The following is a 72,089-nucleotide window of genomic DNA, read 5'->3' as shown; positions in this document are numbered from 1 at the left end:
AGGACTAGAATTTTCAATAGGGGATTGGGTGTTCTTGAAGGTGTTTCCGATGAAAAGGGTAATGAGGTTTGGTAAAGAGGGAAAGCTAAGTCCACGCTATTTAGGGATATATAAGATTATCCAAAAATTCGGCCAGGTAGCCTATGAGTTAGAGCTGCCACAAGAGCTTTCATCAGTTCATCCGGTGTTTCATGTCTCAATGCAACGAAAATGTGTATGTGACCCATCTCGTATTACTCCTACTGAAGATGTACAGGTTACGGGAGATCTCACTTATGAAGAAGTACCCATTGCTATTCTTGATCAACAAGTTAGGAAGTTAAGAAATAAAGAAGTAGCTTCTGTTAAAGTACTTTGGAGAAACCAACAAGTAGAAGAAGTTACATGGGAAGCGGAAGAAGCAATGAAATTGAAGTATCCTCACCTCTTCCAGACTGGTGAGAAAGATCAAAATGTTAGTGGAGGCGTTGACAAGTAAGTATAAGTTTATATGTTCAATATGATTAATAGTAGTACTAACTTAGGCTTGAACTTATTTGGGCTGGACAATATTGATTACATTCGAGGATGAATGTTTTAAGGGGGGAAGGATGTGATGGCCTGTATTATGTATATGCTAGTTCTATTCATGAGATACTTGACATAGACTTATCATGTAGGTGAAGGATCGTGTTTCTTATATCGTTAGTGTTGGTTTAAACTAGCTCGGAAGGTGATGTAACGCCTTGCACGTTTCAGCATATGTATTGCAAATTCACTCTGACCGAAAGTATTTAAGTAGATATAGTAAGGTGGTAATTGAGCTCTAAGTTAAGCTATAATAAAGTTAAAGGGCCAAGTTTGATGGACCAGATTTAGGCTTATATTAATGGGCTTTCACTCGAAGCCCAAACCCATTAAATGGAAATAAAATTTGAAAGAAATCCCAGCAGCCAAATATGCCAAGGCCCAATATCGATAAAGCCCAAGTGAAAGCAACTAGGTGCATCACCTAGTTTGACCTTTTGAGATGCTTGATGTGCACAAGCAGATGCATCACCTACTTGACCAATTAGTGGCTGAAGATGGACCCGCAAAAAAGGAGGTTCTAGAGGATATTTTTGTGATCAATGAATCTCTATACATATCCAATATGATCAGATATTCTTCACCCATTTTAACACATAAAAATAAAATTTAACTCCAGCTCTCTCTCTCTCTTTTCTCTCAAGGATTAAACCAGCAGCCTTAAAGTTTTTTATGGTTCTTGAAGCAACCCTTATATCTGCAAACCAAGGTAAGTGAAAACTCATGGGTTTAGCTTAATTCTCCAATGGATGATTAGGAAAATATGTTATTCATGCTCTAATATAACTACAAAGGCAGAATATTTCCAGCAGCTACTGCTCACTTCCTTAGTTATTAAAATACCTTTCTTTCTTCTTTGGTTCAATTGTGAAGGGAAGCTGAAAAAATTCAAGTTACAAGGAGAAGTTGAAGAAAACTGAGGTAAGGTGACTGCTCCATTTTTGTCTTTCTTATGTATGAGTTAGAGTGAGGAATTAGTGGTGTGCTTTCATGAAGAACTCAAGGGGGTGGTGAGTTCAATACTTGGTTTTATTATAAAGAATATTTGGGGCTGTTCTATGTATATTACTGTTGGCGCAGCTTGGTTGATCTTGGGAAAAGGAAGTATAATGTATGTGATGGACAGAGAATGAGGGTGTGGTGATACACATTATGTTAAGGGTTGTATGGGCTCATTATCAGTCAAAGTTAGCTACTGTTTTACAAGGCTCAGGGTGTGATAGCTGCTAATTTTGGATTACCATAACTTAAATTGTAGATTAAAACCAAAATGTGGAGGCTGAATCGTGACAGTATATCAGTCCGAGGATAAGGTATGTAAGGCCATTCGATTCTATATCCCGTTTGGCATTAAATCTGACACCTTCAATTAATATCAATGAAGTAAATCTCATTAGTTCTATTCCTAGAAAAGGAAACATAGTGGTAGCGTACTATCTCCAAATAGCTAACAATATTTTTCCCTTTCCGTAGTGCATAGAACTACTTCATTATCAATTCACTATTTTATACTTGTGTAATTATCCCCCATGTGCTGGTATGGAAATTGTAATTGCAAAAGCAAGTCTGTGAATCCTCCTCTTTGTTGTTTGAAGTCAATTGTGTCATTAATCTCTTAAAGTAATGTGTTTAGGTTACATAGCTCCTTATGCCGTTGTTATTTCCTTGAAGTATGATTTTAATGTTTTCTATTACTGGTTCGTAAATCCATATCTCCAAAATTATTATGATGACCAAAATAACATATCAAAAGATTTGTGAACTAATAAACAACAAACTCAAAGATTAAAGAATCTAAGTGAAGAAATCTATATAATTACGGGTGGCAGCCCAGGGGCAAAAGCCTAGCATGGGTCGATCCCAACTGGTACGTAAGGGTGGCAGATCAAGGGCGAAAGCCTAGCATGGGACCATCCCTATTGGTATAGAAGGGTGGCAGCTCAGGGGCGAAAGCCTAGCATGGGCCGATCCCAAGTTGTGTAATTATGAGGACCGCATCCCAGGGGTTAATACGCCTAACATGGGTCATCCTCTTCTACCACTAATCAGCTGGTCACTTGTATCACATTCCCTACAAAGATTATAACATAAAGAAAAATAAAGAAAAGAATGTAACTTACTTGATCCAACAAAAGTAAGCAAAGGTGGTGTTGACACCCAATTTTGACCCTCCCCGAAATAAGTTAATTAATAAGCTTCTTAATTCTAACGATTTGAAATAGTTAGATTTTATAAAGTTTTGACATTTATTTATGAAACGGTTCTTGAATTATTCCAAGTTAATTTTATTATTTATAATTTAGATAATAAATGATTTGTGTAGCTATGTATATAGCTAGTTTATTTCGGGATTATTCGAAATTCACCTCAAAGTGATTCTACTCGTTTAAATATTTTTTTTAATTCTTTTATATAATAGTTTAGATTTTAAATTATTTAGTTTGTTATTAAAACAATTATTTTATTTGGTTAAATTTAAAAAAAAAGTTTATTAATTGATTGATTCATTTTTTTTAAACACAAAGTTGGGCCATTTTTCCAGCCCAATGTTAACATCATTCGCCCCAGCCCACTCTTTTCCCTTTACAAAATCCCAAAATCCAACCCTTTTTTTATCCAGCTCGGCCCAAGTTTTGTTCACATTGAAACCCGCAAGCCTCAAGAGAAGAAGTTAACAGAAACTAAGCGTCAACAATCCAAACAGTAAGGGAAACGACATTAGTGGCAGCACCAAACGACAATTTCGAGCGACGCTAGCGTTCACAGTGAAACGGAAACCACACGGCAATGTCACGACGCGAGAAAGTGTGTGCCAAGTGCAGCAGTACTCGATTCTCGTCGCCTTCCTTGCTGCCATCGTAACTACCTGTGTAGGCTTTTCCGTGATTCCAGATGCGCGAATCATCCTTTTGGCTCAAGATTCTACCGCGTTGCTTGCCAAGGATGATCGATCGATCCGGATCGTCCATCACCTTTCCCATTTCGGGATGGTTTCAATTTTCACAGAAAGGTGTTTAGCCTAGTAGGGAAAACTTTTCAAATTTTAATTTGCGGGATGGGCTTTGAACCCGAATCCTCATCCGTTTCCCTCCACTGTTTTGCCCTAATTTTTGGCTATAAGTAGTCATTTGTTCCTTTTTTTTTGGAGGAGGAGCTTGGGGGGAATATTTTTTGGATTTGTTTCACCAAGGACTGTGAGATTGAATTTTTTTCAGCCCTATTTTGTATTTTTTTCCCTTTTCTTTTCCAGTCAAGAATAGTCATCGAACTCTAGCAAAGAAAGTAAAAATTATCTAATGAATACATCCGAAACAAATATCACTGTGATTTCGGTTGGTTTATTCGCCCATTCAAAAGAATTCTCTCAATCGAGTGTCTCTGGTGTGAGGTGGTCGTTCTTCTATTCACCCCGTCACCAGTTTCGCAGCCCCGTGAAAGGTAAACCTCGTCCTAATTCATTTTTCTTCATTTTTTTCTTGTTGATTGTTTCTCTACTGGAAAGTTATTTTATGGTCGTCTTTCGTTTAATGTCAACTATGGTTGGTGAGTGAGCTAGTTAAGTGATTTAAATGTTGTTGTCTTTTGTCTATTTTAGAGAATAGGATAACTTTTTTATATATATTTTCCTTTTGTACTAATTTTCTTTCCCCTGGCCATTGTATGTTTATGTCACTGTTATTTTCGAAGCGGTTTATTACTCGTGATGATTATTTACTCCTTGTTAGTCTTCATGATTAATTATTAGATATGCCATCAACTTAAAGAAATTTTATTCTACTATTCATTTCATTGTTGTTCTCATTGGTTTTGGATATGTTTCTTTTATTTCTGTATTTTACTATGAAGCGAGACATCGATATCTCGAGTTTTCTTAGAATTTTATATTAGACACTTTAGATAGGTGGCTAAGGATTCGGTCATGTTAATCCTCTTCCTCGCTCCGTCTGTTCAAGATAGTTTGTAAGTGGTAAATGTGTTAAGACGTCATATAGTTTGAGTTCAAAAATTTGTTTTTGAAGCAAAGTGTTGTTCTCGCGTGTGTTTTGAAGCATGATTCTTGTTCCTTTCTTCTTTAATAATGGCTGTTGTAGATTGAATCTCACTTTAGAAGACTACGTTTTTATAGTGAGTATTAATGCATTCTCATCTTTCCTTTAAAGCATGCCCCCTTCGTACGATATGTGCTTAACATGCCCGTAGATTTTATTTTTCTTTTCTTGCTAAATTTCTATATTTACACTATACAATATTTTTTTTAAAAAAAATGGATGTCATGGTTATTGTAATAATGAGGTTTATCCATGCTAATCCCTTTTGTTCATGTTGCCTCACTAGCTTTTTGTGATATATATGTCCATATCGATGCTACGATTTGATCGAGTCTCGCTTTGTGGATTCATTAGCTAGCGTTGATTGTTTCTTTGCCGGTTTATTCGTATTCTCGTTTGTTATATCCCTTGCCGAATCTAGCTTCGTGTAATCCACCATGATACTCTCTTAACTGGTTTTTTAAAAGCCAAAGCTAATAGTCCCTGCGTTTTTCCTGATTGAGCTTGTAGAGTGTAGTAGTCCATCTTTGCTTGTGTACTCATTTGTTTGTTTTAATGTATCGTCATATTTTTGTATGGCTTCTGTATATGCATGAATGAGAATTCGTGGTCTGATACTTCATTTTTTACGCTAGTAAGATATTGTTTTAAGCATGTATTTTATTTGTCTTGGTATGTTGTTAAAAATAGACTCATGCTTGTACACAGTAAAGCTTTATGTACATATTTTATTCTTAAATGTGTCCCCATGGTGTTAGATTTTGCGCTTCCCTCTCTATCAATGATAGTGATTCATAGTTATTTTATACATATATATATATGTGCAAAGGAAATATATATATTAGGGCTACTTTCATGTTGTTGCCATCATTACTGGGTCAATTTATTGAATGATTTTGCCTTATTTTTGAGTTTTTTTTGTTATTTTCCTCATATTTCTTTCTCTCGTTTCATGTGAATCTTGATTGAGTTCATTGAACTCTAGCATCTTCTCTTCCCATCCGGTTGAGCCGCGAAGGCTCAAACATGATTTCATCGAGTCAGCCCTTTAAAACTGGCGAACAGTTCTCCAAAAGTGAAGAATCCGAAGCAAGTCGGAGGAGTTGAAGAGATTGGGGCGAATCGCCCAAATTTATTTTAATTGTCGTATTGTATTTATTTTGGGTCTAAGCTCTCGTCGTCTTTATCTTATTGTTATTATTATTGTATGTTTATTCTAGGACAGGTACGGAAGAAAATGGGTCGAAAACCCAAAGAGTCAAATGGGTCAAAACCCAAAACAAGTGGGTCCAAATACCGATCGAGGCGAATAGAACCCGGATTTGGACCCAAATCTCTTTCCTTCCTCTCTTTACTTGCTTGTATATTTTACTTGTCGTTAGTTTAAAAGTTTGAAAAGTCCAACTCCCCGCAAAATGCCACTTTGGTTTTAACGATTCAATCAAGTAAAAGGTGTAAAAACTATACAAGTTCAAATTGACTTAGATAAGTAATTTTCTCTTTCAAAAACAATCCGAAATGATTTTTGGCTTTTCATTTTCCAAACAACTCTATAGAGTATTTTATCGCAATTGTAAGTCTTAGCCAATAATTTTAGTTGTCGGACAGCCGTTATTAAGTGGAACGTCTTAGGTGCTTTCAAAACCTTCCTAAGACGTTAATATGAATCCCCGATCCCTTTAAATTATTTTCAAATGATTTTATCTGTTTAAGTTTTTTGAAAATAAAGATTTTCTTAATTTTTCTCAAAATTAAGTGGCGACTCTAAAAAAAGTCAAAAACTTATAATATAATATTTTTCGATAAAACAGAAATGGCGACTCCGCTAGGGACTTAAAAGAATTCTAACCTTAAGACTAACAGTATTTGGTTATAAGTGCTTATTTGTTTACTTTATTATTATATTTGTTGCATTTTTCATGGCATATTTCCGCCTAATGACAAGTAGTTTGCATTAGGAAACGAAAGTTACGTGGCTTTCCACGACTTTCTTCAGAAAATACACAAAATTCGTTTGGAAGTATCAAACAAATAGTTGGAATGCGGTCATCCGACGTTGTTTGGTAGCTTCACCCCGATGTTTGTCCGACTCGGGTAACCGTCAATTTGAAAACTATTCTAGTAAGCCTAAGTTAGAGCAAAACCAAAACCAAATTAAGCATTAGCCTAAGACGGCTTATTACCCAAGGTGTATTAAGTCCATTTAGTAGAAAACCGCCAAAACCGTGTCTAAGGTCTTCGACCTCACGACATATCATTCTATGTCACACTTGAATGATGTACGTGTGAAAACCAACTCGGGGTGGGAGAAACTAATCAGCTTATGTTTTGTACATATGGATCGTTTCCCGAAGTTTGACATGGTAGTATCAGCGCCGCCGCAACTATCGATGTGGTATGATAATCTGGACGGGGTTCACAGAAGAACCCTCAACAAATATGTGGGCGCATTAACGGAATTAATTAACATGAATGGTTGGCCGGAACTGGTTGAGGTCCTTACAGGATATTGGGACAGCCAAAGAATGGTGTTTCGATTTGGAACCGCCGAAATTGCCTCGACTTTGGAGGAGATAAGAGACTATATAGACACAGTAGGCACTAGGATAGAAAGGAGAGCGAGAAAACAAGAAGACATCTTCATCCCCAATAAGCCTTCCGTAGAGGATATTGCAGACTGGTTCGGGTTGGGAAAAGATTTTGCCTACTGGTGCCAAGAATCCCACGTAGCATTCAGAGATCATTATATCCGATTTGGACATGCAAGCTTCTACACCACTTACAACTGAGAGTTCATGATCTCCTACAGAGAACGGAATGAAATTCGTCCATTAGCATTTGCTGTAGCGTTATTGGGAACAATGGTATTCCCACATGGTCCAAATCTGAGTATCAATACCCGAGTTATAACACTCGCGCATACCTTGTTCAAAGGGTATGAGAACCAAGGGACAGAAAAATACTACCCTATAGCGCCGGTCATCATGTCCGACATGTATCGAGCCTTAGAAAAGTGTAAAGAGGGACATCGATACTTCCAAGGATGCGACCTACTCCTTCAGTGGTGGATCCTCAGCCATTTAACAAAGGGTGCTGGGACTCGGGAGCTGCATACTCTTGACAACAAGAATACCCTTAAGGATTTGAATGACCTGTTGTACTGGGCAAATATGAACAATCAGAGAACAAGGGGGAGATGGGCTCAAATTTTCTACGAATTGAGAGAAGAGGATCTCCAATGGATGCTTGACCATTTTATCTCCAAAGAAGTCATCGTGGAAAGCCGCAGACAGATTGTGCTTCCTCTCCCAGGTATTCGGGGAATTCGCCCTGATGCACCCTTTCGAGTCTTATTATAGTTCGGGAGGAGACAAACTATACCTAAAGAAGCATACTATGGCGCTTATGTATACGATATTGGAGATGATAGAGTGCACGATGTGTCTAAAATGTTCAGAGAATGGAAAAGTGCCAAGCGTATGGATAAAGACACCATCGCCCTTGACCGATTCATTGCTGGATATGATAAAGGTTACAAAGAATGGCTGAAGAAGGACATACAAGACGTCTCCTCTCAAACCCCGCGTAGCTTTCGCAGTGTAATGGACAAAGAAGCCAAAGCAGTGGCCGAGCTACAAGAGGTTAATAAAGAGGCGCAAGAGGTGTACGCTAAGTTTGTCGAGAACCAAGATACTCTTGAGAGGGTGATGCAAGAGGTGGAAAGACTGAGGCGTGGTTATGATGATTTCTATACCTGGATCAAAGAGAAAATCGAGAGAATGCGATACGAAAGCTTGGAAGACAAAGGACGCTTGGTGAAGTATTCTTGCTGATGTTAAGATATATGTTTCAGCAATACAAGACTCAGGGGGACGCCGACGGGGCAGGATCATCTGGAGCACAATAATGGACTTCGCCCCTGCGTTGGTTTTTATATGTATTTACGTTGTTTTTAGCCCCTGCGTGGGCCTGCCTTTATTGCACTTTCAAATGGCCCCAGCGTGAGTTTCTCTTTAATATTTTACCCTCTATTTTTCGTTTTGTGAACATTATTATTCACTAGTGATATTTATTTTGGGGGGAATTGTTTATTTGGTTCAGATTCACACGTACATCATTCAAATGCGCTAGGCCTACCCTTGGCACAAAAGGGTCCCCCTGTATGTTTTAGGTCGCGATATATGTATGTTTAACTGCTTATGTGTTAGGAATGAGGGTATCGTAAACCCACTCCTATCCAGCAATTTCCAAATATTATACAGAAGCCACTATTACAAAATGTCCGACCAAAATTTTTAAGTCTTAAGTTTGTCACTCAAATGACACCTTCTATACAAAAAATCCTAAAACATTCATTCTACCGTCTCAGGAAAGGCCAAAATCATTGCTATGAATAAAGGTAAGAGCATCCAGATGGAACTTACTGCAGAAGAACTACAAAGGAAGATAGAAGAGATCATTCAGGAAATTCAAGAAGTCAAGGAGGAAGGGCTCAGAGTCGATATGGTCACCGCAATCTACAAAGCTGCAACAGTGACGCTGGATGAGGATATGGCATCACAGATGAAGAGAAAGAAAAATGTTGAGACAGAGACAGAGGACTTGCGAGAGAAGTTGGACAAGCTTCGGCTGAAAGTGCAAGAAAGAGAAGCGAGAGAGGCGAGGATAGAATCGGAGACCGCCACTCTGTTAGCTAAAAGCATGTCACTTGATGAGGAACTGACAGTGGAAATGGAAAAATTCTCTTCCATGAGAGAAAGGATGGCTGCACTAAGGAAGAAGAACAAAGCCTTTCATAGCAACATGATTGATAAACTTTAGAAAATAGGCAAAAAATACCCCGTCTACGAGCAAGGATCCAATAGTGGTCCCGACAATGCTCACCCTGAAGCGACTGAGGAAGACGACGACGAGGAAATCGTCTATGAGCCTCTATTCCTGGGTCGTCTGAAAGAAGGAGACTAGTGCTGCGACAAGAAGGGAAATGACTAACGTGTCATCATTTTATCTTTTAAAGCTCTATTGTTGCCATTCAATCTCCTTGTAATCGTAATAAATGAATGAATGAAAATGTTTTTATCTTGTATTTGAACTATGTTGGGCCTAAACTCTCCTTGTGAGATACGTAGGCAGCCTTCCCAGGCCCGGTCCCTACCTTTAAAAATTTTCATTCCCCTGTCCATGTTACAAGAAGATACGAAGGCCAGATCAACAGACGTCAAAGAACAGCTGCAAGAAGACCGCAGCTCAACGTGATTTAGCCTTTCTGAGACAGCATCCAAAACTAAAACAAGCAAACTCCTGCTTGTTAAAAAAAGAATGTGTTTCCGTCCTCACTCGTGGGTTGAAGATATCCTCAAACAAGCAACTTGTGTGTTTATCTGCTCTCTGTGTGATATTATGCATTTTATACTCTGAATCTGCACTGACAAAACTGCCTTTGAGTTGTTTTCCTTCTCAGGTACTTTGAAACTGATCTGTGTCGATCAAAAGCTGCCAGATCATCCCTATTTCACCAGATCAAAAGGTCCCGCAGATTCCTTCCCTAGACAAAGCTCAGAAAAAGGAAAGATTGTTATGGGGGATTAACGAAGAAGTGAGCCTTACTCATGTTGTGGTGGCTCAACCCACCTTAGCGGATCAGAATGAGTTGATTCTACAGATGATGCAACAGATTGCAAAGATGAGGGTAGACAGGCAAAGGAGACAGGATCTTTCTCCACCAGGATTTGTTGCTAACGCTGCTGATGGGAGGCCTCCAATCTATGTCCCTTCCTCAAATTCGGATCCAACTCAAAACCAGCCATCTACACCTGTTCAAAGTCCGTCAGTTATAGATCTGACTACCCAAAATCCCCAATATGCTTTTGCATCCTACAAAACTCCACCTCCTATGAAAAACAACCACCCCAAAATTCCACTCCATCCTCAATATACCCACTATCAAACTACTCCTCCACCGCAAAATCCAAACCAGAATCCAAATCAAAATACTTTAAATCCCCAAACACCGCACCACCACTTAAATCAGAATATAAATCCTTAGACGTACCCACATAATTATCAAACCGCTCAAAATGCTCAGAGTCCCTCTGTAGCTCAACCCTTACGAAAAAGAGCCACTTTCCAAATTCCCATCCCTCTCGAGCACGATCTGCATGGTTCTGAGCTGGACCATTATCAGGAACAGGAAAAGGAGTTTAGGGCAAAGGAAAAGGTAAAGGTTGATATAAAGGAAGAGATCAAAAAAGCCATGAAAGAGTTTCAATGCGTCCTTGATATTGTCGGGCTTAGTTATGAAGACTTATGTATTCATCCAAATTTGAACCTTCCGGAAGGGTTCAAAATCCAAAAGTTTGACACCTATGGAGGAGTGGGCAACCCTATGGCTCATCTGAGAGACTACTATGACCAACTCGTGGGAGTTGGAAGGGATAAAGCTTTATTGATGCGGCTCTTCAGTCGAAGCCTGTGCGGAGAAGCTCTTGAATGGTTCACATCGCATGAAACCAGGCAATGGCTCAACTGGAATGCATTGACCAAAGATTTTATCGATCGATTTGCTTACAACATAGACATTGTTCCCGATCAATACTCTCTGGAGAAGATGAAGCAAAAATCAACCGAGAGCTATAGGGAGTGCCTATAGGTGGAAAAAAGAAGCGGCAAGGGTGAGACCACCCATGTCTGAGAAAGAAATCGTTGAAGTATTCGTGCGCGTGCAAGAACCGGAATATTATGATAGAATTATGTTGCTCGTTAGAGCAAAGTTCACCGAAATAGTTAGGATTGGTGAAACAATCGAGGATGGTTTAAAATCAGGAAAAATAGCCCGTGTAGCCATATCGCCCGGGTCTTTAAGGTTGTTGAAAAAGAAAAGATCAGAAATTGCAGCTGTTTCATACGGGGGAAGAAAAACCTCCAGAAGCTCAACATATTCCCAAGGTCGTTCCCGGACTTCCCCAAAGTCCTACCAATCTTGATACACACAATCTAGTCATCCTTATAATCAGAATGCTACCTCCATTTATCCAAACGTCGAAGCTCCACTATACCAAAGTCCACCCCCAAATTACCATAGTCCATATCCCATTTACCAAAATCACCCTCCACCTTACCAAATTCCATCTCCCTACCAGGGTGTTGCTCCCAACTATGCCAATATGCAGTCAAGCTACCGAGCACCCCCTCCTGTTTATCAAGTCCAAGCTTTACTATACCAACATCCCCCTCCAAATTACCAATCTCCATCGCAAAACTACCAAACAAATCCATATCCCAGAAGCCAAGCTCCCCGTCCAAATACCAGAAGTTATCAACAGGTGCCTCCTCCTCAACAAGGAGGTTATGACCCTCCACGACCCAGATCCGAGAAGAAGCCTATCAGGAACTTTACTACGCTCGCTGAAAGCCGAACAAAGATGTACGAACGACTGGATACATCCACCCTATGGGGCCCAAACCTGTGGATGTCAATTCAAAATTCTACAGACGCGATAAGAGATGTGCTTATCATTCCAAAAGTGTTGGGCATGATACTGAAGATTGTATCAACCTCAAGCACAAAATCCAGGATTTGGTTGATCAAGAGATAGTCTCTCTCCAGCCAGCGGCACTGAATGTCAACACCAACCCGTTGTTGAATCATGGGGGCGGCAATGTCAATATGATCGACACAGACGACGATTGGTGTGGAATGAAAATGATTACTCCCATCGTTCACGATGATCTGGAAAAGGTATTGCTTCTTTAAGCGTCAAAGAGAAGAGATAGTTTGTTATTTTGACACCTGCAAAGGGTGTTGCTTTGGTGCCATCAAAAACTCTCGTCAAGACTAAGTTCATTCTTGAAACTGTTGCTGCTTAAGGCATGACCAGGTCTGGAAGATGTTACACTCCTGACGAGCTTTCTCTCGGAGGTCAGAAGAAGGATCGGGCTAAAAGGCCGAGAAGCGAAGGAATTCTGGAGAAGAATGCAGCCAAATGATTACTCTATCGTCAAGCATTAGGAGAAGGCTCCAGCTCAGATCTCCGTATGGGCCCTACTGATGAGATCTCAATCCCATAGGCAGGCCTTAATGATGGCTCTCGATGATACGTACGTACCCGCTCACAAGCAGTGATAACGGGCCGCCATGATTCACCAGGTTATTCGAGTGCACCGAATCAACTTTTGTGATGATGAGCTGCCTTTTGATGGGAGGTCACACAACAAGGCATTGCACATAAGTGTTGTATGCCACAAAAAGGTTTTCAATCGCGTCTTAGTAGATGATGGATCAGGTCTGAATATCTACCTATTGTTGAAGTTAAGGTAGTTAAGGTTTGACCTTAGAAGAATGGAGCAAAACTGAGTCAACATGAGATCCTTTTATGGGATTCAGAGAGATATGTTGGGAGCGGTGAATTTGATCATTCAGATGGGCCCTGCGGAATTTAGCGCACAATTTCAAGTATTGGATATTGATATGAGCTATAACCTTCTTCTGGGAAAGCCTTTCATCCATTTGGCTGGAGCTGTCCCTTCTACTCTGCATCAGATCATGAAGCTTGTGTGGAAGAACGAAGAGTTGGTTATTCATGGTGAAGGGAGTCACTCTGGCAGACAGGTGTCGATCATTGATGAGATATCGCGAGGTACAGACTTCTACACGGTGGAGCTGGCGAATGCCACCGGTGAAGACTTGGCCCCATAGACTCCCATGCCTGTTGTGTACAAGATGATAGCCACTGTGATGCTGTAGAATGGTTTTGAACCGGGTTTTGGATTGTGAAGAGATTCCCAAGGAATTATTGAGCCTGTTCCGGTCCTCGTTTAGGAATCTAGATATTGTTTGGGGTATATTTCAATAGATGATGACATGAAGATGAAGAAGAAAAATGATCAAGCCTTGGTTAAGTCGATCCCACATCTGTATCAATCCTTTCCAATCCGGGAGTATGCCGAGCATGAAGACCTTAGGGAAGGAATCTGCGACCTCTTCGAGGAGATCGATGTTGTTGTTGAGGAAGAGGTCGAGCTAGCTGGTATCCGAGACGCTGAGCCGGGAGGGATGCTGCAAAACTGGACCTCTATTCCCATCCTGATCCCCCAAACTCCTCGGTATAAAGGCATCGTTTCGTGCACATTAAAATCGGTGGTAGTCCGGAAGAGGCCCGAGACCCACCATTTCAAATTTTCTTAACTGTTCAAATTTTTGAATTTTCATTGTGATGTTCGAAGAAGGCAATATGTCCCTGTTCCATGGCCAAAGTTTGCATTATTTTAAATTTTAATGAAAGCCTCTTTGTTTTTAAATTAATTTATTTAGTCGTTTGTTATACTTTACTTTCCTAACTTTGTCTGTTTATGGTTTCAGTACTGTAATTTTTAGACCTGCCAATGTCATGTCATGTCACGAGCTGAATGAACAAAATGAGGCTGGTAATGACGAGGTTTATGATTACGAAGAAGAAAATGAGGAACCAGAGCATGTCGCCGAGGAATTTTGGAAGTTTGAAAATCAGCATAAACCAAATTTAGAGGAAATGGAAACGGTAAATTTGGGGGATCCAGAATGTGTTAAAGAAGTTAAGATAAACATCCACCTAAATGAAGCTCAGAAAGAGGGCCTAATTCATTTGCTTGCTGAATATATTGATGTGTTCGTTTGTGAAGTCGGTGACATGCAAGGGTGGAGTACCGATGTCACATCTCATAAGCTACCGATTAACCCGGGGTTCGATCCGATGAAGCAAAAAACTTGGAAATTCAAGCCTAAATTGAGTTTAAAGATTAAAGAAGAGATCACCAAGCAGATAGAGTCCCGATTGGTGGAACTGACACAATATCCAACTTGGCTGGCCAATGTTGTTCCGGTCGCCAAAAAAGAAGGTAAAATCAGGATTTGTATCGACTACAGAGATCTCAACAAAGCTAGCCCGAAGGATAATTTTCCTTTGCCGAATATTCATATTTTTATTGACAATTTTGATAAGCATGAAATGAAGTCAATTGTGGATTGTTACGCAGGCTATCACCAAATTCTGATTGATGAGGAAGATGCAAAAAAGGCGGCTTTCATTACACCTTGGAGTGTATATCATTACAGAGTGATGCCGTTTGGCCTCAAGAATGTTGGTGCCACCTACATGAGAGATATGACTACCATATTTCATGACATGATTCATAATGAGATTGAAGTGTATGTGGATGACGTCATAATCAAATCCCGCGAGAGTTAAAATCACTTGACACATCTAAGGAAATTCTTTGATCGTTTACATCAATACAATTTGAAGTTAAATCCCGCCAAATGCGCTTTTGGAGTTCCAGCCGGGATGTTGTTTGGATTTATAGTCAGCAGAAACGGGTATTGAGCTCGACCCTTCTAAGATTAAAGCAATTCAAGAGTTACCTCCACTGAAGAAGAGAAAAGAGGTGATGAGTTTCTTAGACAGGTTAAACTACATCAGTCGATTCATAGCTCAATCAATCGTGGTATGTGAGCCTATTTTCAAGCTGTTGATGAAAGACGCCCCAACAAAGTGGACTGAAGAGTGTCAGACTGCTTTTGACGCTATTAAGAATTATTTATCCAATCCAGCGGTATTGGTTCCTCTGCGGGAAGGGGGTCCTTTGTTGTTGTACTTGTCTATCTCAAATAGTGCATTCGGATGCGTACTTGGTCAACACGGCGAGACAGGAAAGAAGGAAAGGTCTATCTATTATATAAGCAAGAAGTTTACTCCATGCGAGTCTCGTTACACTTTGTTGGAGAGAACATGTTGTGCTTTTACGTGGCTTGCCCAGAAGCTGAGACATTATTTGTCTTCTTATACTACATACCTCATTCCCAGAATGGATTCACTGAAGTATATCTTCAAGAAGGCGATGCCGACCAGAAAGTTAGCTAAGTGGCAAATGTTGTTGAGTGAATTTGACATTGTGTATGTGACTTAGAACGCGATAAGGCACAGGCTTTGGCTGATCATCTTGCCGAAAATCCTGTTGATGAAGAGTATGAACCACTTAAGACTTATTTTCACGATGAAGAAGTGTCATTTGTGGGTGAGGATATTTCTGAAGCATATCCAGGTTGGAGATTATTCTTTGATGGAGCAGCAAATCATCACGGTAAAGGTATTGGAGCAGCCTTAGTGTCAGAATCTGGTCAGCACTACCCCTGGCAGCTAAGCTCTGATTTAATTGCACAAACAACATGGCTGAATACGAAGCTTGTATTCTTGGGTTGAAGATGGCCATAGACATGAATGTCTACGAGTTGTTGGTCATTCGATAGTAAGACCTTTTAATTCATCAGGTTCAAGGAGAATGGGCAGTGAAGAACCCGAAGATTATACCTTATGTGCAGTATCTGCAGAAGTTGTTCAAAAGATTTTGTAAGATCGAGTTCAGACATACTCCCAGAATACAGAATGAATTGGCTGACACTCTTGCCACCATTGTTTCAATGATTAAACATCCGGATACAGATTATATTGACCCTTTGGATATAGAGTTGAAAGAACACCCAGTCCATTGTTCCCATGTTGAAGCAAAACCAGATGGTTTGCCTTGGTATTTTGATATAAAGAAGTATTTGAAGTTTGGAACTTATCCCGAAGATGCTACGTCCAATCAAAAGAAGTCGATACGCCGTATGGCTCTCAATTTCTTTCTAAGTGGAGAAGTCCTTTATAGGAGGACTCCAGATTTGGGTCTTCTAAGATGCGTTGATGTTGTTGAAGTTGCAAAGCTTATTGAACAGATACATGTCGGAGTTTGTGGCATGCAGATGAATGGATTCACTTTGGCAAGAAAGATCCTTCGAGCCGGGTATTTCTTGATGACTATGGAGAATGACTGCTGCAAGTTTGTGCAAAAATGTCATAAATGTCAAGTGCACGGTGATTTGATCCGAGTTCCGCCTCACAAACTTAATGCTATAAGTTCACCTTGGCCATTTGTAGCTTGGGGTATGGATGTCATCGATCCGATAGAGCCAGCCGCTTCTAATGGGCAAAGATTCATTTTGGTTGCCATTGATTATTTCACCAAGTGGGTGGAAGCAGCTTCTTACAAGTTGGTAACCAAGAAAGTGGTGGTCGATTTTGTTCGCAACAATCTGATATGCAGATTTGGAATGTCAGAATCCATCATTACTGATAATGGTGCAAATCTCAATAGTCACCTGATGAGAGATATTTGTGAACAATTTAAGGTCACTCATTGGAATTCAACTGCTTATCGTCCCCAAATGAACGGAGTTGTAGAGGCCGCCAATAAGAATATCAAGAAGATTCTGAGGAAGATGATTGACAATCACCGAGGTTGGCATGAGAAGTTGCCATATGCTTTACTGGGTTATCGAACGACTGTCAGAACATCAACTGGAGCTACTCCATACTTACTAGTATATGGAACAGAGGCAGTCATACCTGCTAAAGTTGAGATACCGTCATTGAGAATCATCCAAAAAGATGAGTTCAGTAACGCTGAATGGGTTAGGAAGAGAATCGATCAGTTAACTTTGATTAACGAGAAGGGAATGATTGTTGTTTGTCATGGTCAGTTGTATCGACAGAGAATGATTTGTGCTTTTCATAAGAAAGTAAAAGCCAGTTTTTGAAGTTGGTCAGTTGGTCCTTAAGCGCATTTTTCCTCATCAACATGAATACAAAGGAAAATTCGCACCAAATTGGTAATGACCCTACATGGTTCGCAAGGTACTATCCGGAGGTGCTTTGATCCTGTCAGAGATGGATGGCACCGCATGGCCGAAACCAATCAACTCGGATGCTGTCAAGAGATACTACGTGTGAAGTTTCGATTTACATTTCTGTCATTCACTTGTAATCCTTTTGTTTTCTTGTATTGGTTTTGCATAATTTTTATTCCTTGTAGATGAACTACGTCTGACCTGAACTCTCAAGAATCAGATACGTAGGCGGTCTATGTTAGCCTCGGTCACCCCATTTATTGCCTTTAACTATTTCTTTGTATTTGAACTACGTTTGACCTGAATTCTCAAGAATGAGATACGTAGGCAGCCTATGTCGGCCTTGGTCGGTTTCTTTTTAAATTTTTATTGTTTTTATACTTGAGGGGGAACTACGTTTGACCTGATTCCTGCCTCAACGGGATACGTAGAAGCCACAAGGGTTCAGTCATATCTCCCGTAAGATTTCTATTCCTCTTTATAGTAGAAACTGGGACAGAATTTTTGAGAGGGACTCAAAAATTCTCGAGAAGAGAATTCTTCCTCAGCAAGTCAAGACTGAACATATTTTGAGATTTACAACTAGGAAAGAATTTTTGAGAAGATCTCAAAAATTTCGCGATCTACTTAGTTACGGTGAAAAGATAAGCAAGATAGTAACTAGGACGGAAATTTTGAGGATGACCTAAAAATTTCAGCACGGGTTTATCTACAAGTCCGGAGTGACTCTGAAAGCTCCCCAGCGAATAATCAGATAAATTTCCAAGCATCAGACTCAAAGAGGTTTGTTAAGCCTGATATGACATGACTTGGCAGTGACCTTTTTCAGATATTATTTCTCGAAAACTTATTTCTCTTAAATTTCCCCTTTAACGTTTCATTTGTTTTAGCATAAAATATTTTGTCTTACCTATCAAGAGTCGGGAGATCGAGAAATCAACCGGAGATAGCTGGACAAGGAGCAGACAACTGAAGAAATCGACACAGATCAGTTCATTGTTAAAACTAATAATTTTTATGTGGACGCAGGTTTGTAGCTTTGCTCTGAAATCAGCAAATTCTTCCGATCAATGAATATGGAGAAGTAAAAAAAACCATCCCAAAATCAATAGTTTTCCTAGAAGAAGGAATCATTTTATATCGCTTATGTCGGTGACTTGGGAATATGAAATGTTTATTTCAATCAATTTCCAACAACATGAAATTTAATTTTAAAAAAATTAATAATAAATAAATAAAATACGTCCAGCTAGATTCGAAGGTGAATCAAGCAAAATTCTCAAGGAGGAGTTTATGATTTCCATTAAAAAAACATCATCTGCATCATAATGTCACATATGATGTTACTATAATCAGAGGGGTCATTTATTTTATTGTTGATTAAGACGATACATTACTTGGAAAATCACTTAATCGTTTTCATCATTGGGGACGATATGATTATCCAGAAGATCACTATGTTGCTCGATCAAAGCACTATCTTCATTTGGTACCTAGGGCGACATCAAGAGTCAATATTCATGCATCACAGAAGATCATGCATCGCGACTCAATGTTCCATACATCGCGGAAGATCATGCATCGCGAGTCAATATTCATGCATCGCAGAAGATCATGCATCGCGAGTCAATACTCATGCATCGCGGAAGATCATGTATTGTAAGTCAATATTCATGCATGCGAGTCAATATTCATGCACCGCGAAAGATCATGCATCGCGAGTCAATATTCATGCATCTCGGAAGATCATGCATCACGAGAAGATATTCATGCCTTGCAGAAATATATGCATCGCGAGAAAATTTCATACCTCGCAAAAATTAGGCATCGCGAGAAGATTTTATACCTCGCAGAAATTTATGCATCGCGAGAAGATATTCATTCCTCGCAGAAACTTATTCATCGCGGAAAGATATTCATGCCCCACAAGAAATCATGCACTGCTAGAGAAGAAATCGTGCATATCAAGGGAAATATTTACCCCTCAACATCAACTGCAGTTTTATTTGTCAAGAGTGAATGCCAAGAGAATCATTGAAAGCAACGAAGAAAATATCGGCATTGCATCATCTTTATTTATTTTGACATCCAATGAAGAGTGCATTGAAGATTATATTGCAAACACAAGACATAAGCTTTATTTGCTTTACATCAAACTAATCGAGTTGATGTCGAATGTCGAAGAGAACAATTAAGTGTCGAAGACGGTGTCTCCCATCTTAATTGCATTTTTATGCTGACGAGTTTTATCTCAGTCTTTGCCGAGAGCATCCAAAAGGATGAATTCTCCAAAACATACCACAGGTGCGGACGACATCAAAAGGGATGCAACACAGCGTGGAACTTTTTCTTAGTAGCGAACTGGGACATAGTCCGAAGAGGAATGTCAAACTCTTAGGACGCGAGCGGAGGAGCTACTTCCACCACAATCAAACCACACCCATATCAGAAGGCATGTGCGTTTTTTTCTCTAAGTTTTTTCAGTTTCTGTCTCGCACCCGAAAATTTTGATCAACCGGAAGCAAGTTTCTAATCTTACTGGCAATGCACCAAGAGTTTTTAAATTATGTCCGTGTAAGTTCTTAATTATGGAGATAAAATGCACCACATTCATGACTAAGAGATTACACACCTCTTTTTCATACTCGACTTAACTTGTCAATCGCCCAAAATCAAAAGTTATCTAGCATAATAGATTTCCTTTTCAACCGAATTGATTCGAACTACAGGCAGCCAGATTCCTAAAATTTAAGGATATGTAGGCGAGCTCAACATTGAAAACTCGGCTGTATTCCAACATTCGCTCTTGAATATTATTCTCGAGCATTTCGGTACCATCATAATTCGATATCGAGGTGGTTGTTGATCTACCTCCAAAATCGTGTGTTAAATCTGGTGCATCGAACTACAAGTGGCCTGAGTTCTCATAAAGCCTGAGATATGTAGGAGACCCATTTTTTGGGGTTCGGCCATAATTCCTAAATCCTTACCAAATTCTTTCCTAAAAGAAGAAGTTGAGGTCGGTCACAATTGGTTTGGTCAATTTCATTTTCCTCGAATTTCTTCCATTGATCCAAGTAAAATGAGGGACAGTTGTTGACACCCAATTTTGACCCTCCCCGATATAAGTTAATTAATAAGCTTCTTAATTCTAACGATTTGAATTAGTTAGATTTTATAAAGTTTTGAAATATATTTATGAAATAGTTCTTGAATTATTCCAAGTTAATTTTATTATTTTTATAATTTAGATAATATATGATTTGTGTAGCCATGTATATAGCCAGTTTATTTCGGGATTATTCAAAATTCGCCTCAAAGTGATTATACTCGTTTAAATATTTTGTTTAATTCTCTTATATAATAGTTTAGATTTTAAATTATTTAGTTTGTTATTAAAATAATTATTTTATTTCGTTAAATTTAAAAAAAAAAGAAGTTTATTAATTGATTAATTCATTTTTTTAGACCCAAAGTTGGGCCATTTTTCCAGCCCAATGTTAACATCATTCGCCCCAGCCCATTATTTTCCCTTTACAAAATCCCAAAATCCAGTCCTTCTTTTATCCGGCTCGGCCCAAATTTTGTTCACATTGAAACCCGCAAGCCTCAAGTGAAGAAGTTAACAGAAACTAGCATCATCAATCCAAACAGTAAGGGAAACGACATCAGTGGCAGCACCAAACGACAATTTTGAGCGACGCTAGCATTCACATGAGACGGAAACCACACGGCAAATTCACGACGCGAGAAAGCGCGTGCCAGGTGCAGCAGTACTCTATTCTCGTTGCCTTCCTCGCTGCCATCGTACATTCCTGTATAGTCTTTTCTGTGATTCCAAATGCGCGAATCGTCATTTTGGCTCAAGATTTAACCACGTTGCCAAGGATGATCGATCGATCCGGATCGTCCATCCCCTTTCCCATTTAGGGATGGTTTCAGTTTTCACAGAAAGGTGTTTAGCCTAGTTGGGAAAAGTTTTCAAATTTTAATTTGGGGGATGGGCTTTGAACCCTAATCCTCATCCGTTTCCCTCCCTTGTTTTGCCCTAATTTTCGGTTATAAGTAGTCATTTGTTCCTTTTTTTTTTGGAAGAGGATCTTGGGGGGAATTTTTTTTTTTGGATTTGTTTCACCGAGGACTGTGAGACTGAATTTTTTTCAGCCCTGTTTGGTTTTTTTTTTCTTTTCTTTTCCAGTCAAGAATATTCATCGAACTCTAGCAAATAAAGTAAAAATTATCTAACAAATACATTCGGAACAAATTTCACTGTGATTTTAGTTGCTTTATCCGCCCGTTCAAAAGAGTTCTCTCGATCGAGTGTCTCACGGTTGAAGGTGGTCGTTCTTCTGTTCACCCCGTCACCAGTTTCGCCACCCCGTGAAAGATAAACCTCGTCCTAATTCATTTTTTTTCATTTTTTTGTTGTTGACTGTTTCTGAAAAGTTTTTTTATGGTCGTCTTCCGTTTAATGTCAACTATGGTTGGTGAGTGAGCTAGTTAAGTGGTTTAAATGTTGTTGTCTTTTGTCTGTTATTTCAGAGAATAGGATGACTTTTTTTATATATATATTCCTTTTGTACTAATTTTCTTTCCCCTGGCCATTGTATGTTTATGTCACTGTTATTTTCTAAGCGGGTTATTAGTCGTGATGATTATTTACTCCTTGTTAGTCTCCATGATTAATTATTCGATATGCCATATTCTACTTTTCATTTCATTGTTGTTCTCAATGGATTTGGATATGTTTCTTTTGTTTAAGTATTTTACTATGAAGCGAGACATCGATATGTCGAGTTGTCTTAGCATTTTATATTAGACACTTTAGATAGGTGGCTAAGGATTTGGTCATGTTAATCCTCTTCCTCGCTTCGTCTGTTCGAGATAGTTTGTAAGTGGTAAATATGTCACGATGTCATAGAGTTTGAGTTCAAAATTTGTTTCTGAAGCACAGTGTTGTTCTCGCATATGCTTTGAAGCATGGTTCTTGTTCCTTTCTTGTTCATGCATTCTCGTCTTTCCTTTAAATCATGCCCCCTTCGTATGATATGTGCTTAACATGCCCGTAGATTTTGTTTTTCTTTTCTTGCTAAATTTCTATATTTACACTATACAATATTTTTTTTATAAAAAATATGGATGTCATGGTTATTGTAATAATGAGGTCTATCCATGCTAATCCATTTTGTTCATGTTGCCTCTCTAGCTTTTTGTGATACATATGTCCATATCGATGCAACGATTTGATCGAGTCTCGCTTTGTGGATTCATTAACTAGTGTTGATTGTTTATTTGCCGGTCTATTCGTATTCTCATTTGTTATATCCCTTGCCGAATCTATCTTCTTGTAATCCACCATGATACTCTATTAACTGGTTTTCTAAATGCCAAAGCTAATAGTCCCTGCGTTTTTCCCGTTTGAGCTTGTAGAGTGTAGTAGTCCATCTTTGCTTGTGTACTCATTTGTTTGTTTTAGTGTATCTTCATATTTTTGTAAGGTTTCTATATATGCATGAATGAGCATTCGTGGTCTGATACTTCATTTTCTACGCTAGTAAGATATTGTTTTAAGCATGTCTTTTCTTTGTCTGGGTATGTTGTTAAAAATAGACTCATGCTTGTACATAGTAAAGCTTTATGTACATATTTTATTCTTAAATGTGTCCCCATGGTGTTAGATTCCGCGCTTCCCTCTCTATCAATGATAGTGATTCATAGTTATTTTATACATATACATATATGTGCGAAGGAAATATATATATTAGGGGTACTTTCATGTTGTTGCCATCATTACGTGGGTCCATTTGTTGAATGATTTTGCCTTATTTATGAGTTTTTTTTTATATTTTCCTCATATTAATCCTCTTTTTCTTTTTTTTTCTTTCTCTCGTTTTATGTGAATCTTGATTGAGTTCATTGAACTCTAGCATCTTTTCTTCCCATCCGGTTGAGCCGCGAAGGCTCAAACATGATTTCATCGAGTCAGCCCTTTAAAATTGGCGAACAGTTCTCCAAAAGTGAAGAATCCAAATCAAGTCGGCGGAGTTGAAGAGATTGGGGCAAATCGCCCAAATTTATTTTAATTGTCGTATTGTATTTATTTTGGGCCTAAGCTCTCGTCATATTTATCTTATTGTTATTATTATTTTATGTTAAGTCTAGGACAGGTACGGAAAAAATGGGTCGAAAACCCAAAGAGTCAAATGGGTCAAAACCCAAAAACAAGTGGGTCCAAATACCGGTCAAGGCGAACAGAACCCGGATTCGAACCCAAATCTCTTTCCCTCCCTCTCTTTACTTGCTTTTCTATTTTACTTGTCGTTAGTTTAAATGTTAGGAAAGTCCAACTCCCCTTAAAACGCGACTTTGGTTTTAACGATTCAATCAAGTAAAAGGTCTAAAAATTTTACAAGTTAAAATTGACTTAGATAAGTAATTTTCTCTTTCAAACACAATCCGAAATGATTTTTTGGCTTTTCATTTTTCAAACAACTCTTAAGAGTATTTTATCGCAATTGTAAGCCAATAAAGTTAGTTGTAGCACAGCCGTAATTAAGCGGAACGTCTTAGGTGCTTTCAAAACCTTCCTCAGATGTTAATATGAATCCCCGAGCCCTTTAAATTATTTTCAAATGATTTTATCTGTTTAAGTCTTTTGAAAATAAAGATTTTCTTAGTTCTTCTCAAAATTAAGTGGCGACTCTAAAAGTCAAAAACTTATAAAATAATGTTTTTCGATAAAACAGATGGTCTTGTCTCCTAATCTATGCACTGATATGTTGCTATTTGATTTCATTTGAGCTCTCAATAATATATGATATTGCCTTACATATTCAGTACATTTTTTCGTACTAACGTCCCTCGCGGGGGACGCTGCATTTCATGCTGCAGTCACAGGTATTACAGCTAGAAGACCTCCTCAGTAGGAGCACACGAAACTATGCTACTTTTGGGTGAGCTCCAAGTTGATTCGGAGCTTTATTGAGTCTTTGGTAATTCATTTTGGTATTGTATCGTAGTTAAGGGTAAGTCGGGGTCTATCCTGACCTACTCTAGTCTTCTATATTTTAGAGGCTTTGTAGACGTATGTACATGGTTCAGTTGTGTCTTAAGGATTTGTGGACTCAACGGCCAAGTTTTGTATATAACTTTTGGACCTACTTATGTTGTTTTGTATGTAGCATTCTAGGTTAACTTGTCACAATTGTTATAGTTATATGCACAATAAGAACAGGTTACAGGTTGGTTCTCTCGGGTCTTTAGGGCATCGGGTGCCTGTCCGTCTTAATTGGTTTTGAGGCATGACAAAAGGTGGTATCAGAGCAGGTCATTCTAAGGAGTCTACAAAGCCGTGTCTGTGTAGAGTCTTGCTTATGGATGTGTTGTGCACGACATCTATAAATAGGAGGCTATGGGACAATGTAGGAGTTGTCTCATTTCTTTCATTTTTTAGATCGTGCAATAGAACCAGTGTTGTAGGTGAATCGTATCTAATTTCTCAATTGTTTTATTATAGCAAAGATTTCGGTTACGAGAAAGAGTAAAAGTACTGGTAAACGAGTAGATGTGGCTGCCTAAGATGGGACCAGCCAACCACCACAAAGTCAAGCTATTCAAAATGGGGCTCAAGATGAGTCTCTATCGCAGACTTCCCCTACGCCTCCATATTTTGAAGAACTAAGGAGGGAAGATGAACCTCAGGAACCCCCTATCAACGCTACCGATCAAGATTTGAGGAATGCAGTCCAATTATTGACTCGTATAGTTGCTGGTCATGGCAAAAGGCAAGAAGGTCCAGTTGCAGGTACTAGTGGTGTAGATAGATCATCTGGAACACGGATACGAGATTTTCTTAACTTGTACCCTTCATCATTTACCGGGTCAGATCCAAATGAAGATCCGCAAAACTTTATAGATCAAATCATATGAACTTTGGATATTATTCATTTAAGTGGTAAAGAAGCACTTGAGCTAGTTGCATACAGATTAAAGGGTGTGGATATATTGTGGTATGAAGCTTGGAAGCAATCTAGGGGAACAAATGCACCTTCAACTACGTGGAAAGAGTTCAAAAAGGCATTCATTGATCATTATGTGCCATTGGAGATCCGAGAGGCCCGTGCGGATCAGTTCTTAAATCTCCACCAAGAAAATATGAGTGTGAGGGAGTATAGTCTCAAATTTGATTCCTTGGCAAGGTATGCTCCTAATGTAGTAGCTACTATGGAGGATAGAGTTCATCGATTTACGGATAGATTAGATTATATCTGGTTAGAGATTGTACAATTGTTTCGTTAAATAAAGATATGGATATAGCAGAGATGCAGGCTTTTGCGCAAAAGTTGGAGAATCAAAGGCAAAGAAGAAGGACGCAAGAGTCGAAAACAGGGCATTCTAAGAGGGCCAAATCCATGGGCAGTTTACACCATCTCAAGGTGAGTTTAGGCCTCGGTTCTCTAACAGACCACCTAGGCTATCATCTTTCTACTCTACAGCTAGTGCTCCACCACGGTTCCAAGGGTTTAGGGGCAATCAGTTTGGGCAAAGAAGTGAATGCCAAGGCTCACAAATAGCGAGTCATTAAGAGTAGGGAAGTACGAGCTAATCAAGGCCTTCACAACAGCCTTGTAACAGTGTGGGAGGAATCATCTAGTTGCATGCAGGTTTGAGACGGATGGTTTTTTTGGTGTGGCACACCAGGGCATATTATGAGAAACTGCCCTCATAGGGGAGTGGGTAGCGTTGCACAACCTACTAGATCAGTTGTTGCGTCGACCTCATCAACCTATTCTTTAGGCAGGGGACTACATATGTTTACAGGTCGTCATAGAGTAGCTAGGGGAGCAGCTAGTTCTAATAGAGGTTAGAATTGCACATATGCACTAGGGGATAAACAAAATTTAGAAGCCTCACCGGATGTGGTTACAGGTTTATTGTCCATCTTTTCACATATAGTATATGCGTTAATTGATCCAGGGTCTACACTATCATATTTTACACCATTAATTGTTGGAAAGTTCAAAAAAACACAAGAATTATTAGTGAAGCCATTTGAAGTATCTACACCAATTGGTGAGTCTATTATAGCTAGAAGGGTTTATCGTAATTGCATTGTAACTTTTTTGGTCGCGATACATTGGCTGACCTTGTTGAGCTAGACATGGTGATTTTGATGTTATATTGGGTATGGATTGGTTAGCTTCTTGTTATGCCACGGTACGTTGCCGAACTAAGATAGTGCATTTCCAGTTTCCAAAAGAGGTAGTCCTCGAATAGGAAGGTAATATTGGGGCGACAAAAGGTAAATTTATTTCTTATTTTAAGGCAAAGAAGATTATTTCCAAAGGATACATATGCCATCTGGTTAGAGTGAAAAATGTATATGCGGAGCCACCAACCCTTCAATACATTTCGGTGGTAAATGAATTTCCAGATGTGTTTCCTGAAGATTTTCCAGGATTGCCTCCAAAATGAGAAGTAGAGTTCGATATTGATGTGCTTCCAGATACTCTACCTATCTCAATTCCTCCGTATAGAATGACTCCGGCTGAATTACAAGAGTTGAAGGAGCAATTAAAAGACTTACTAGAAAAAGGATTCATAAGGCCTAGTATGTCCCCATACGGAGCACCATTTTTATTTGTACACAAAATGGATGGCTCGTTAAAAGTGTGTATCGACTACCGGCAATTGAATAAGGTAACGATTAAGATCAAATATCCCCTCCCTAGAATTGATGATTTCTTTGATCAATTACAAGGTGCTAGGTGTTTTCCAAAGATCGACCTGAGGTCAGGTTATCACCAAGTGAGGGTCAAGGACAAACATATACCCAAGATAGCTTTCCAAACACGGTATGGTCATTTTGAGTTCTTAGTCATGTCATTCGGGCTAACAAATGCACCATCAAATTTTATAGATTTGATGAATAGGGTGTTCAAGCCATTTTTAGATTTGTTCGTGATAGTGTTCATAAATGACATTTTGGTGTATTCAAGGTCGGAAAAGGATCATGTTAATCACTTGCGGTAGGTTTTACAAATCCTTTGTGATCTTAAATTGTATGCAAAGTTCTCTAAATGTGAATTCTGGTTGAAATTTGTGGCATTCCTAGGTCATATCGTATCCGAGGAAGGAACAAGGGTTGATAACCAGAAAATAGAAGCCGTGAAAAACTGGCCAAGACCTACAACGCCTATGGAGATCCGTATTTTTCTTGGATTGGCAGGTTATTACAGAAGGTTTGTTGAAGGATTCTCTTCCATGGTTGCACCCTTAACAAAGCTAACACACAAAGAAACCAAGTTTCAGTGGAGCGATAAGTGTGAAAGAAGCTTCCAAGAGCTGAAGAGTAAATTAACTTCTACACCTCTGTTGGTACTTCCAAAAGGTACAGAAGGCTATGTAGTGTACTGTGATGCTTCGGGAGTGGGCTTAGGTTGTGTATTGATGCAGCATGGTAAAGTTATAGCTTATGACTCAAGGCAGCTGCTGCCACATGAGAAAAATTATCCAACCCGTGATTAAAAGCTAGCAGTAGTTGTGATTGCTTTGAAGATATGGTGCCACTACTTGTATGGAGTTCATGTTGACATATACACTGATCACAAAAGCTTGCAATATATCTTTAAGGAAAAGGACTTAAATATGAGGCAGCGAAGGTGGCTGGAGCTATTAAAAGATTATGACATTGATATCTTATATCATCCCGGTAAAGATAATGTAGTAGTTGATGCTTTAAGTTGTAAAATAATGGCAAGCATTTATGGGAAGTGTGTGGAAAGACAAGGAATGACTAAGGATCTGTGCCAACTAGTGAAATTGGGCGTTCTCCTTCTTGAATCTCAACAAGAAGGAGTTATTGTACAAAATGCGGCAGAATCCTCATTAGTAGTGGAAGTGAAAGAGAAATAGTACACTGGCCCAATTCTTTTACAACTTAAAGAGAATGTACTACATGGTATGACAAAGGCATTTGAGCTTAAGAAAGACGTAGTACTTCGATGTAAAAACAGATTGTGTTTACCCAATATAGATGAACTAAGAAAGAGGATCATGATGGAAGCACATAATTTAAGATACTCTGTTCATCCGGGGTCAACTAAAATGTATCATGACTTGAAAGAAATGTATTGGTGGGTGGACATGAAGAAGAATATTGAAGAATTCGTGGCTCAGTGTCCAAATTGTCAACAGGTAAAAGTAGAACACCAAAAGCTCGGAGGTTACATGCAACGTATAGAACATTCGATTCGGAAATGGGACATGATCAACATGGATTTTGTCACTGGTTTGCCTCGCTCATTCCGGAAGTTTGACTCCATATGGGTAATAGTTTATAGACTTACCAAAGCAGCGCACTTCTTGCCAGTGAAGACTACTTATACAGCTGAAGAGTATGAGAGGTTGTACATTAAAGAGATAGTTCGACTACATGGAGTGTCAATCTCTATAATATCTGATAGAGGAGCTCAATTCACTGCAAAATTTTGGAAGTCATTTCAAAAGAGATTGGGAACACAAGTGAATTTAAGTACAACCTTTTATCCTCAAACGGATGGCGAGGCAGAACGTACTATTCATACACTTGAGGATATGTTGCGAGCTTGTATATTAGATTTCAAGGGTAGCTGGGATGATCACCTACCACTTATTGAATTTGCTTATAACAATAGCTACCATTCGAGCATTAAAATGGCACTTATGAAGCTTTATATGGTCAAAAGTGTAGATCACCAATTGGCTGGTTCAAAACAGGTGGAACTGACTTATTTGGGTCAAATCTTGTTCATCAAGCTATGGAAAAAGTCAAAGTGATACAACAGCGGCTAGAAACAGCTCAAAGTCAACATAAATCATATGCAAATATTAGAAGGAGAGGACTAGAATTTTCTATAGGGGATTGCGTGTTCTTGAAGGTGTCTCCGATGAAAGGGGTAATGAGGTTTGGTAAAAAGGGAAAGCTGAGTCCACACTATATAGGGCCATATAAGATTATCCGAAAATTCGGCCAAGTAGAGTATGAGTTAGAGCTACCACAAGAGCTTTCATCAGTTCATCCGGTGTTTCATGTATCAATGCTACAAAAATGCGTATGTGACCAACTCGTATTACTCCTACTGAAGATGTACAGGTTACGGGAGATCTCACTTATGAAGAAGTACCCATTGCTATTCTGGATCGACAATTTCGGAAGTTAAGAAATAAAGAAGTAGCTTCTGTAAAAGTACAATGGAGAAACCAACAAGTAGAAGAAGTTACATGGGAAGCGGAAGAAGCAATGAAATTGAAGTATCCTCACCTCTTCCAGACTGGTGAGAAAGATCAAAATGTTTGTGGAGGCGTTGACAAGTAAGTATAAGTTTATATGTTCAATGTGATTAATAGTAGTACTAACTTAGGCTTGAACTTTTTTTGGCTGGACAACACAGATAACATTCGAGGACGAATGTTTTAAGGGGGGAAGGATGTGACGGCCTGTATATGTATATGCTAGTTCTATTCATGTGATACTTAACATAGACTTATCATGTAGGTGAGGGATCGTGTTCCTTATATGGTTAGTGTTGGTTTAAACTAGCTTGGAAGGTGATGTAACGCCTTGCACGTTTTAGCATTGTGTATTGCAAGTTAACTCTGATGGAAAGTATTTAAGTAGATATAGTAAGGTGGTAATTGATCTTAAAGTTAAAAGTTAAGTATTAACATTCAGAAATTGAAATAAAATAATTGAGTTGCTTGCTTCGCTTAATTTAAGCTAGCGGCTGCATCTCCTACTTAAGCTATAATATAGTTAGAGGGCCAAGTTTGATGGACCAGATATAGTCTTATATTATTGGGCTGTCACTTGAATCCCAAACCTATTAAATGAAAATAAAATTTGAAAGAAATCCGAGCAGCCAAATCTGCCAAGGCCCAATATGGATAAAGCCCAAGTAAAAGTAAGTAGGTGCATCACCTAGTTTGACCTTTTGAGCTGCTTGATGTGCACAAACAGGTGCATCACCTACTTGACCATTTAGTTGCTGAAAATGGACCCCAAAAAAAAAAGAGGTTCTAGAGGATATTTTTGTGACAATAAAGCTCTATACATATTCAATATGAGCAGATATTCTTCACCCATTTTAACACATAAAAATTAAATTTAACTCCAGATTTCTCTCTCTTTTCTTTCAAGGATTAAACCAGCAGCCTTAAAGTTTTCTATGGTTATTGAAGAAACCCTTATATCTGCAAACCAAAGTAAGTGAAAACTCATGGATTTAGCTTAATTCTCCCATGGATGATTAGGAAAATATGTTATTCATGCTCTAATATAACTACAAAGGCAGAATATTTTCAGCAGCTACTACTCACTTCCTTAGTTATTAAAATACCTTTCTTTCTTCTTTTGTTCAAGTGTGAAGGGAAGCTGAAGTTCTAAAAGAATTGAAGTTATAAGGAGAAGTTGCAGAAATTGAGGTAAGGTGACTGCTCCATTTTTGTCTTCCTTATGTATGACTTAGAGTGAGGAATTAGTGGTGTGCTTTCATGAAGAACTTAAGGGGGTGGTGAGTTCAATACTTGGTTGTATGCTAAAGAATATTTGGGGCTGTTCTATGTATATTACTGTTGGTGATACACATTATGTTAAGGGTTGTATGGGCTCATTACCAGTCAAAGTTAGCTACTGTTTTACAAGGCTCACGGTGTGATAGCTGCTAATTTTAGTTTACCATGACTTAAATTGTAGATTAAAACCAAAAAGGGGAGATTGAATCGTGAAAGTATATCAGTTCGAGGATAAGTTATGTAAGGCCATTCGATTCAATATCCCTTTGTCATGAAATGTGACACCTGCAATTAATATCAATGAAGTGAATCTCATAAGTTCTATTCAAAACATAGGGGCAGCGTACTATCTCCAAATAGCTAACAATATTTTCCCCTCTCCGTAGTGCATAGAACTACTTCATTATCAGTTAATTATTTTATACTTGTGTAATTATCCCCCATGTGCTCGTATAGAAATGGTAATTGCAAAAGCAAGTCTGTGAATCCTCCTCTTTGTTGTTTGAAGTCAATTGTGTCATTAATCTCTTCAAGTAATGTGTTGATGTTACATAGCTCCTTATGTCATTGTTATTTCCTTGAAGTATGATTTTCATGTCTTCTATTACTGGTCCGTACTTCCATATCTCCAAAATGATTATGACCACCAAAATAACATATCAAAAGATTTATGAACTGATAAACAACAAACTCAAATATTAAAGAATCTAAGTGAAGAAATCTATATAATTACTGGTGGCAGCCCAGGGGTGAAATCCTAGCATGGGTCGATCCCAACTGGTACATAAGGGTGGAAGCTCAGGGGCGAAAGCCTAGCATAGGACGATCCCTATTAGTATAAAAGGGTGGCAGCTCAGGGGCGAAAGTCTTGCATGGGCCAATCCCAAGTTGTGTAATTATGAAGACCGCATCCAGAGGTTAATACGCCTAACATGGTTCATCCTCTTCTACAACTGATCAGCTGGTCACTTGTATCACATGCCCTATAAAGATTATAACATACTGAAAAGTAAAGAAAATAATGTAACTTACTTGATCCCACAAGAGTAAGCAAAGATAGTCTTCTCTCCTAATTTATGCACTCATATGTTGCTATTTGATTTCATTTGAGCTCTCGATAACATGTGCTATTGCCTTACATATTGAGTACATCTTTTTCGTACTAACATCCCTCACGGGGGACGCTGCATTTCATGCTGCAGTCACAGGTATTAAAACTAGTAGACCTCCTCTGTAGGAGCACACGAAACTCTACTACTTTTGGGTGAGCTCCAAGTTGGTTCGGAGCTTTATTGAGTCTTTGGTAATTCATTTTGGTATTGTATCGTAGTTAAGGGTAAGGCGGGGTCTGTCCCGACCTACTCTAGTCTTCTATCTTTTAGAGGCTTTGTAGACGTATGTACATGGTTTAGTTGTGTCTTAAGGAGTTGTGGACTCCATGGCCAAGTTTTGTATATAACTTTTGGACCTACTTATGTTGTTTTGTATCGCTGCATTCTAGGTGAACTTGTCACAATTGTTATAGTTATATGCATAGTAAGAACAGGTTACAGGTTGGTTCTCTCGGGTCTTTAGGGCATCGGGTGCCTTTCCGTCTTAATGGGTTTTGAGGCGTACACCAAGATGCCCCCATTTTTGCTTTGCCAAGACAATACCACGACCCCCTCACTTGCTCGTGGTCTTGACCATAAGTCGTAGTCATGCTCGTGGAAGTTGAGGCAGTAGCCTCCCTTTTAGGACAGCCTTCGTTTTCCCCTGAAGGTTGGAACGTATAACGACCCGGGAGCACCCCCAAGTCATCACACGGCGTATTCGACCTCTATGAGGTCTCATACAAGCCACATGAATCTTTCATTTCATATTATACCCAAAATAATCAAGAATATAAAACTTTCTTTGCACATGAAGAATACTTTCATTAATATGAAAGAAGAAGAATTTTAAACATTTAAATATACAAATGTATGTCTCATAAATCATCTAATACTTCAAAGTAAAACAATGGGGCTAAGACTATATAAAATATAAACAAATACTAACTACTTAAAAGAACATGTAGGGTATTGTCCTTTTATGGATGAGGACTCACAAAGTTTTCATCTTCAACCACTTCGAAACCTAATTAACTTCCACAGAATATAACATCCCCAATGCCTAAACTTTAGTCAAAAAGGGAAAGAAAGGTTATCACAATTAAGTACTAAGTATGGAGGCCATGCAAAAACCATGCTAAAAGGGACATTTAACATAGAAACATGCTTTCATGACATTTTGATTAAAATCTTCATCCTAGGAGTTTAAGAGACAAAACACAAGTCCACATTCACATATAAAGCCATTTTCAAGTAACATCAACATATAACACAATACATAGCCATATTCATCAAATAAGACATGAAAATAATACTTCAAGAAAATAACAATGACATTAGGAGCTATGTAACATCAACACATTACTTTAAGGGATTAATGACACAATTGACTTCAAACAACAAAGAGGAGGATTCACAGACTTGCTTTTGCAATTACCATTTCTATGCCAGCACATGGGGGATAATTGCACAAGTATAAAATAGTGAACAGATAATGAAGTAGTTCTATGCACTACAGAGAGGGGGAAATATTGTTAGCTATTTAGAGAAAGTATGCTGCCACTATGTTTCCTTCTAGGAATAGAACTTATGAGATTCACTTCATTGATATTAATTGCAGGTGTCAGATGCCATGCTAAAGGGATATAGAATCAAATAGCCTTACATACCTTATCTTCGCACTGATATACTATCATGATTCAGCCTTCCCTTTTTGGCTTTAATCCACAATTTAAGTCATGGTAAACTAAAATTAATAGCTATCACACCGTGAGCCTTGTAAAATAGTAGCTAACTTTGACTGATGATGAACCCATACAGCCCCTAACATAATGTGTATCACCACACCCTCATTCTCTGTCCATCACATATATTATACATCCTTTTCCCAAGATCAACCATGTTGGGCCAACAGTAATATACATAGAATAGCCCCAAATATTCTTTATCATACAACCAAGTATTGAACTCACCACCCCTTAAGTTCTTCAGGAAAGCACATCACTAATTCTTCTCTCAAACTCATACATAAGGAAGACAAAAATGGAGCAGTCACCTTACCTAAATTTCTGCAACTTCTCCTTATAACTTGAATTCTTTTAGAACTTCAGCTTCCCTTTACACTTGAACCAAAGAATAAAGAAAGGTATTTTAATAACTAAGGAAGTGAGAAGTAGTTGCTAGAAATATTCTGCCTATGTAGTTATGTTAGAGTATAAATAACATGTTTTCCTAACCATCCATGGGAGAATTAAGCTAATCCATGAGTTTTCACTTACCTTGGTTTGCACATATAAGGGTTTCTTCAAGAACCCTAGAAAACTTTAAGGCTGCTGGTTTAATCCTTGAGAGAAAAGAGAGAGAGCTGGAGTTAAATTTTATTTTTCTGTGTTAAAATGAGTGAAGAATATTTTCTCATATTGGATATATATAGAGCTTTATTGACAACAAAAATATCCTCTAGAACCTCCTTTTTTGGGATCCATTTTCAGCCACTAATTAGTCAAGTAGGTGATGCACCGGCTTGTGCACATCAAGCAGCTCAAAAGGTCAAACTAGGTGATGCACCTAGTTGCTTTCACTTGGGCTTTATCCATATTGGGCCTTGGCAGATTTGCTTGCTGGGATTTCTTTCAAATTTTAATTTCATTTAATAAGTTTGGGCTTCAAGTGACAGCCCGTTAATATAAGCACAAATCTGGTCCATCAAACTTGGCCCTTTAACTATATTATAGCTTAAGTAGGTGATGCAGCTGCTAGCTTAAATTAAGCCAAGCAAGCAGCTCAATTATTTTATGGGAAAAGGGTCTGCTTTACCCCTCAACTTTGTCATTTGGAGCTGATATACCCCTCGTTATAAAAGTGGCTCATATATTCCCTTACCGTTATACAACGACTCACATATACCCCTTCCGTTACAAAATGGCTCACATATACCCTTCATTTAAGGGAAGTTAAAAAAAATATTTTTAAATTTATATTTATTACTTTTAATTTTTAAAAAAAAATTATTTAGGGGTATATAGATTCTTCTATCAATGTTCAAGGTATATTTTAATTTTTTTAATACATAAATTATTTTTTGACTTCTTTTATTATAATTATTTGAGTTTCTTATTCTTATTTTATTTTTTCTTTCAAACCTTTGTTTAAAGAAAAAATATTTAAACTATTTTTTTGTCTATATTGTAATTTGATTTTTGTATTCGAAGAAAAAAATTTGGTCATCTACAATAAGTTTTACAAGAATATTAGTGAAACATAAATAAATTTGATTATCAAAATAATAATCCTAATTAGTCATTGAAATAAAATTATCTTTTTCTTCATTTTCGTTAGAGGAAAAGGGTATATGTGAGCCATTTGTTTATAAGTAGGGGTATATATGAGCCACTTTCATAATAAGGGGTATATCAGCTCCAAATGACAAAGTTGAGGGGTATATCAGACCCTTTTCCCTTATTTTATTTCAATTTCTGAATGTTAATCCCTTGTTCTTCAACTTAGTACTTAACTTTAACTTTAAGTTCAATTACCACCTTACTATATCTACTTAAATACTTTCCATCAGAGTTAACTTGCAATACACATGCTGAAACGTGCAAGGCGTTACATCACCTTCCGAGCTAGCTTAAACCAACAATAACCATATAAGAAACATGATCCTTCAGAACTAGCATATATATAATACAGGCCACCACAGTATTATGGTTATTGAATTGAATTGATGTTCATGGACATGAGTAAGGGTCTTATGGTATTGAATTGGATTATTTAGCTTTGGATTGTAGAGGTGAGATGGAATGGGTGGTATGCTTCCCTAACTCTCTTAATATTATGTATAGCTATTCTGTTACAATGATGATTGGTATGGTCCACTTATGGGGCCGGTGCTATGTGAATTGATATGGCCTTATCGGCGTTACTTTATGTAATATGATTATCATGGCCTTGTCGGCACTACCTGAAGTACTATGATGATGTGTGTAGTTGATTTATGTGTAGTATGAGCATATTTATCTATATGTAAAGTAATGTGAAAGTTTGTGTTCCTTCTATGTATATTAGGAGTTGATGTTAGACTATGACTATGTGTTCATGTGTGTAGTCTTAGGGTTGATGCATGATTGTTCCTACTTGACTATATAAGTCTATGATGGTTATATTGATGATGTTATAGTAATGTGTAGTATGACATAAAGATGATAAGGGTCATTCTTAAGTTCTTCAAAGAATGATATGCTATATGTGATAAAGTAAAGAATGTTGTGTCTTATTTTGGTAGACTTATGTCCCTTACGTGATACATGAATGAATAATATGTGAATACGAGATGTCTTGACTAGGTAGGCATAGTGCACCCTTGTCATCCATGAATGAATTATATATGAGACCTTAAATGATGATACGAAGGTCATGTACGTAAAAACTTAAACCTAGTGGTAAGGTTATGTTATGAATATTGAAGTCAAGAGCCGTAACGGTATCCTTCATGTAAAGCAATGATGTACTTAGGGTTGATTGACTGGAACGACATCATACCATCCTTAGGAAAGTCGTTATGAGTTATATATGTCCCCATTGTAAGGTAGCCCTAGTGAACCTCTTTGGTAGGGTGAATGTGATTGGGTTATGACTAGATATGGAACCCCTTTTTATGAACCTTTAATGTAAATTAATCAATGAGAACAAAGGCTAGCACCGAGTGATTATGTTATAGGAAATATCTCTACTTAAGAAGGAGACTAGAGTATAATGTAGCTCTACTTGAGAATGAGACTACAGTGCATAAAAGCCCTTCATATTCCTTAATCATGTGCCTATATGGGATGCGTCCTAGTTCTACCGTTGGCGAGTAGCACACCCTCATCGGAGTAGGTTAGAACTACAGATTCCATATCTTGCTATCATGGTCTATGTCGGCTATTGTCTATTCTTATTGTGTGGGATACCTACTAGCTTTAGAGAAGTTATATGAAGTCTAGGTGGAGGTATGGGATGCTATCTAGACATTGCACAATAGGCTTTGAAGATGTTAGTGAGAGTTCCTAGGTCTTATCCAAGACCATTACTTGAATGTCCTTATGTGATGAATGTCTCTCAAATGAACTAAGGAATGTAATGAATTAAGTTAAGAAAGCATGTTAAAGGAATAAGTATTTATCTAGAGTAGTTAAGGGTTGTCTAGTTAAGGTGTGAAGGGGGCATAGGAATGGTCACTTCGTATATTACCTACATAAGTCTTAAGAATGACTCTAGTTAGGGAAGATGGTTGATTATGTAGACATGATCTGAGCATTAGGTGGTCTTAAGGATTACTTAGGTATTTTTGAAGAGTTCAATCATGGACGTTATCTTCTTGATTTACTTAAGCAAGTCTTTTGATAGCCTTTGGAAGGAGAATGTCATATCATCTATATGTTGTTCATGTGATTGATGTATTTTTGAGTATATATCTCATTATGGGTGGTCTCTCTTTGTCTTACTTAAGTGAGTCTTAGTATAGCTTTTAGTGAAGGAATTACATGCTAGGAAGTGTCCAAGGTGAAGCTAAAGGACTTCACTGTAACAGTGATATGGCTCACTGTAATGTTTTCCTAAAAAATGTGAATAATTGCTTAGATGATTTCTTATGTGTTCCTAAAAGTGTTAAATGTTGTTCTTATGCTTATAGTATGTTTCAATCAAAAGTCATGAAAAGCATGCTATTTACTAAATGTCCCTTATTCATGGTTTTTGCATGGCTTCAATGCTTAGTGCATCTAATGTGCTAACCCCTTCTTTTCCCTTTTTGACTAAAGAGTAGGGAATTGGGAGTCTTTATACGCCATGGAGGATGGATAGGTTTTTAAGGGTTGAAGATGAAGTATTGGTGAGTCCTCATTGATTCGAGGACAATATCCATATGTTCCTTTATGTCTTAGTCTTTATTTTATGTCTTGTATGGGCTTTGACCCAAGTGTTGTATAATCCAAAGTTTAGATGGTTCAATGAGATGTTGTAAAGGTTTAATGTTTTAAATGAAAGTCTTTCACTTGTGATCAGGAAAAGAGTTCTTCATGTGTGAAGAAAGTTTTAAATTCTTATTCATTTTAAGAATGTTTATTATGCAATGAATGATACGAGTGGATTAGATGAGACTTCTTGAAGCCTCATTTGCCGTGTGGCGACACAAGGATGCTCTAAATTCTAGGGTGTACTTGTGGGTCGCTACAACTACATTTGTTGGACCTTTAAAATAAAGTCCAACTCAACTTTCATTACGAGATCATCATCGCAGAACCACTCTGCGACACGGAGATGTTACCAGAAAAACTTACGAAATTAATTTTTGGGACAGATACTTTTTTAGTCAGGTCCACGACGCAGGCCAACATTTTTGTCTTTTGTGAAGCATGGCCGCGATGCGGACACTTTCCCTATAGATGTTGTCCTCAAGCTGCCCTGGCGAATTCTTGGCCAATGTTTGGGTCCTCCTCAAGGACCCTTAGGTTTTTCCTTGGGGAGTCGTAACTGGACGTTTTGACCCTAAACATGTCCATCTAGGTGTTAGGTTTATCACCACTGACTTAGCCCTCAAACAACACACTAACATTCAATCAAAACACATAATGACACAGTGACACACAAACTTCTAGTCTCTGAACGTCTTGGTTATTCCTTGATGTTTGACCTCAAACTCAACCAAACTGTCCTATAAACTCATTTACTCATTAAATTAACAAGTTAACAACTCATAAAACACAAGTGAATCTCTAGTCTATGCTAGTTCTTTTTTAGGGTCATTACAACACTCCTCCCTTGGCCTTGACCCGTATAACCCCTCCTTAGGTACATTTATAGATGTGTATTACCTTTTCAAGGTCAAGCTTTTAGACACCACTTTTACACCACCCCAGTAGAACTAGCACCACACTAGCCTAGGTTATTAGTTCACCATACGTCATGGACCTTTTTAATTCCTTATGAACCTATCTTCTCAAACTAATTTAATTACCTTAAGATAGGACCAAAATTATCTTTTAATTCCTTTTTAAATCATTATACTTCATCTAAAGTTCTAGCTTAAGTAATTGGATTTTACGAGGTGAAATAGTGATTCGAAATACTCTTGAAGCTCATCCTCTTCATCATAAATGATCTGCTTGCCCCAAAATGACCTGGACCAATAGGGAAATCCAATTCATTGGGTCTTTCGATACAATCAAATAGAAAGCCCCAAAGGCGCCATATTCTAGGAGCCCAAACTATATGATTGAATAAATCCTCCTGCAGGTCAAGGGCTCTTTCTCCCTTCCCTTCTTCAAACTCCAATTCATATTTTTCATAGAGAAATCTCTGATCAAGGATAGACCAAGAGCCTTTTTGCATCATATCTAAGGGATTCCTCGTTTTGGGCCGAGGAAGCATTCAACATTATTTTTCCCAAAAGTTTACATCGACGTACGTTAAGAACTTACCTATGCAGCCAGTTGGTCACCATGGCCAAAAAGGCCCATTTCAAGGTTAAACAAGCCCCAAAGCAGTTAAATCCCCCATTTTGTCGATTTTCATGTGTTATAGTTCACTAACTTTTTTGGTGATCCAGAATTCTGATGTCTTTTTTGCCAAAAATTTACATGGACACCCGTTGAGATTTTAGATATAAAGTCGGGTGGTCACCACGGCTAAAACAACCCATTTTCAAGGTCAAACGATCCTCGGAGAAGGTAAAACCCCATTTTGTCGATTTTCGTGTGTTCTACCATATTTTTTTGTATCCAGAATTCTGATGTCATTTTTGCAAAAAATTTACATGAACGCCAGTTAAGACCTTAGTTGTGTCTCGTTCGCCCTGACTTCCAAAACGACCCATTCACAAGATCAAACGAGCCTCGGAATAAACCCCACATTTTGTCGATTTTCGTGTGTTATAGTTCACCATCTTTTTTTGTGATCAAGAATTCCAACGTGATTTTTTTCAATAATTTTCGTATATATTTTTTAATGCCTTAGCTATGTTGCTAGTTGGTCACCACGGTCAAAACACGCCCAGGCGTAGGTGAACCCCCCCCCCCATTTTTCTGATTTTCGTGTGTTATAATTTACCATCTGTTTTGGTGATTCAAAATTTTGACATCATTTTTTAAATAATATTTATGGATGTCCATTAATACCTTAGTTGTGGAGCTAGTTGTCCCTAACGGCCAAACGGCCCATTTTCAAGGTCAAATGAGCCCTGGAAAAGTAAATCCCCCATTTTACTTATATTTTTGTGCTATAATTAACCATCTTTTTTGGTGATCCGATTTTCGATATTATTTTTGCCAAAATTTTTCATGGATGTCTATAACGACCTAAGCTATGGATACTATTGTACCTAACGGCAAAAATGACCCATTTTTAAGGTCAAATGAGAAAGAACGCCCACCCTTTTTGCCGATTTTTATATGTTACAATAGTTCACCATCTTTTTTGGTGATCATTAATTTTGATGTCATTTTTGTAAAAAATTTTCATAGATGTTTGTTAAGACATTAGCTATGGAGCCAGTTGTCCCTGACGGCCGATACGACCCATTTTTAAGGCAGACGAGCCCAGAGCAAAAACACTGTCCATTTTGTCAATTTTCGTGTGCTATGGTTCACCATCTTTTTGTGATTTGGAATTCAAACGTCTTTTTTGTTTATTTTCATCATGGACATCTGTTAAGATCTTAGTAATACAACATTGCCAAACTGCAAAAGTAGCCCATTTTCAAGGTCAAATGAGCCCCGGATAATTAACTCCCCCACCCCCACCCCCATTTTGCCATTTTTCATATGCTATAGTTCACTATTTTTTGTGATGATCCAATATTTCGACATTATTTTTGCCAAAATTTTCAAAAACGTCGTTTAAGACCTTAGTTATGAAGTTAGTTGGCCCTGGCGGCCAAAATGACCCATTTTCAAGGTCAAACGAGCCCCGGAGTAGGTTTAACCCCTATTTTGTCGATTTTCGTGTGCTATAGTTCACCATCTTTTTGTTGATCCGAAATTTCGACATTAATTTTGCCAATGTTTTTCATGAATGACCGTTAAGACCTTAGTTATGGAGGCATTAGGCCTTGACTACCAAAACGTCCCATTTTCAAGGTCAAACCACTCTAGGATCAGGTTAACACCCATTTTGCCGATTTTCGTATCCTATAGTCCATGGATTTTTGGTAATCCGGAATTCCTACGTCATTTTTTTCAATAGTTTCATAGACGTCTGTTAAGTCCTTATCTATGGATCCAGTTGGTCCTGACGGCTAAAACCACCAATATTAAAGGTCAATCGAGCCCTAGAGCAGGTAAACCTCCCATTTTGCCGATTTCCGTGTGCATAGTTTATGGAATATTAGTGATTTAGAATTCTGACATTTTTCTGCTGATAATTTTCATGGATATCCTTTAAGATCTTAGATATGGAACCAGTTTGTCACCACGGATAAAAAACCCATTTTCAAGGTCAAACAAGCCCTGGAGAAGGTAAACCCCTAATTTTGCTGATTTTCGTGTGCTATTGTTCACCATCTTTATTGGTGATATCATTTTTTGCCAAAAATTTACATGGACGTCCTTTAAGACCTTAATTTTTGCCAAAAATTTACATGGACGTCCTTTAAGACCTTAATTGTGGAGCACGTTGGCCCTGACTTCCAAAATGGTCCATTTTCAAGGTCAAACAATCTCCGAGTAGGTAAGCCCCCCATTTTGCCGATTTTAGTTTGCTATAGTTCACCATCTTTTTTGGTGATCTATAATTAAGATGTCATTTATGCAAAAAATTTACATGGACATCGGTTAAGACCTTAGCTATGCAGCCAGTTGGGCCTGTCAACTAAAACGACCCATTTTCAAGGTCAAACGGGCTCCGGAGCAGGTAAATCCCCTATTTTACCAATTTTTATGTTTTATTTCACCATTCTTTTTTGGTAATCCTAAATTTCGATGTCATTTTTTCCAAAAATTTAAAAAGACATATGTTAAGACCTTAGATATTGATCCAATTGTCTGTAATGGCCAAAACGACCCATTTTCAAGGTCAAAGAGCCTTAAAGTACGTAAAAACCCCATTTCGCCAATTTTCGTGTGATTTAGTTCACCATCTTTTTTGGTGATCCGTAATTATAATGTCATTTTTGACAAAAACTTACATGGACATCCGTTCAGGCCTTAGATGTAGAGCTCGTTTACCCTGACTTCCGAACAGACCCATATTCAAGGTCATACATCCCGGAGTAGGTAAGCCCCACATTTTTCCGATTTTAGTCTGTTATAATTCACCATCTTTTTTTGGTAATCCAGAACTCCGACATCATTTTTGTCAAATATTTACATGGACGTCGATTAAGACCTTATTTATGGAGCCAGTTGGCCCTGACAGCTAAAACAATCCATTTTCAATGTTAAATGAGCTTTGGACTAGGTAAACCCCCATTTTACCAATTTTCGTGTGTTATAGTTCACCATATTTTTGGTGGTCCAGAATTCCAACGTCATTTTTACCAAGAAATTACATGGACATCCGTTAAGACCTTAGCTACGAAGCCAGTTAGCCATGACGGCTAAAATACCCATTTAAAGGTCAAACGAGTCCTAGAGCAGGTAAACACCCCATTTTGCCGATTTTCATGTGCTATAGTTCACCATCTTTTTGGTGTTCCAGAATTTCAACGTTATTTTTGCCAAATATTTACATGGACGTCTGATAGACCTTAGCTATGGTGCTAGTTAGTCACAACGGCCAAAACGGGCCTTGGGCAGTTAAAGCCCCCATTTTTGTTAACTTTCGTGTGCTATAGTCCACCATCTTTTTTGGTGATCCAGAATTTCGACGCTATTTTTTCAAAAAAAATTCATGGACGTCCGTTAATACCTTAGTCATGGATCCAATTAGCCCTGACAGCCAAACGGCCCATTTCAAGGTCAAACGAGCCTCGGAGAAAGTAAACCCCTTATTTTGCGAATTTTCATGTGTTATAATTCACCATTTTTTTTGGCGATCCTGAATTTTGACGTCATTTTTGTTGAAATCTTTCTTAGACGTCTGTTAGGCTTTATTTATGGATCCAGTTGACCCTAACGGCTAAAACGACTCATTTTCAAGGTCAAATGAGCCCCGGAGCAGGAAACCCCCCCCCCTACTTTGCCTATTTTCGTGTGTTATAATAGTTCACGATCTTTTTTGGTGCTCCATAATTTCTACATCATTTTTGCCACCTTAGTCATGGAATCAATTTTCTCTAACGGCCAAAATGGCTCATTTTCAAGGTCAAACGAGCCCCGAAGTAGGATCACTCCATTTTTCTAATTTTTGTGTGCAATAGTTCACCATGTTTTTTGTGATTCAGAATTCAAACATCATTTTACCGAACTTTTTCATTGACGTCTGATAAGACCTAAGCAATGGAGACAATTAAGCTAATGGCGAAAAAAGCCAATTTTCAAGGTCAAACGAGCCCTGGAGATTAACCTCCATGTTTGTCAATTTTTGTGTGATATAGCTCACCATCTTTTTCGGATCCAGAATTTCGACGTTATTTTGCCGAAATATTTTATGGACGTCTGTTAAGACCTTATCTATGGAGTGAGTTGTCCCTAAAGGGAAAAACGACCCATTTTCATGGTCACACAAGCCTCAAATTAGGTAAATCCCATTTTCCCAATCGATTGTGCTATAATTCACCATCTTTTTTGGTGATCCAAAATTTCGACGTCATTTTTGTCAAAATATTCTATGGACGTATGTTAATACCTTAGTTATAGATTTGTCCTTGACAGCCAAAACGGCCCATTTTCAAGGTAAAACGAGCCTTGTAGCAGGTAAACCCCCCATATGCCGATTTTCATGTCCTATAGTTGATACGCTCAAATTTACTTCTCGAAAAGAAGTACAAGCGGTCGTATCAAGTAAAGAACCCAACTATGAGGTTCGGGTAGATCCCACGAGGAAAGTGATTTAGACTTAAACCCAACTATTACTTCTATTTAGTCAAGTCATTTCCAAAAACAAATGACAAAAGGGGTTTTTAAAAAACAAATGTAATTAGCTACCTCTAAGTAAATAAGTGACAAGTTCAAAAATTTGATTTTTATCAAGTAATGAGAGTAACTAGTGCTTAAGTGTTCCCCACAAGTTTATAACTTAGTAGTTCTACCTATAACAATCCTTTCCTAGTATCTTGCATCCAAAGTAGTAAGTTATGTATCCCCAATTCCTTGGTCCGGCAACTAGGGAATTTCATTCCGCACCTTGGTCCGACTACGTGTGTATGATTTACTAAACCTTACCTTTACCCCATATTAAGCATCATAATCGATGTTTGGTTTAGTTGTTACTTCGTACCAACCGACACTAGCCTATTAGATAGTGTATACTAAATCTACGTTGATAATTCTTTTCTTATTATCTACCTCCTGGGTCCGGCAAGTAGCAACAAGGCGAGTTCTAACGCGTGCACTCGTTAATAAGACTATCAATACATGCAAGACACTATTCGAGAATTGTTATTTTAGCTAGGTTTTACCTTGTTATTTACCCATGGTTCCCACAACCCTAGTTATGGAGTTTAGTCACCCATGTTAATAATCACACAGTTCATATTAATTAGATAAGAATTCATGCACTTACTTTGATGAGATTGAAGAAAATCCAGAAAATTACTTGAATTAATCAAAAACTTGCAACAAACGATTCCGGAAAAAATGTAATTTCCCCAAAATCCCAAAATTCAACACTTAGAACAATAAAATTAAAAAATATCCAAGAGTCTAACCCCAAAAATGAGGTTTTTGTGTATTTATAATAGACAATTCCTAACATAAAAGGGAAATCTTTTTAAGGAAAATATGCCCAAAAATGCGTTTGAGTCAACGACTAGAGCAACGGACCGTCGAGGTCACGACGGATCGTCGAGGTCACGACAGACCGTCGAGGTCACGACGGATCGTCGAGGTCACGACAGACCGTCGAGGCCCTCCGTCGTTCCATACTTAACTTATTCTTTTGCTGCTTTCTTCACCAATTTTTTGTTACCATCGACGGACATGGATGACGGTCCGTTGCGTGCACGACGGTCCGTCGATGGCTTCCGTTCCTCCATAATTAGAATCTTTTGAAGATGGGTACTGGGGATACTTTTTATTAACATTGATGGATGTGCTGGACGGTCCGTCATGGCTATGACGGTCCGTCTAGAGCATCCGTAGCCCCACACTTAGTCAGAATTCCCCAACTTCCTTTAGCAACCTTTTTCTTCATACGATGGTGGCCACCTACGAACCGTCGAGGTCACGACGGACCGTTGATGGCTCCGTAGGTCATCACTTCTGCAATTTTCAGCACAATTTCCCACGTTCTCCTTCTGGACATATTTCCTACAAACAAAGAGAAAACTACATTGAAACCAATACAAAAATTCCTTAGACACACACTAAAATTAAGGAAAAAACATTGAAAGTACCGTGAAACCACGTTACATCAACACCCTCAACTAAAATTCGTTGTTTGTCCTCAATGGACGCACTATGACTCACCACAAAATCTCTGTACAAGAGTATCCTTATTTTAGCCTTTTGCAATCATCTGGCTATCAATCCCAATTATTTTCAAATTGATTTATGCATGCTATAACTATTAGGCTTGATTATGTGGATCGGACCATGACATAGACTCACCACACACCGACACCTATCCTCTTTGATCTCTCACCAAGGTACCAATTTTCCGGTATTGCAACTAGTGTCCTCACTTCAAAACAACATCGTCATTTTTCACACAATGATTTCAGTTTGAGTATAAGGATTATTTTTCAAACTCATTCTCAGAACAACTTCACACCTTATTTATACTTATTGCCATAGGCTTGCCCTTATTTTCACTGCTTTAAGTTCACCATAATGCACTCTTAGGATCACGATAGGACTTTCTTAGCTTGTAACTTAGGCTCAGGGTCAAGTATGGTACATTTGGATGTATTTTAGTGACTTATTGCCCTCCTTGACATAACGGTTAAGCATCCTACCTTCTCATCATTTTATTCCGCCCTATTTCTTAATTTTCTTGTATTCTTTCACCTTGATATTCTCCCTTCTTTCTTATTTCGTGTAAGTGACTCTTTTCTTTTCTTGCTTGTATTTTCAAATTTTCAAATATATATATATATTACTTTTCTTTCAACTTTTCTTGAGTCACCTTTCTTTTGTTCTTTCTCTCTCTTTGTTCTTTTAACCCCACTTTCCGGAGCATTCCTCATAATAGCCACCCTCAACTCATGGCTTTGCCATGAGTCAAGGTACACAATACCCAAAGTTGGGTCAGGGCCACGACAAGGTTGTTTTCTGCATTAGCCACCCTTAACTTATGCTTTTGGCATAAGCTGTGGTGCACATGTCCAAGGAGGGACCAGGGCCAAAATATTGTTCGCAGAAAAGATCAGTTGGGGTGAAAAAAAAAGTTTATTTTAAGCTCAAATCATTTGGATCTAGAAGGGATTAATTTTATTCGGATTTCTTTTATTTAGGCTAAAGATTGGCTATATTGAACAAGGGCCTATGATCCTTTCCTAATTGTCTATTACGGCTTACTTTTAGCAAGACTAACCAGGCAAGTTCTAGCTCAGTACCAATGGTGGAATATTAAATTTTTTCTCACACTCACTTGACATCTCATTACTTTACCAAATTATCAGAAACCTAGTATGAGTTTTAGATTTTAGGGTCATGCAATGGTGTATCTCCATGTCAAGCTTAGAGCCACACATATAAGTTACTATGCCTACTCATGCAGCATTTTTGTTAAATCAGGATATCATTTTTGTTTAGACATCATGCTTCAGAGTCCACTATACTATGTACAAAAGATACCAACATGCCGGTTCAACAATAAAAATAACTAATCTATTCGAGAAAAAGAACACAGGCAAGAAAACCCCAAAGAGGATCGTGAGTTGGGCTACTCAGACTTCACCCTAGCACTCACTTCATTTTACCCCATCCCCAACAAAAAGACATGCAACTGTCCCCAATGCATAAAAGTATATAAATAGGGTGGTGGGTTAAGCAAACCTGAGGCGCAAAGCGCCGGCGATCAACAAGCTGGCGGGTCTGGTTGCCCGGAACTCGCTCCCTCTGTAGTGGGGACACCCTCAGTAGTGTCCTCAGCAACAACAGCACCATCAGTAGTTCTCCTCTCAGCCTCAACAACTTTGGAGCTAGACTCTCAACAGCCAACTCTTATAGCCCTCAACTGGCGGGCCTCCTCATCAATAAGCGAGGCTCTCCTCGCAGCCTCCAACTCATGGCGCTCCTTCTTCCGCGCCCTAGACTCCTCCTCATCTCTAACTCTGTTCCTCTTGGCACGATCTCGTGGGGGAGGTGGTGGCACTGTGGTAGTGGAGAACAAGGCAGCCAACACTGTGTCCTCAGTGGGCTTTGCAGAAGGGGCCTTAGACTCCGGCACCCGAGCCTCTAGTATAGTATCTAAGTCTGCTCTAAGACTCTCCACAGCAGCCGGAAGATCCGTCACATCCACTGTATGGGCTGGTCGGGCAAGAACCCGTAGCTCAAAAGGGTTAAAGCGCTGGTGGACCTCCATGACCTTCCGCTCAGTGTGCTGGGCCATCTTCCTCTCTAGGCGCTCCTCTGCCTCAGCAATAGACCTCTGCATCCAAGGCTGGATGTGGTGCAGAAGTGTGGCCATTTAGGCCTCAAGTTTCTGGACCCTAGCAAGTGGGACCAGAGTAGCACGTCAATGTGCCACACGGGCACTCTTGCTAACCTGCACAAAGCAAAAACCATGCACGGGAAAGGGTAAGTAGTAGTGGACTTGAAGGCCCTTTTGTGCATCACCGCCTGTAGTAGCCATGCTAAGTCCACCTCGAACCCCGCAATCATCGCCGCCATCAGTACCGCACGATCCCAAGTGACAATGTTGTCAGCTGCAGTGGGGGAAAGGCAGTGTGGAACTAGTAACCACAAAAACTTGGCTGTGAAGGTGAGGTTAGCCTTCTTGATACTTCCCTTGGGATCCAGCACCCAATCGGCAGCCTCACCATCAACAGAAAGGTACTGTGCAATCCACCGCTTGGTGGTCTCTCTCAACTCTAGATCACGCTGGAACCGGCTATCTTTAATCAACTTCTGCCGATAGTCGAACTCGGTGGTGAGAGGTGTCCGGGTGGCATCTACATCCGCGCCATAGAGAAACCTGCGGATGGACGGGAAAGAAATGTCAACCCGCTTGTCGCGGACTTGGACATAATCCAAAGGAGCATGTTTGGCGGGGTTTGCCCGCCTATCTAGCTGAGATCGAAGAGTCACCACATAGGAGGTGTAGAAATTTCGGACCATCTTCTCACTGTAGCAGCCTACTTCCCGAGCCGTCCACTCCCGCTGATGCCTTGTGAATAGTTCATGAATAGCTGGCATGGTGGGGAGACTCCCCGTAAGAACCCGCGCTCTAGTGTAAGGGTCCGGGTCATGACCCCCTTGTCATTCGGCAGCTTGGCGTCGGTGTATAGTTGATAGTGCCCCTCAACACACCGTTGGTTGGGCTGATCAACAACTGGAGCGGGGACGCCAGTCTGGGGTGCTGGAGTAGAGTCAACACTATCAGCCTCAAAAGACGAGGAAGACTGGGATGCGGTTGCGAGAGTAGAGGCCTCCTCAAACCCGGAGACCTCCTCAGAAATGGACACTTCCTCAGAATCGGAAGCATCCTCGAAGCCAGATGGTCCCTCAGACTGTGCAGCAGACCTAGAAGGTGTGCCAGTCAGTATGCGCTCCTCTTCAGACTAGGAGGCAGTGACTTCACTGGGCGCCACCTTCGTGGGCGTGGCTCTGGTGGTGCGTGTAGAACGGGTGGGAGTGAGAGTGCCTGGTGGCACGTATTTCCGGTCACACTCATCGTTTGAGACTATGACCATCCGAACGGATGGGGAGATGGACTTGGAACGCCCTCGTGAGTAGACGCGGTCTTGGTCTGGTGCCATTAGAACCTGCAAAGAAAAGCAATTAGCACCAGTACATAGAACAGAAGAAAGCAACAAAGTAGAAACAGAAGTGGAATGGCAGTGCAGCAGTTGCAGCACTGCATGATGGACCCACAGACGGTCCATCGGAGTCACGACGGTCCGTCATGGGGGTCCATCGAGGAACACTTAGTGAAATTTTTGTATATGATCAGAAGCAAAGAATCTGATAGTGGCAACGACTGTGCAAGACTGACCGTTGAAGGCACGACGGTCCGTCATAGGGGTCCGTCGAGGGACACTTAGACTAAAATTGGAAAACATCAACAACAAAGGTTCTGACAGTGTCGACGGTTGTGAAGGACGGAGACGGTCCTTCATAGGGGTCCATTGAGGACACTTAAACTAAAAATTCTAAACATCAAAAACAAAGGCTCAGACAGTGTCGACGGTTGTGCACGACGGTCTGTCATAGTGGTCCGTCGAGAGACACTTGGCCTAAGAATGAGAAGTGGGGAGTGACGGACCCCCATGACGGTCCGTCGAGGGCATGACGGTCCATCGATGGGGTATCGTACTGTCCTTTAGGGACAGAAATTAGTTCCCGAACTTACTAATGCGGAGTATCCTTAACAACCCAAGATTCCCAAGCAACTACCCAGCATCCCATCATCCCTAGGGCAAGAACTTTTTGAGTTTTAGCATATAATTTTCGACAGTCTATCAACCCTAGGTCAGAAACAGAAATCAGGAAATACACACTTTTTTTAACAAAACACCCCCATTCCTTTTCAAGATCAGTGTTCTACAGGAACTTAGGACTACGGGGTTGAGTTCTAGCATGCAATAAGGATCAAAAATTGGAGAACCACACAGTAAGACAGCAAGTTTAATCAGAAAATAAAAAAATAACGATAGTTAATTCACAGATCAGAAGAACATACCTGATAACTTGAGTAGAGGAAAAAGAAGTAAGACACTGGTAGTTGAACACACCACGAACATCTACCGACCATGAACTGAAGAAACTAGGAGAATTGGGAGAGAAAAGGCTTTGGGAATTTGGGGAAAATGTGGGAAATCAGAAGATGGAGAGGGAATGGGAGTTAATGGTGATGAAGTGGGGAGAGATGGTAGGAAATGAGGAGAGAAGCGGTTATGAGGGGTTATGTAAAGAGGTGGGAACTTTAAAGGTTTAAAACTTTTAATATTTAGCTGGACGGGTCGGGTCGGGTTGGTGGGTAAAGACACGACGATTCCCCATCGACGGACCGTAACAGGGTCGACGGTCCATCATGGGGGTCCGTCGAGGGTGCCCTAACTTGGAAAATTAGAAAGACATACCTGGGCATGACGGATCCCGTCGATGGGTGCAGCAGACCAATTTTCTGCAGATTTCTTGTGATTTGATACATGCACATTTAACACCCAATAAGCTAATCTTTTCAACACTTCTAAAGAAAAATAAAGGAACATTCAGACGTGACGTAAGTAATTAAAGAAAAAATAATGCAATTATGCCTAGAAAATCAGTAAAAACCTATAGTTGGCTAGAGGATACATATTGGGTTGCCTCCCAATCAGCACTTGATTTAACATCTCGGCACGACGGAGGACTCTTGATTACTTAGACTTCATCAAGATGGTATTTCTCGATCACTTCCTTCGCCATTTTAGCATGCCCTAGATATATTTTGATTCGCTGCCCGTTCCCTTGAACCTCACACCCTCCTTGTTCTCCAACTCACCGCACCATGAGGGAATAGTTGTGTGATCAAATAGGGACCAGTCCATTTGGACTTGAGTTCGCTCAGAAACAAACGTAACCTAGAATTCAACAAAAACACCAAATCCCCAACCAAAAAATCGCGCTTCTCAATCTTTTGGTCATGGTTTCTTCATCTTTTCTTTGTAGAGGGATGAACTTTCATATGACTTCAAGCGAAATTCATCAAGCTCATTCAACCCGTTTAAACTCTATTCCGTAACCTCATTCCAATCCATTTTCAATTTTCTCATTGCCCACTTGGCCTTATGCTCTAATTCAACCGGTAAGTGACAAGCCTTCCCATATACAAGTTGGTATGGGGACATACCTATGGGAGTCTTGTATGCTGACCGGTAGGCCCAACGAGCATCATCAAGCTTTCTTGACCAATCTGTTCTACTAGCATTCACCGTTTTTCCAAAATTTTCTTAATCTCCCTGTTTGACACCTCAACTTGCTCACTAGTTTGAGGATGGTAAGGAGTGGCCACATTATGGCGAACCCCATATTTTTCCAATAATCCCTTAAACAACTTGTTGCAAAATTGGGATCCCTCATCACTAATAATAGCCCTTAGGGTGATAAATCTAGAAAATATGTTCTTTTTTAAGAATGCGGTGACACTCTTCCCTTCATTATTCACCTTCTACCCATTTTGACACATAATCGACTGCCACAAGAATGTATTTCATCCCATGAGAACTCACAAAAGGGCCCATAAAGTCAATGCCCCACACATCAAACAATTCAATCACAAGAATGGGATTTAAAGGGAGCTCTTGCTTTCTCGAAATGCCACCATCTCTTTGGCATCGATCACATGCCTTGGCGAACTCATGAGCATCTTGGTGGCTGGTTGGACAATAGTAGTCACATTGCAAGATCTTGTGAGCAGTCCGGATACCACTATGATGCCCACCTACAGGCGAAGAATGGCATGCCTCCAAAACACTCAACATCCCAACTTTCGGCACACAACGCTGAATAAACCCATCAGCACAACTCCTATATAAGTATGATTCATCCCAAAAGAATTTTTTCACTTCATGCTGAACTTTTTCATTTGATGAAAGGACAAGTTCGGTGGGATGATATCACCAGCCAGATAATTTACAAAATCTGTGAACCATGGAATCAAGTCTTGGGAGGCAGCCAGTACATGCTCATCAGGGAAAGTATCATCAATTTCAGCCTTTTCACCTAACTCCCTCATTGCTTCATCTTCTAATCGGGACAAGTGATTAGCAACTTGATTTTCGGTCCCTTTTCTATCTTTCACCTCAAAGTTAAATTTTTGCAACAGTAATACCCAACGAATCAACCTCGGTTTTGCATCCTTATTTGCCATCAAATATCTCAAAGCAGAATGATCAGTATGCACTATAACCCTCGTGCCAAGCAAATAGGAGCAAAATTTCTCGAAAGCAGAGACTACTGCAAGGAGCTCTTGTTCAGTCATGGTGTAGTTCTTTTGGGCTTCATTAAGGGCTTTACTAGCATAGTAAATGGGATCAAGAATTTTGTCCCTTCTTTGTCCCAATACCACACCAAGAGCAACCCCACTCGCATCACACATCACCTCAAAAGGCTTGCTCCAATCTGGAAAAATGATGATAGGTGCAGACACCAACTTTTCCTTCAACTCACCAAATGCCTTAAGACAAGATTCATCAAAATGAAACTTACACTCTTTCTCAAGCAACTTGCACAAAGGATGTGCAATCTTTGAAAAATCCTTGATGAACCTCCGGTAAAAGCCTGCATGCCCATGAAAACTTCTCACACCATTTACAGAGATAAGTGGAGGAAGTCGCTCTATCACCTCGACTTTGGCTCGATTAACCTCTATACCCTTCTCTGAAACTCGATGACCCAATATAATACCTTCTTTCACCATGAAGTGACATTTTCCCAATTTAGCACAACGTTGCAATCTTCACACCTCTTAAGAACCTTGGACAAATGACTAAAACACCACTCAAAGGAGCCACCAACCACTGAAAAATCATCGATAAACACCTCAATAGTGTCCTCCATCATATCGGAGAATATTGACATCATACATCTCTTAAATATGGCTGGTGCATTACATAACCCAAACGACATTCGCTTGAACGCGAAGATCCCATAAAGACAAGTAAAGGTGGTTTTCTCTTGATCTTCCGGTGTAATAGAAATTTGATTATGACCCGAATAGCCATCAAGAAAACAGTACCACCCTTTTCCTGCAAGTCTATCCAACATCTGTTCCATGAAGGACATAGGAAAATGTTCCTTCTCGGTCCATGTATTTAATTTCCGGTAATCCATACATACCCTCCATCCAGTCATCGGCCTCATCGTAACAAGCTCATTTTTCTCATTAAAGACCATAGTCATTCCCCCTTTCTTAGGTACACTCTGAACAGGGTATACCCAACTACTATCGGCGATTGGATATATCACTCCAGCATCCAACCACTTAATGATTTCCTTCTTCACCACATCTTTCATAGGTGGATTTAAACGTCTGTGGTGCTCAATACTTTGCTTATGATCGAGCATGAGTTGGATTTTATTTGAACAAATCCCGGGAGGGATCCCAATAATATCCGCAATAGTCCACCCAATAGCTCTTTTGAATATTTTTAACACCTCCACCAAACTCTCAACTTGATGCACATTCAAATCTGATTCAATAATTACCGGCAAAGTGTCACCTTTTCCCAAGAATACATACCTCATATGAGGTGGTAGAGCCTTAAGTTCTACTTTTGGATCCTCCTCTATAGATGGTTTCACAGGTGGAGACTCGTGATGCTTCATATCTAACTCCAACTTTTTTGGTTTAAACAGAACATCACCTCGATCAAGTGCCGCGACCAATGACCCATAATCTTCAATGCAATCACTATCAAAATTCATGATCACTGTCGCTAGTGCTTCTAAACTCAGACGTTCTTTTATTTGTACCTCAGATGACTTTTCAACCCTGTAAGATATGGCAGATACCGATTGGAGCTCACCACTCTGCATCATTGACCTACAAATGTTGAAAGTCGCTTCTTCACTGTTCAATCGAAATTTCATCTGCCCTTTCTCCATATCAACCAAGGCTCTACCTGTCGCAAGGAATGACCTCCCAAGAATAATAGGCACCTGAAAATCAACCTCACAATCAAGAATCACAAAATCGGCCGGAAATATGAATGACTCCACCTTTACCAACACATCATGGAGTATCCCAATAGGCCACTTTACCGTTCGATCGGCCATCAGTAACCGCATCACAGTGGGCTTTGGGTCACCCAAACTAAACTTCTTATAAATAGACAGAGGAAGGAGATTTATGCTTGCCACAAGGTCACATAATGCTTATGCAAACTGTAATAACCCAATTGTACATGGAATAGTGAAGGAACCCAGATCTTCTTTCTTTTGCACTAGAGACCTCGTAGCAATAGCACTGCAATGCTGCCTTCTATCATCATCCTCAAAACTGACCCATCTTTTCTTAGTAACCATATCCTTCATGAACTTGGCATAATCGGGCATTTGTTCATCATCACCTCTTATCACATTTTCCACACCAGACGGCATTGGTGGGTCAATGGTTTGCTTACCACCTCGAGTTATGATTGCCATACAATATCCATCATTTATTGGATTTTGGACAGTGTTGACAGGAATAGTGCCCGGTTGGCGTGGGTTCACAGTCAAAGACAATTGGGCCATTTGCAACTCAAGATGCTTGATCGAGATTGCATGTGCATCATTTTTTTGCCCAATACTCGCTAAGTCACTCCTCAACTCTTTAGTGTGCTCATCACTACCATCGAACCTCCTCATCATTTTCTGCAACATATCATCAACTCGTGTCATACTACCTCCACCATCCCTAGGAGCAACTTCATGTTTTTAAGGTGGGACATAGGGCCCACTCCTATCATTACTGTTACCATAGTTACCCCAGTTAAAGTTGTTGTCGCGATTGTAATTCCCATCTCGGACATAATGACCCTATCGGTTGTAATTACCATAGTTCCGACCTTGGTTTCCTTGACCTTGGTGCCAATTTTCCTGATCGGATCCTTGGGCGTTTGTCGGAAACCCCCCGTATGCTCATTTTCCGCATAAAAGTCCTCCTCATAGTAATACTCATCAGTTAGTGGTGGTGGTTTAGACAAGTATTTCACCGCATTTACCTTTTCTGCACCCCAAGTGACATGTTTCAACACCAACCCAAGCTCAGTTCTCATTTGAGCCATTTCCTCATGAATCTCATCTGTGGTTGGATTGTGTGTAGATTGCACTGCAAAAGTGTTTCTCCAAGTATCTGACTTCCTAGTACTCCAAGCTTTATTATTTTGGGAGATTTTCTCTAACTTCTCAGCGATCTCAGCATAAGGACACTCCCCATAAGAACCATCCGCTATCATATCCAGTACTGCTTTATTATTATTATCCTGTCCCCGATAAAAGTATTCTTTCAGTGACTCATCATTGATGCGGTGATTGGGGACACTTCTCAAGAACGAGGTGAACCTATCCCAAGAACTACTGACTGATTCTCCCGGTAGTGCCACAAAGTTGTTCACCCTATCTTTGTGGTTTAGCTTCTTAGACACCGGATAGTAACGTGCTAAGAACACATCCCTCAATTGATTCCAAGTGTAGATTGAGTTATAGGGGAGTTCCGTAAACCATATAGCGGTCTCTTCCGTCAGTGAGAGAGGAAACACTCTCAACCTAATTACGTCCATATTCAAATCAGGCCTCCCTACACAACTCTTACACACAGACCTCACCTTGGCGACATGAGCATGTGGATCCTCAGAAGGTAGCCCCAAAAACAAACCTCTAGCGGTGAGCATTTGCATCAAACTACTAGTTACCACGAAAGTATGGCTGTGTGGGAGGGGAGGCAAGACAAGTGGCCCGTCAGAGTCAGTAATATTATCATATCCCCTATAATACTCTTGAGGGCGTGGAGCGGGAGGTTGCTTTCGTATTTCACCTTCCCCACGATTTTCAGGTAATAATTGATCATGAGCGTCAAACAGTGGTGGAAGTTCCGTGTTGTGATCATCATTGAGAATACCCAAATTTTGGTTCATTCTATTCAGTGTACGCTCTAGTTCGGGGTCGGGTGAGAGTATGGGTTCTCCTCTACTCCATGTACTTGGCATACACGGAAGTTAGATTTGCAAGAGACAAAAACAAAGAGAAAAAGTAAAATTAGAAAAATGTTGACTAAACTTTGGTAACAAGCTTAAAGTTAATCTAAAAGCTACTTTCCCCGGTAGCGGCACCAAAATTTGATACGCTCAAATTTACTTCTCGAAAAGAAGTATAAGCGGTCGTATCAATTAAAGAACCCAACTATGAGGTTGGGGTCGATCCCACGAGGAAAGTGATTTAGACTTAACTTTAACCTACTATTACTTCTATTTAGTCAAGTCATTTCTGAAAACAAATAACAAAAGGGGGGCTTTAAATAACAAATGTAATTAGCTAGTTCTAAGTAAATAAGTGACAAGTTCAAAGATTTGATTTTTATCAAGTAATGAGAGTAACTAGTGCTTAAGTGTTCCCCACAAGTTTATAACTCGGTAATTCTAGCTATAACAATCCTTTCCTAGTATCTTGCATGCAAAGTGGTAAGTTAGGTATCCCTAATTCCTTGGTCCGGCAACTAGGGAATTTCACTCCGCACCTTGGTCCGGCTACGTGTGTATGCTTTACTAAACCTTACCTTTACCTCATATTAAGCATCATAATCGATGTTTGGTTTAGTTGTTACTTCGCACCAACCGACACTAGACTATTAGATAGTGTATACTAAATCTACGTTGATAATTCTTTTCTTATTATCTACCTCCTTGGTCCGGCAAGTAGCAACAAGACGAGTTCTAACACGTGCACTCGTTAAAAAGACTTCTAAACGAAAGAATTATCAATACATGCAAGACACTATTCGAGAATTGTTATTTTAGCTAGGTTTTACCTTGTTATTTACCAATGGTTCCCACAACCCTAGTTATGGAGTTTAGTTACCCATGTTAATAATCACACAATTCATATTAATTAGATAAGAATTCATGCACTTACTTTGATGAGATTGAAGAAAATCCAGAAAATTACTTGAATTAATCAAAAACTTGCTACAAACGATTTTGGAAAATAAAGTAATTTCCCCAAAATCCCAAAATTCAACACTTAGAAGAATAAAACTAAAAAATATCCAAGAGTCTAACCCCAAACATGAGGTTTTTACAAGTATTTATAATAGACAAGTTCTAACATAAAAGGGAAATCTATTTAAGGAGAATGTGCCCAAAAACGCGTCTGAGTCGACGACTTGAGCGACGGACCGTCGAGGCCCTCCTTCGTTCCATACTTAACCTCTTTTTCTGCTACTTTCTTCACCAACTTTCTCTTACCATCAACGGACATGGATGACGGTCCGTTGCGTGCACGACAGTCCGTCAATGGCTTCCGTTCCTCCATACTTTAGAATCTTTTGAAGATAGGTACTGGGGCTACTTTCTGTCAACATTGACGGATGTGCAGGACGGTCCGCCATGACGGACCGTCGAGAGCCTCCGTAGCCCCACACTTAGTCAGAATTCCCCAAATTCCTTTAGCAGCTTTTTTCTTCGTACGACGGTGGCCACCTACGGATCGTCGAGGTCACGACGGACCGTCGATGGCTCCGTAAGTCGTCACTTCTGCCATTTTCAGCACAATTCTCCCACATTCTTCTTCTAGACAAATTTCCTGCAAACAAAGAGAAAACTACATTAAAACCAATACAAAAAAGGCCTTAAACACACACTAAACTTAAGGAAAAAGTATTGAAAGTACCGTGAAACCACAGTACATTTCACGGTACATCAACAGTCCATGGATTTTTAGTGATCCCAAATTTCGATATCATTTTTGCAAAAAAATTTCATGGACTTCTATTAAGACCTTAGATATGGAGCCATTTGGCACTGATGGTCGAAACGACTCATTTTCAAAGTCATTCGAGCCTCGGAGTAGGTGAATCCCCTATTTTGTCAAATTTTGTGTGTTGTCTATGAAATTTTGGTTATATGGAATCCCAACGTCTATTTTGCCAAAAAATTTTATGGACGTCTTTTAAGACCTTAGCTATGGAGCCACTTGTCCTTGATGGCTAAACTGCCCATTTTCAATGTCAAATGAGCCCTAAAGCAGGAAAACCTCTTATTTTGCCTATTTTCGTGTGCTATCAATGGATTTTTGGTGATCCGAAATTTCAACATCATTTTATCAAAAAAATCATGGACATCATTTAAGACCGTAGATGTGGAGCTAGTTGTCCTTGACAGTTAAAACAACCCATTTTCAAGGTCAAATGAGTCCTGGAGCAGGTAAACAACATTTTTTCGATTTTCGTATGCTATAGTTCACTATATTTTTTGTGGTCCAAAATTTTGATGTCATTTTTGCTAAAAATTTTCATGGACGTCCCTTATGACCTTAGCTATGGGTCCAGTTGGTCCTGACGACCAAAACGGCCAATTTTTAAGGTCAAATGAGCCCCGAAGCAGGAACACCCCTATTTTACCGATTTTTGAGTGTATAGTTCACCATCTTTTTTGGTGATCCAGAATTTTTTATGGACGTCCTTTAAGACCTTAGCTATGGAGCCAGTTGGCCCTTGATTGCCAAAACGGCCCATTTAAAGGTCAAACGAGCCACAGAGTAGGTAAACCCTCTAATTTGCCTATTTTCGTGTGTTATCCATGGATTTTTGGTGATGCGAAATTCCGACGTTATTTTTGTCAAAATTTTTCAAATACATAGGTTAAGACCTTAGCTATGGAGCCACTTCGCCTTGACGACATAAACAAACGATTTTCAAAGTCAAACGAGCCCTGGAGCAGGTGAACCCTCATTTTGCCAAATTTTGTATGCTATTGTTCATTAATATTTTGGTGATTTAGAATTACGACCTGAGTTTTGCTTGAAATTTTCATGGATGTCGTTCAATTTTGCTATCAAAACAAAAAGTTGATCAAAATTTTACTCTTTTCGTTACTATCTGAGTAATAACATAAAATTAATTTTTCCACGTAAATGTGCAAAACATATAAAAATCAAGAAAAGTATATCAAAACACCTTGAAAAATTCTCAAACTGCTCCAATGACCTTAGATATCGAAACAATCAAATGATAAAAAATTTACTCTTTTTCGTAACTGTCTAAAAAATAACAAAAAAGTTAACTTAATCTCATAAATGTACGAAACATATAAAAATCAAGAAAAGTACATCAAAACATCTCGAAAAATTCTAAAAATGCACCAATGACCTTAGAATATCTAAACAAAAAAATTATCAAATTTTTACTCATTTTGTTACTGTCTGAAAAATAACAAAAAGTTTAATTATTCCTCGTAAATATATGAAACATATAAAAATCAAGAAAAGTACATCAAAACACCTCAAAAAATCTCAAACTGCTCCAATGACCTTAGAATATCGAAACTAAAAAATAATCAAAATTATACTCTTTTTATAACTGTCAAAAATAATAATAAAAGAATTTCCTCGTAGATGTACGAAACATACAAGAATCAAGAGAAGTTTATCGAAACACCTCGAAAAATTCTCAAACGGTACCACTGACCTAAGAATATTGAAACTAAAAAATGATAAAATTGTAATTTTTTTCGTAATTGTCCCAAAAAAATAACTTTTCCTCATAAATGTACGAAACATATAACAATAAAAAAAAGTACATCAAAAAAACCTCAAAAAATTCTCAAACTGCTCCAATGACCTTAGAATATCAAAACAAAAATATGATCAAAATTTTATTTTTTTCGTAATTGTTAAAAAAAATGAAAATTTAATTTTTCCACGTAAATATACGAAACATATAAAAATCAAGAAAATTACATCAAAACACCTTTTAAAATGCTCAAACTGCACTACTGACCTTAGAATATCGAAACAAAAAATTTATCAAAATTTTGCTCTTTTTGTAAATGTCCAAAAATAATTAAAAAAATTAATTTTTCATCGTAAATGTACCAAAAAATATGAGAATCAAGAAAAGTTTTTAAAAACACCTCAAAAAATTCTCCAACAATAAAATTTTACTCTTTTTATAACCATCCGAAAAATAATCAAAAAAATTATTTTTTCCTCGTAAATGTATGAAACATATAGTACATCAAATAACCTCAAAAAATTTTCAAACTTCACCAATGAACTTAGAATATCAAAATAAAAAATTAATCAAAATATTAGACTTTTTCGTAATTGTTTGAAACATAACAAAATAATAATATTTTTTTCTCGTAAATGTACGAAACATATAAAAATCTAGAAAAGTACATCAATACACCTCAATAAATTCACGAATTGCACCAATGACCGTAGAATATCGAAATAAAAAAATGATCAAAATTTTACTCTTTTTGGTAACTGTCCAAAAAATAATAATAAAAAAATTTACTCGTAAATGTACGGAACATATAAAAATCAACAAAAGTACATCAAAACACCTAAACAAATTCTTAAACTATACCCATGACCTTAGAATACCGAAATAAAAAAATGATTAAAATATTACTCTTTTACGTAACTGTACGAAAAATAACCAAAAATTTAAATTTTCCTCGTAAATATACGAAACACATAAAAATGAAGAAAAGAACATCAAAACAAATCAAAAAATTCTCAAACTGCACCAATGACCTTAGAAAATCGAAACAAAAAAATAATCAATATTTTACTCTTTTTCGTATCTATCCGAAAAATAAGAGCAAATTTAATTTTCCTCGTAAATGTAGGAAACATATAAAAATCAAGAAAAGTATATCAAAACAGCTTAAAAATTTTCAAACTGCTCTAATGACCTTAAAATATCGAAACAAAAAATTTACCAATATTTTACTATTTTTTGGGGTAAAACTTACCCGCACCGGGTATCTACACCAAGCCAATACATGCATGCAATTTGAAATTTATTGTTCATTTTACTTCACTAAATTATGTAGTAATGCATTTTGCATTGATTTGGTGAAAACACCCGGTGCAGGTAAGTTTTTTCCTATTTTTTGCAACTATCTAAATAATAAACAAAAAATTAATTTTTCTTTGTAAATTACGAAACATATAAAAATCAAGAAAAGTACAGCAAAACACCTCAAAAAAATTCTAAAACTACACCAATGATCTTAGAACATTGAAACAATAAATAATGATCAAAATTGTAATCTTTTTCGTAATCGTCTGAAAAATAAGAAAAAAGTTATTTTTTCCTCGTAAGTGTACGAAACATATAAGAATAAAGTATTTATCAAAACACCTCAAAAAATTATCAAATTGCAATAATGACCTTAGAAATATCGAAAAAATGATCAAAATTTTACTCTTTTGTAATCGTCCCAAATATAAAAAAAAATCCTTGTAAATATACGAAACATGTAAAAATCAAGAAAACTACATCATACCACCTCAAAAAATTCTCAAACTGCACCAATGACCTTAAAATGTTGAAACTAAAAGATTATCAGAATTGTAATATTTTTTGTAATTGTCCAAAAAATATAATTTTACCTCGTAAATGTACGAAACGTATAAAAAGCAAGAAAAGCACATCAAAACACCTAAAAAAAATCTCAAACTGCACCGTGACCTTAGAATATGAAAACAAAAAAATGATGAAAGTTTATTCTTTTTCGTAATTGTCCGTAAAATAACAAAATTTTAGTTTTTCCTCGTAAATGTACGAAACATATAAAAATCAAGAAAAGTACATCAAAATAACTCAAAAAATTCTCAAACTGCACCAATGACCTTAGAATATCGAAATAAAAAAATGATGAAAATTGTCATCTCTTTCGTAATAATAATAAATTTAACTTTTCCTCGTAAATATATGAAACATATAAAATCAAGAAAAGTATATCAAAAAACCATAAAAAATTCTCAAACTACACCAATGACGTTAGAATAACGAAACAAAAAAATGATCAAAATTTTACTCTTTTATGTAATTGTTTGAAAAATAACAAAAAAAATTATTTTTTTCTCGTAAATGCACGAAACATATAAAAATCAAGAAAAGTAAATAAAAACACCTCAAAAAATTCTCAAACTGCACCAATGACCTTAGAATATCGAAATAAAAAATGATCAAGATTTTATTCTTTTTCGTAACTGTCTGAAATAACAAAAATATTACTTTTTTCCTCGTAACTGTATGAAACATATAATAATCAAACAAAATACATCAAAACACCTCAAATAAATTTCAAATTGCATAAATGACCTTAGTATATCGAAACAAAAAAATGATCAAAAATTGTAGTCTTTTTTCGTAATTGTCTGAAAAATAACAAAAAAAAATTAATTTTCCTCGTAATTGTATGGAACATATAAAAATCAAGAAAAGTAGACCAAAACACCTAAAGAAATTCTCATACTGAACCAATGATCTTAGATTATCGAGACAATAAAATGATCAAAATTTTACTCTTTTTCGTAATTGTTCAAAAAATATAAAAGAAATTTAATTTTTACTATTTACAAAGCATATAAAAATCAAGAAAAATATATCATAACACCTCAACATGACCTTAGAATACCGAAAAATATAATCAAAAGTTTACTCATTTTCGTAATTGTCGGGAAAATAACAAAAAATTTAGTTTTTCCTCGTAAATGTAAGAAACATTAAAAATTAAGAAAAATACATCAAAACACCTCAAAAAATTATCAAACTGCACCAATGACCTAAGAATATCGAAACAAAAAAATCACCATTTTTGTTCTTTTTTCGTAATTGTGTGAAAAATAAATAAAAAATTTCCTCGAAAATGTACGAAATATATAAAAATATAGAAAATGCCATCAAAATACCTCAAAAAATTCTCAAACTGCACTAATGACCTTAGAAATATGGAAACAAAAAAATGATTAAATTTTAATGTTTTCGGAATTGTTTGAAAAATAACAAAAAAAAAATTAATTTTTGTTGGTAATTGCACCAATGAGGGAGTATTGTTTTAAAACTTGGAAGGTGATATAAAAATTGTTACCATAAGAAATCCTAAAAGAGATGTATAAAAATTGGCATTGAGATTTGGGAAAAAATGATCCCTGTGAGAATGATGAGAAAAATGGTGTGGGAGAGAAGCATGAATAAATTATCAAGAGGTCTGAGTTCGTCTCAGATTCGAAAGCCAAGGTCTCCATCTCTTGTTTCACTTGACCTCATCGATGAGTGGTCTTCCACTTTCACTCGTTCTCACTCTCATCCAATCCAAAAATCCAGTAAGCACCTTTCACAGCCCTAATTCTATATTTATTTTTGTTTCTTTTATAACAATTTTGTCAACATATTGCTTCAATTATTAACTTTTTTATTGTGTTCTTGCCATCTTGTTTTGTTTTGCTGAGATTTTGAAGAGGAAAACTCTCTTCACCTATCCCTGGGATAATAAATTACTTACTTAAGCCATCATTCTTAGGTTACTCATATTAACCTTAAAATACAAGTATAAAATTTATTACCAGTCTAGCTTCGATCACATATTTGATTAGGTACGTTACTGGGTTCTAAGTATTTTCTCAACATAATCATCTTATGGATTTGTTCTGTGTTCTTGAGAAGCTTTGACTCATAGATGTGGCTGTATTTTGTGGTAGTTAGAAAATGGTGTATGAGTATTAATCATTCTTCCAATGCTGGATAGTTTTTCTAGTCAAGTGCATACTTCAATTAGAGCACTCAATGCTATTTAGTTGTTATTTTGAGGCCAAACTTAACAGAGGAACCGAATTTTAAAGAAAAATTTGGGGTAACAGGACTCTGTTATATCTTAAGGACCATTTATTTTGGACTTTTCACCTCACATTGCCAAACTATGCTTCCGATCTCGCTTAGCCTCCCAAAGTAAATACTTGTCAAATTTTCATGCTACACAACCTTGGTTGTTCCATCACTTTAGTATTGTACAGTCATGCTTTTTGATGATCCTGTACACTCACTACCCTTAACTGTTCTTTGCAATTCCGGTTTTTCAAGTTCCCTATGATTGAACCAAAAAAGAAACAAAGAAAAGTTCTGCTTCTAGTTAATTTATTTTCAGCAGCCAACAATGATACTGCTAGAATAATTGATGGGAGGTCTGCTGCCGAGGAAATTAAATCAAGCATAGCTATAGAAGTTAGCAGGATGAAGGAGTCAATAGGAAAGGTCCCTGGTTTGGCTGTAATATTGGTTGGCCAAAGGCGAGATTCTCTTGCCTATGTCCGCAACAAAATAATGGCTTGCCATGAGGTTGGGTTCAGATTTTCAATTGCTGAACTCCCTGAGAGCTGTACAGAAGACGCTGTCTGTGATGCATTGTCAAATTATAACAAGGATGCATCAATCCACGGTATTCTTGTGCAGCTTCCTTTGCCACAGGTAAATCTTCGACTAAGTAGTATGTGCTTATTCATTTTATGTGAAAGACATAAGAAAGCATGAAACTATCAGTCTCCAATAATTTAGTTGATACTTAAACTTGAGAATATATTTCTTTATTCGTTGTTTTTTCCCAAACTAGATGTTAAAAATGACTGAAAACAAAGCTCATCTCTATTATGGTCAGATGGAAGTTGGAATTCAGAATATTAGATATGAAATTTATGAGAGATATCAATTGAGTCTGTGCAATCACAGTCTATATGGTGTAGTCATTATGCTTTGTCCCCCACCCACCCAGTGTGTTATATATTTTCTGTTGCTAACAGAAGTCATTGGAACAGCATTTTGATGAGGGAAAGATTTTAAATGTACTAAGCTTAGAAAAAGATGTGGATGGATTTCATCCATTAAACATTGGGAACTTGGCCATTCAGGGTAGAGAGCCATTGTTCATCCCGTGCACTGCTAAAGGCTGCATCGAGTTACTGCTAAGTTCTGATGTTGAAATCGTTGGGAAGAGAGCTGTAGTGATTGGGAGGAGCAACATCGTTGGATTACCTACTTTTTTGTTGTTGCAGGTAATAAATCTGTCACAGATAGCTGTTGCTTTATTTTAATATTGTTAATCCTGTTGTTCTCAAATATATGTGCCACACTAAGGTGTCAGCTATACGCCAATAGCACATAGTATTAGACATGAGATTGAATAATTAGTCATTCATACACATATTTTGTCCTTATATGTCGTTGTGTATTTTTCAATAACCACACCATTGTGGTATTGTTATACTAGAATATTGTTAACACGGAGTATGTAGCCTTGCAATAATTAGTGTAAAATTTCCTTGCTAATGCTAATTTAAGTTAGTTCAGACTAAAGTTTAATGTAGAAGATTGAGTGCTAATGATATAATACTTTAGTATATGAATTAAGTGATAGCTTTATCAGTTGTACTTGCATAATTTTGTCTGTGATTAGTTTAAATGGAGTAACATGGTCACTAAGGATTCATATAGTGTCACGGCCTGAAAATTGGGGAAGTGATGATACCTATCTCAACCCCCACGGGTAGGGAACCCAATCATAATCACAAGATGAAGAATTAAGTACGTTGAAGTAATACTAAAAAACATAATATTGGGATGTTTGGAATTGACTTCTAAGTGACATATAAATTAAAAGTTAAAAGTTATAAGTTAGTCATAAGTTGGTAACACCCTACTTTTGACTTCTAAGTGACTTTTTAAATTACCCTAAAAGTTCCAAAACTAAAAAAGAGTACGGCCCAGTGGTTCGTACTTGGGACTTCCATGTTGGAGGTCTCAAGTTCGGAACCCCTTGCAAGCGAAAGCAAGGGGTTTGACTTATGGGTCGAGCTCGTCGTATTGGGCTTGCCTAGTGCGGGTTACCTCTCCTATGTGGTTTGCGAATTATTGCATAGGAGCGGGGGTTTTACCCTGTGCACACTCAAAGGGTAGCGTAGCGGTTGTGGGTTTCCCTTGTTAAAGAAAAAGAGTTCAAAAGTAAAAACTCACAAAAACAATAAGTCAATCCAAACGCCCACTAAGTCATAAATCAATCTACCTAAAACTCACAATGGAATGTGACAATAGATACATAACTCCTCAAATCTATTGTCACTAGTACAAGCCTCTGTGAATTCAAATATAAACTTCAATTCTACTATATCCTAAAAGAAGAAATGACGTAAAATAAGACAAGGATAGAGGAGATCCAAGGAACTGTAGATCGACCAAGTAGCTACCTCGGAATCTCGAGCAAAAGATCAATCCGCTACCAACAACATGAATATGAATACACATGTACTCAAAAACATCGTTGATTAACCCAAATCCCAAGTGATGGCGAGGGTTAGTCCTAAATTGCTCTGTGCCGATACTTCGCACAAATACCACTCATTACAAATAATATAGACCTTAGCTAGCAGCTATTGTCACAAAAACATATATAAATTGAGTCCAAATATTCTAAAATCATGGTATAGTCAAATAAAAGTTATGAAGTCAGTTTCATAAGAACTTATTCACCTGACACCATAACAACACCAAATTGAGAAAAATGTAATGGACTCATATGATGCATATGTCTCCTACCTGGCCAAAAACAGGTGTGTACCAACTGCAATAGTGTAGCTAGCTAGGACCCATTGGGAACTTGTGAGGTCCATATACCGCCTCCGGATTCTGGATCCTCTGTAGGTCATCGGAAATATATTAAGGAAGGCACCTATCTCATAACTTTATCACAATATTATCAGATCATTTCCCTTGTGCCACAAGAGAATGATATGATTCAACAAGTTTCAACTCTAGGCTTTAAAGAAGAGAAGAAAGACTATGCATATGAGCTCATATGAAATATTATAGAATATTTTAAATACAAGAGATAAGACATCATTACTGCAAATGAGAAAGCCTTCTAGTCGCGGAAAGATCTCAGATTCACAGTGTCTAGAAATTATGTATCATGCTCACCAGGCGAATCGACCCAAGTGTCTTTCGGAAACAACCTCTCTGCTTCCACCAGGTAGTGTTAAGATCTGCATACACTCTACCCTCCCTGATCCCATTTAGTGTGATTTAACGCGCACTGGGAAAAGGCTGACGCGACGGGAAACCGGCCACTAGTTACAAAGCTCCAATAAGGTATCGAGAGGGCTATCACAGTCAGGTGTTCTTTTCCTTGAACCGCTACAAAATCAACAATTCCATAAGCTTGGGCTTCTGTTGCTGACATAAAAATAGATATGGTGATGTTGTTGTTGCTCACTAAGCAAATCATATCATCAGGCAACAACAAGACAAATTACTTATCATGCTTCCAACATACATAGAAGTCATAAATCAATTAAGCAATCAATATCTGACTGCTACCTAGAACATGGCATTTGTATCTGCATAAGTGGTCGTCATCTCACTTATACGGGCCCCCATTACCCATTCACACTGTCAAACAAGACATTAAAAATTCAAAAAGAGTTGAAGAAAGTCTCAAATTGCCTTAATTGAACTCAACAAGTCAAATTATGGTTTACCTTCCTCAAAGCCTTTGGACGAGTCCAATCTGGTCAAACACGTAACCTATATAAGTAAAGGAGTCAATAGACACCCATATTATTTTGCTTTTACTCGAAGTCCAAATGGTCAACTTCAAGCCCACAAGGGCAAAATTGAAATTTTCTTTGAAAGTCATGTTAGCCATAACATACGGAACTTAAATCTAATATTTCTTTAAAAAACGGAGGTCAAATCGACCATCAACTAATCAAAATACATTTTCATAACTTTAACTCGAAAATTACCATTTTCCCAAATTAAAAAATTGATTTAAAGGTGAACTGATAAATAATAAGCGGGAAATGATTAAAATAATGACTTAGAATCTTACCCACTGAAGAAATTTTGAAAATCCCTTTTTCAATCGTACCAAAATCGAGTTGTCAAGTCGAAGTTAAAAAACAATAGGTTTTTAATTCTATCAAGGTGACTTCCTTCATCACAAACGGGACGAACCATATCTATGCATGGACTCCACCCAACCCTAGCGAACACATCGCCTAGCCCACCAATGTGAGCACACTCGCTGACCCAAACCTGCTTAACCTTTTTGTGAACGTGGTCCCACCCTTGTGATCACAAAGACCGTACCTACTCCTTCACGAACGCGTCGAGAGGCTCGCGAGTGCGAAGAAGGATTTCTCCTGCACTGGATCTCTCAAAAACTAGCATTTGCATGAAATTCTCTAACAGGCCCTTGGAATTTGTTCGGGACTTCGTGAAGATAAATCTAATATGCTACTACATTGAAAATGACGTTTAGAATCTGTTGGAACCATCAACATGCTAAACATAGGTCGTCTTGACCGAATGTTGACTAAGGTCAACTCTTCTAAATTTTCAAGATCCTTACCAATGACCCAAATCTCATCCGAATGCCTTGGATCCTAACCATAAGTCCAATGAACTCAAAAATCACCTTCCCGACCAAACAAAACTATTGAAATTCCATTCCTAGCTCATCTTCCTCAAATATTGACTTTGGTCAAACATTTCAACTTCCAAATTTAAAGATCGTCAAAATCCTGTCCAAACACTTTGGGAACTATGCCACTCATCACTGCACACGACAAATACTATACAAAATAGACGGGTAAGGTACACCAGGGAAAACACTTGAGAATCTCAAAATGACTTTGAAGGTTGTTACACATTGCCGACCCCGGACTTTTTTCCGACTGAGGCATAGTTTTTGTTGTACAAGTTTTATAAGTTGAGGTTTCATTTCCCTTATCATATATGTTTTTTTCCGTTAACTATGTTCCTGACTATTTTAAATTTTTGGGGCATATAGTTTTATTGTTAGTAAATAGTTTTAGTAATGTTAAACAATTTTAATATTTTGATGTTCTACGTTTCAATGTATAGTACTAGATTGCATATGTATCAAGATATTGCAAAAGCATAATGAGGAAATAAACACTCTGCAGTCTGCTTGTATACCAAAGATGGGATTGATTTATTATACTGCGTATTCCAGTCTTTGGTAACAAGACAGTTTTGATTGCTTATATTAATATAATCTATCCATATTAAAGTCTACCTATTTTGTTCTCACCATATCAAACGGTGTGGACAATGTTTGCAGAGGCACCATGCAACAGTAAGCATTGTTCATGCATATTCAGAGAATCCAGAAATTATTACTCGTGAAGCTGATATACTTGTGGCAGCTGCTGGAGTACCTAATTTAGTCCGTGGTAGCTGGTTAAAGCCCGGAGCAGTTGTACTTGACGTAGGAATAAACCCAATTGAGGTAATTTCTGAAGTTCCTCCGTAATATTGCATTATCTTGTGCACCTAAGTGCATGACAGTGAAAGTTAACTCAGTTGGATTATCATAACTTTTCTGTCCGAAAGAGTAAATTGATTTAAATAATTGTGTACACATTTGTTTGTTTAATTGGTGCAGGACCCTGAGAGCGAACATGGTTACCGTTTGATTGGTGATGTTTGCTTTGAAGAAGCAGTCAGGATCGCTTCTGCTGTAACCCCAGTGCCTGGAGGTGTAGGTCCCATGACAGTTGCAATGCTTCTTCTGAACACCCTTGAAGCCGCCAAACGCGCACTTTGTTTTACTTGATTTTAAGGTGGAGAAACTCCTAAAATGTCTCATTTCTTCCTCTCCATTGGAAATATGGAAATGAGATGAATGCTTACTAGCTCAAATTTTGCACAATTGGACTTGTGTCTGGTAGACCAATCACTGTCATTAATCAAACCCGGCGTTCCCAACCACTTCAAGCTGCTGACCAACAGAAAGTAGCAGGTTCACTATTTTGGGATGATGCACTGAGATAATGACATTGGAGGACAGAATAGCTAATAAAAGTGATTCCATAATGCAGAAAATTTTCTTATATAACTAACTATATTTATGTATATTGGTTATCTTCTTCAGGTAACTTTTGTTTCCACATGAGGCTGATCTTTTAAAGCTAGAAAATCTTTTTTTTCCAAAGAAAATACCTGCATGTGCTTATGCTATGCACATATAGAAGACAAAGGCCCTTGAAACAGAAGGTTCACATATGCTAGAAAAGTAAGAAATTTAGCAATTGTCTTTATTATTACACTAGTGAATTTAGCCGCGCTTCGCGCGATCATAAATAACTCGTTTTATTTGTTAAAAAAAAGAATTAAAATAGTTGACTGCTAAAAGTTTTGTGAAGGTTTTTTGTTGTGTTTAATTCAAATATATCATATTTGAAGTCTTAATCAAGTTTATTTTAGTATTGAAGTTTTTGTATTTGTTGCAATTTTAAATCGCTTAAGTTAAGAGTTTACATTTTATAACCTCATTATACAATTTTATTGGATGTGTATTTTATGCTTTTATAAATTTATACAATTTTTTAAAATCCATCTTTCATTCTTCGTGTATATTTTTTATTTTATTTGTATCTTTCTCGCAAAAATGAAGAATTTAAATTAAATAGAATCATAAATATAGAAAGCTCAGAACATCAAATTGTCATTATCCTCCATGTTCATCAAATTAAAAAAAAAAACATTTATTGTGGTTCAAGTAAGGTCAAATATAGTTTATGTAGTTACTTTTTTCCTCCAAATATTATAATCTCTTAATGTTTTCTTTTTTAATGTTCATATTCTTCGAAAATTATTATCCCTTCTCCAATAATTATGAATCAACTATGTTTCCACCTTTCACTAATTTTAGCTTGTGAAATATTTTGTAAATAACTTTCTGTCTTGACTAATATTTATTACAAATATAATATACTTATTATTTATATAAAAAGAATAGATCGAGAGATATATAGACCCAAATTACACAAAGAATATAAGGCATTAGAAGAAATTAATTATTTGAAATAATCTCTATATACTTTATCAAAATGTATATAAAAAATTTAAGAAAAAATTTTCAAACAAACTTTATCAAAAAAAAAAAGAGAAACTTTATTATTGTAGCATATGTAGACATTTTTTATTTTGAGATAAGGAAAATACCAAATTTTATTAAATTGTTATGTGCCTTCAAAGCATATAGATAGTCGTACTTTGTCAATTCCTTTTTTTTTTCAATTTGTAAATGAAATACGAATTTAGTAAATTATGACTTCTTTTTAAAAAAAAGTTAGGATACCACAAACAAAATGTGAGATTGTTAGATATGATTTAATATTATAACAATAAACTTTATAACGTCTTAAAAGAGAGTAAAAGAGAATAGTAACAAAATTTGCATATATTAATAATGACAGTGTTTTCATCAAACTTGAACATGTGTTCATCTTCTCTTTCACCATAAACAATAAAAATGATTCACAAAAAATATAAAAAGTATGAAAAAATCACCAATAATAATGAAGAAAATAACACACAAGAGAAATAAAGAAGGAAAAACACAATAAATAAGAGTCATCAACTAAACTAAAATAAAACAAATAATATTACCTATCAAGTTTGAATTTTGGATTTGAATTTTCACAAACAACATTGGCATATGCTCATCTTATCTTTCATACTGTAAACAAAAAAAGTTAATGATAAATAATCTAAACATTATAAAATTATGGCATAACAAAATAATGTACTTAAGTGTAAATATAATCAGAAAAGAAAGAAATTCTTATCATTGGTAAGGATGATATGCTTTAGTATTTATAGTAGTCAATAAATTTGTAACTTAATTGAATAATATGAATTAAAAAATATAGTAATAAATAAAATTGTAACTTAACTTGGTATTAACTGTCTTAATTGTAATATAATAATATCTTTAAGAAGGAATATAGAAAGATTTTAGGAAATAGGTGATAAATGGTGAACAAAATTATAGAAATTATTTTAATTTTTATCATTAAATGTCTTAATTGTAATATAATAATATCTTTAAGAAGGAATAAAGAAAGGGTTTTAGAAAAAAGTGATAAATGGTAAACAAATTAAAAAATATCTTAATTTCTACAAATTTTTAAGGCATGAAAATAAGAAAAAAGGCACAAAGAGGGGGAAAAGGATGAAAAAGGTTTTGATGAATGGACTTATGACGAAAATATTGGGCTTTATTAATTTTTCTTATGTTAATGGATTATTTAACTATAATAAGCGGACTTTAAATAAGTATTATTTTGTGAGACCTTTTAAATAAAATTTTGTTTAACAAAATACGTAGTAGGAAATAAAAATAAAATTACATATATACATACTTACAAAAAAAATTCAAAAAATTCAATGTTATATTTTATTATTAGAAGAAGATTAAAATAAGTAACTAATAATTTATTAAGAGTGGAAATTTGAGAGATATTAGTTATGAATAATTACTTCTTGAAAATTGGCATGTGAAGAGTTTTTGTTGTAAATATACCTCCATTAATAAAATATTTATTTGTAATA

General features: G+C 37.7%; 1 protein-coding gene across 10 annotated transcripts; it reads left to right on the top strand.

Moving 5' to 3' along the window:
- The first annotated feature begins 62,758 nt into the window (after positions 1 to 62,758).
- Positions 62,759 to 69,645, top strand: LOC107028837 (bifunctional protein FolD 1, mitochondrial-like). Of its 10 annotated transcripts, none has more exons than XM_015230051.2 (5): positions 62,759 to 63,004; positions 63,823 to 64,142; positions 64,475 to 64,723; positions 68,794 to 68,979; positions 69,136 to 69,645. In XM_015230051.2, the coding sequence occupies exons 1-5, from the start codon at positions 62,824 to 62,826 to the stop codon at positions 69,304 to 69,306; spliced, it is 1,107 nt and encodes a 368-aa protein (XP_015085537.1). In that variant the 5' UTR covers positions 62,759 to 62,823; the 3' UTR covers positions 69,307 to 69,645. The 10 variants fall into 10 exon arrangements, with proteins under 10 accessions (XP_015085537.1, XP_015085534.1, XP_015085536.1 ...); XM_015230048.2 differs by having other exon boundaries at positions 64,472 to 64,723; XM_015230050.2 differs by having other exon boundaries at positions 62,760 to 63,004; positions 63,826 to 64,142; positions 64,472 to 64,723.
- Positions 69,646 to 72,089: the final 2,444 nt, after the last annotated feature.

This window comes from Solanum pennellii, chromosome 8 (genome assembly GCF_001406875.1).
Source record: "Solanum pennellii chromosome 8, SPENNV200".
In the NCBI taxonomy this organism is placed as follows: domain Eukaryota; kingdom Viridiplantae; phylum Streptophyta; class Magnoliopsida; order Solanales; family Solanaceae; genus Solanum; species Solanum pennellii.
This window is presented reverse-complemented; position numbering and strand designations above follow the sequence as displayed.

Coding starts and splice junctions, on each gene's coding strand:
- LOC107028837 (XM_015230048.2), top strand. CDS start 62,824: ATGATCCCTGTGAGAATGATGAGAAAAATGGTGTGGGAGAGAAGCATG. Junction 64,143..64,471: donor TGCAGCTTCCTTTGCCACAG/GTAAATCTTCGA, acceptor TGTTGCTAACAG/AAGTCATTGGAACAGCATTT. Junction 64,724..68,793: donor CTACTTTTTTGTTGTTGCAG/GTAATAAATCTG, acceptor CATATCAAACGG/TGTGGACAATGTTTGCAGAG.